Source organism: Cavia porcellus, unplaced genomic scaffold (assembly GCF_034190915.1).
Source record: "Cavia porcellus strain 051 isolate PalLab524CR breed Dunkin Hartley unplaced genomic scaffold, mCavPor4.1 scaffold_9, whole genome shotgun sequence".
NCBI classification, from domain to species: domain Eukaryota; kingdom Metazoa; phylum Chordata; class Mammalia; order Rodentia; family Caviidae; genus Cavia; species Cavia porcellus.
This window is the reverse complement of record NW_026947492.1, coordinates 6,977,572-7,041,823: the sequence shown is the minus strand read 5'-3', so window position 1 is coordinate 7,041,823 and position 64,252 is coordinate 6,977,572. Positions and strand designations below refer to the sequence as shown.

The following is a 64,252-nucleotide window of genomic DNA, read 5'->3' as shown; positions in this document are numbered from 1 at the left end:
AATGGGGCAGACAGTGGAATGAGGGAGTAAGGTGGACAAATTATAGCAGTAAAGTGGAATAGCAGACATGAGGCAGAGACGGTGAGCTATAGGCTTTAGTATAGATAGCTTTGATATACTATAAAAAAAGGCAGAGGTCATTGTTAATAGTGTATCAGGATTTAAAAGTCACACTAGTCTTGTCACCCTGTTTAGTTTGAATTTAATTTGTTCTGGTCTGTCCACTCATATTAGATTTGAGGTCACAGACATCTTACCTACACATAGCAGGTTATACCATGGTAACTATCCTTAATTTCCTATTAACTTGAGCTGAAATCCTGTACTACTTATATTGTCTTACTATGACTGATCTTATTTGAATCCGGTTCATAAGACTGTGGTTTTGCCTTGGCTGATTTTATTTGAATTTGATATGCTTGATAGTATCAACCCTAAAAGTAGAGGCAGCTACTCTGAAGATGACATGATGTAAAAGGTATCCATGCCAGTATTAATTATTAACAGCTCTCAAGTCCTACAATGTTTTCAAAGTTGTGTTATTATAAAAATAGCTAGGTAATACTATGTTCAACTATATTAAGCCCGATGATGTGGACAAGACTATGGAAAATAACAAGAGAAAGCATAGTAACTACGGTAGATCACCTAATATTGTGGTCTTATGTGTCTTTTTCACTGCATGTTTTTCTAGGAATTTTTTTGCTGTCTTGTTATGATTTATTTTCCCCTATAATACAGAGAGGATAGATAGATATACATATAGAAATTCACGCATGAGAAGATTCTTTTAAAAAACTATTTACCGGAACAGATTATATAATGCAATATGTAATGAACAAATACTCTGAAGAAGAAGAGACACTAAGAAACCCAATGCTAATTTTGTAGCATTAGGATATAAAATCTAGCAATACTATTATTCACTGTTCAGAGTGATATTAGTCTAGTCTCTTAAGTTCAAAATCAGTATATGTAAAGATAAGGACAGCTACTATGAAGAGAATGAGAAATGCGATGGTAGTTATTATTGTCTTCCCCAATGTCAGATCTCGAAGACCTAAAAAACCTTCATCATCCTGTAGTGACTTGATTAGTTCTATAATATGCAGTATGTATTTAATGTGTGTGAAGATGGGGACAACTATTTGGAAGAAACTAGAGACAATTAGATAGACAGTGAAGATCTCCAGTGGACTTGCTTTGAAATCTGTATTTCTTTAAATTGTTTCTTTAAAACTGTTTTGTTCTGATTTGATTTGTTTAATCTTACCCACTTTAAGATATAAAACGAGGACTGATAACCATATTACTAAATTCTTGTTAGATCATTGAGCAGAACTGTTGGCAGTGTCACTATTTGAATGTCATTTTACATACATTAATTTTGTAACCTGAACAGCTATTTCTAAGATGACAATATGTAACCTATCAACTAGCGATTTCTTACCATTTATTTTTCTGTCATTCTGTATTATTTCTACCCTTTTTTTTATCTCCATGTATTTTTTTTTGTTTGTTTCTTTCTCTTTAAATAAAAAAAGAAAAAAAAGGTATAGCACCATGTCTGGGCTGCTGCCAGTGGGGGGGACAGGCAGATCCCAGTCTTTCCCTGTAAGTCGGCACCATTCAGAGACTGCAAGGAGAGACAACAAGGATTCACCAGGAAGCAAGCCCTTCCTGTGAACCCCAGGCATGGGCCACCTCCAGTGGGGGGACAGCCAGACCCCAGCCCCTTCCAGAGAATGGGCTAGCAAATGAGAAAAGCCAACCCTCACCCCACCCCATGCCAATAAAGCAGCAGGCTGATCTGGAGACACACAAGCTGTGACATGCAATTTGATGCTTGTGGTGATTTGTTGTTTCACTGACCTTGCAGGTCTATGACCAGTGGTCAGATCATCTATTCGGAGGATACTCAGTGTGACATGTAGGTGCATTCTCCGACTGAGGTTGGTAGGCGTTGTTAATTCTCTGTTATCTCGTTCTGAATTCCTGTATCATTTTCATTGCTTTGTTGGGTTGGGTTTTGTTTTGATTTGTTTGATTTTATTGTATGCAATGGCATGAACAGCTGTTTCAAAGATAACAAGCCATATTATGGTAGCCATTTTGGATTTACTTTTGTCTTGTTTTGAAGTCCTTTATTGCATTCATTGTTTTGTTTTTATTCGTTCTATTCTGTTCTATTTGATTTTTTACTATGTCTGAAGGTATCTGCAGCTCTTTTGAAGACAGCAGAGGCATTTTGGTAACTATTTTTGATTTTGTAGAGTTTTGAAGTCCTGTGTCACTTACACTGGTGTGCTTTGATTTCTTTTATTCTGTTTTATTTCCCTTGGCTTTATCCTCTTTTATAAAAAAGGTATGGCAGAAAAAAGTTGTTCCCCCACCACCCTTAGCCAGGGAGAAGAGTAAGGGAAAGGGAGAACAAGGGAGACAGGAGGAAAAGGCAAAATGAGGGAGGGAGAGGAGAGAGAGAGAGAGACAGAGAAAGACAGAGAGACAGAGACAGAGATAGAGAGAGAGACAGAGAGACAGAGACAGAGAGAGAGCGCGCTCCAGGGAGCACACCCTCAAAAGGCAGAACCTTCCAACCCAGATCCACCTCCTAATTAGCTCTAAGCTCATCCATCAATCAAACCACTGGTGTGTATTGTACCCTCATGGTCGGGTTGCCTTCCAAAGACCTCACTTCTGAACATGCAACTTTTGCGGGTCATTCTAGAAATAATCCATGACATCAAATACTTGAATGTTAGAAAAATCTGGTGACACTAATAGAGGCTTTTAAAACCTAGACTACATAAAGAACTTGAAAATTAACCCCTAAGAAACAAAGAACCCCACAAACGTAGGTAAATGGACTGAATATGCATTTAGGAAACAAACTACTAATGACTTGCAATTATGTGAAGAAAATGTTCAACATCTCTAGCCATCAGAGAAATTAAAATCAGAGCTACTTTCAGATTCCACCTAACTGCAGTCCGGATGGCCGTCACTAGAAATACAAAGCACAATGAATACTGGAAGGGTGGGGCTGATGGCAACCTGCCCACCTTGCTGGTGGGAATGTAAACTTTTGCTGCATGTTTTCTCTTATACAATAAACTTTAAAAAATACATACATACATGAGAGATGACAGGAAACCAGGTGATAGACTTTTGAGAAGGGGAAGAGAGACAAGGGGGGGCGGGATAAAGTGAGGAAATGGTATCTCCAAAACCAAATGGTATCATCTGGTATATTCCCAAAAAAAATGAAAATCAGCATACTATGGAGATATCTATATATTCACATTTATTGAGGCAAAATTGATAGTAAATAAACTGTGGAAAACTCCCAGTTGCCTGTCAACTGACAAATGGAAAAAGAAAATAATAATCAAGTACAGGTATCTATATCATTATTTTCACAGATAGATAGATGGTCTGCCAAAAAATGTGGATACATACTCAGGTACTCATCTTACTAATAAATGTCTGGAAGCTAACGGCTACCACTCTGAGCACCTCATTTAATTGTAGAGGTCAAGGATAACTTGTACTAATTTCATGATATCTCAATAAATTAGTATTAATATGTTTATGCAAGTTTTTCTTTTCCATGTGTATACTTTTTTGGCAGACTTAACATACACACAATGGAAAAGAAAAGTTGGTCATTTTCAGGAAAATGGATGGAACTGGAGACACAGTATTACGTGAAGTAAGTCAGACTCAGACAGATGTGTATCACAAGATTTCTCCCAAATGTGGACCCTACAGAAAAGCAAAGCACAAATCATGAGAGCCCAAGGGGACTACCAGATAATAGAAAGAAAATAACAGGAAAGAAAAGAAAAGGGCCAGTTGGGTACTCAGAGACAGGAAGTGATCAAAGCATATTATATGACATATACCAGCCAGACCCACTGTTGTGTACAATGTTATTTTTTTAAAGTGAATTTATTCTGATAAAACACCAAAGTGGACACCCAAAAATCTAGATGGCTTCACCAAAAAAACCCATTTGTGGAGAATTATATATGTTAGAATTCCAAAGTTCATTCCTCCATAGAAGATGGAAAATAAGGGTCAGTTGGATGCTTTGTAATTATTGATAATGTAATCTGATGAAAAATATGCTGATGCTTTTGATACTTTTACGTCTGAGATCTTAAAGTTGCCAGGTGTGAAACAAGAGAGAACATCATTGGCTCATTTCTGGAAGGATCTCGTTTACATATTAGTTCTCATTTATCAGGCAATTGTAGATTCATAATTCAAATATGTGCCCTCTTTACACACTCATTCAGGAAATTTCTGTTTTGTGGGAAATTGAGAATCAAAGAATTCAGAGCTCTTAGGGTTTTTACATGAGAGCTGTGAAATTTGCCCTACGATCTCACTGTCTGAACCTCAAAATTACTACTAGCTTGGAAGGTCTTAATTGTGGGAAGACTAAAGGAAAAAGACCCAAGGGAAAACACCCCTTTCTTAATGCTCAGTGTGTCTCAGCGTTCTCTGCTGTTTCTCACCAAAACCTTAGTCTTGGCATGAATTTACATCCTTACTTTATCATATCTTTCATGTGTACTTCAATAAGCTATTTTAGGCCTGAAAAATCTCCCAAGGTGCATTTATAAACTGCAGTGGAAAGTAGCAGCACTTTCTATCGATGCCACTGAAGAAACTGAAGAAAGTCACTGAAGAAACTGTTTGTCACTGTGGACGTTTCTCACTGTGAAGAAGGAACAGATGATGTTGGCTATGGCACAGGTGGTCACACTTCTGAAACCAAAGCTACCACCATCCTTTGGTGCCAACGTCTAAGACTCAGCTTCCTTAAAAATATATATTCCGCAAGTCAACCAGAGCAGGTGAAGAAGTTAGCATCTGTGTCTTTAAAAGGCAATAGAGATGATACTTTCATGAATCATCCAGCTCTCTCCATAATTCATTGAAAATGTTTGTTATTCTCTTTCAAATGCCCTTCAAATGCCCTTCAAATGAATGGGACTTGCTTTATTAATTCCATTCCTTTCACCACCGCCACCACCAAGAACCACAGAACCATAGAACCACAGAACCGTAGAACCATAGCACCATAGAACCATCTCCATGTTTCTTCTTCCTCTACATGAATGTAAGAAAAAGAAGGTCTCAAAGCCAGAATTTTCTATAATTCAGAAATACTACAGGCCAGAAAAAGACACCTACTTTCTTTCTTTGCTTTTGAATTGTTGTACAAAAACAAAATCCATCACCAAAATTATGAGAGTGATCATCAGGAAAAATATTCTTGGCATATAGCATTTAAAACAGAAGATTGTAAATTTACAGGAGTTCAGACTAATCTTTCTTCTAAAATAAAAGTAGAAAAGGTTTATTGGAGAATAGGAATATCTCAGAGAGAGAGAGAGGAGGAGTCCTCAGTGAGTTTCCACCAACGCCCATTGTCAGGAGTAATTTATGAGACAAAGTCACAATGTGCATACAGTGTGGGTCAAATTGTACTCAACTAATAAGGAGTACAAGTTGTCTTAGTTAACTTTCTCACTGCTCAGACAAAATACCTGACACCCAAAGTTAAAGGAGAAAAGCTTTATTTGTTGTGTAGTTTGTAGAAGGATCAGTCCACAGACAGCTGTCTCTAGGGCAGGGAGGCATAGCAGAGGGGCATTGCAGAAGAGAAATAGTTCACAGCAAGCAAGCAGGTGAGAGCTTATGAGCCCTCTTCTTTCCCTCACATTCTATGGAGGCTGCCTGTCCTAGGGGGGTGTAGCATTCACACCCTCCTAGCCAGAACTATGGCAAGCCAATCAGTGGACTGATTTATTAATCACATACCTTTGATCCCAGCACCACAAACAATAGATCCCATCCCCTCTGAAAAGTGACCCCAATGATTGATGAGGTTTTGGAGGAACATCCAAACATAAACCATAACACAAATACAGCCGCTAGCTAGTACTGTATTGAACCAACAGGGAAGCAGGGCACATACCAAGGGTTTAGAGCTGACATCATTAACCTTGGCTTATCTATGACTTCTCAAACAGGAACATTTTGGAGAAGGAATGGGTCCAGTGTTCTGGTCACTCACCTCGCTACCTGATGTTTATCTGCACTTAATAGACTGTGATATACTAATTATAGTATATGTTTAATTTTCCACTCATACGTTAGGGTAGGATGCCAGTGTGACTTTATCTGAGGTTTTGCTTGCTTTAGATGTAGTGACAACCATGTTTGAGTGTGTTCCACATTGACTTTCTCAAGGGCCTCTCCCTGGGTCACTGCCTTTTAATTTCTACCTAACTTAGCTCCCTATAATTTTCCTCCCTCGGAAGGGCTGTCCCTAACTATAGATAGAGGTGAATGGGTGAAGTTTCAATCTAGCTGCTTCAAGCTGAGAAGGATCTATGTAGAGGAGACCACAATCGGGGGCTTCTCCAGAGAGTTAATGTAGTGGACCCTGGATAGAAGTCATGCTTCAGTTAATTAGATATTAACTGACTTTCAAAATCTAGTGGATCAGTAAAGGAGTCTGGCACATTTGTCATTGGTTCCAGCTGCATGATCACTTGGAATTTGGCAGCTTCTCAGTGAAAGTAAACAAATTTTTCCAAGAGATTAAAGCACGTAGAATCAAAGCATGAGCACTAGAATGGAAAGGCAGATTGGGGAAAAGCCACCTCCCAGCACTGCTGGTAAGGAACCGGAATCTCAATTTTAATGAGCTGGCTCCTAGATCTCCTACTAATGCAAGTTACCATAAGGCTGATATTTATCATTTTAAGATTTTATTTCGACTGGTGGGAATTACTTATCTAAAGATAGGAAGTTTTGGAAAGCGAGAGGGTAACAGACCTTGAGAGAACAAGGAGGAAAGAGAAAATGGCATCCATGGGTTACAGTACTACAGCCAGGCTACGGCCAGCAGCGTTACAGTGTTTACAACGTCAAGCCAACTCGAGGATGTGCACAGACCACCCCGGCATATGGGGAACAAAGCTATGGAACCTATGGACAGCCTACTGATGTCAGCTATAGCCAGGCTCAGACACTGCCACCTATCGGTAGTCTTCATATACAACTTCTTATGTACAGCCTCCCACTGAGTCTGCTACTCCAGCTGCCCCCCAGGTGTATAACCAGCCTGTCCAGGGTTACAGCAGTGGTGCTTGTGATGCCACCACTGCTACAGTCACCACCACCCAGGCCTCTTACGCATCTCAGTCTTCATAGGGCACTCAGTCTGCTTACCCCAGTCCGTGGGCAGCAGCCAGCAGCTACTGTACCTGCAAGACCACAGGATGGTAACAAGTCTACTGAAACTACTCAGCCTCAGTCTAGCACAGGGGGGTTATAAACAGCCCAGCCTAGGGTATGGACAGAGAACTACAGTTATCCTCAGGTGCCTGGACGCTACCTGATGCAGTCAGTCATCGCCCCTCCATGCTATTGGCTTCAATGGGGATTCACCAAAAAGATGCTGGGAAAACCCACCTTCTGCCTTTAACAGTGGCCAGCTGTTAGCTGGTAGAATAACCACCATGTGACACCATGTGTCAAAATTCTATAAGGGATAGTTAGAAGCCTGAGCAAGATAATTTCCGAGTGCTCTATAAATTTACAATAAAGGTTTTAAAGTTCACAACTTGAAAGTTTGGAGAGCCTCCTTATTCTAAATGTGTTGCTCTGGGGAATAGCTCCTTCCATTGTCATGTGGAAGTTGGTTCTCCTCCCTGTGTCTCAGGTTCAGTCTCTGGAAGAGATCATGGCCCAGAACACTAAGCCAGGACATGGATTTTATGTGTGTTCTCCTGGATGGGCACAATTCAGATGTCTCATCTAAGCCAGAGATGTGCTATGTGTCCTTCATCTAAGACGACTTCTTATCTTTGGCATTAGCCTATGCTTATTTTTTTTCTTTCTTTCTTTCTTTTTTTTTTTTTTTTTTGTCTTTTTCCTTTTTATCAGTACTGGCGATCGAACTCATGACTGCTTGCTGTAAAGGCAGGTGCTTATGCCGCTGAGCTAAATCCCCAGCCCCTATGCTTATTTTCTGTGGGCTTAATTTAGGAGGAAAGATTGGAACAATCAAGTTCTTCCTGATTTTACATGCTTTTATAAGGAAAATACAGAGTGAGGAAGCGAAAGAAGCCAAAGAAAATACAGAAGCAGACCAGGCTTGACCTTTCCTCTAGAGTACAGTGGGGGATCAGAGCCAGTCTGTCTCAGTGAAACCTGTCCCCCAAGTCTTAGAGACTGGCGACCCACCTAGTGCCACTTAAATGGTGGAAGGAGTCCCAGTTTTATTATAGGCTTGTATGTTTTCTAAGTCTGAGCTAGACTTTATTTAAGAGAACCAATTTACTGAGGTTTTACATTAAAGGTCTGTTAGGGGTGTTTTAATATTACTCTCTCGAGTGCTACTGTCTAAATACAGTCAAGCAAGGAGTACCAATAAAATCTAGCAACTAATTTAAATTTAACATGTACAAGCACAAAATAATAAAAATCTACCATTAAAGAAATATCATGAGCTTATAATTTTCCCTTATTTTAGCTTAAATTTATCATCATTTTAGCAAAACTATATGAGACAAAGGAATTATAAAAAATGGGGAAACATAAAACAAAATTTGAAGTATAAAAATTTGTTACCTAAACAAGTCAAAGTCCAGAGTCTATGAAACAAAAGTGGACTCTTATCTCCATCCAATGGTCTCAGTGGAAGACCTCTAAATGATACAGGGGAATGAAACTCCCAACCTGCTGTATGTCCAGCATGAGTTCATATTCCTTAAAATTGAAGAATGAATTTTAGGGATAAGGTTAAGAGCAGAATATATTTATTGAGAGAAAGAAAGCTTCTTTCTGAGGGACAGAAGTGGTCCTGAGCAGGTTGCCAAAGACTCTGCCTTTTTTTAGGATCTTTTATAGAGTAAAATCATGAGGTGAGACAGGTTCAAGACAAAAAGAGACCTCATGAAGTGAGCATAAGGTGGGACAGAACTATGGTTAACCAATAAGATTAATTGTCCAGGTAAAAATGATTAAACTGGGAACAAATGGGGAAGTGAGTCCCACATAAAGCAAGTATTCTTATGAGAAGTGACTTTTCATAGAGGGTTGGGATGGTAACTCCTGACATCCTCAAGGTGATAGAGAACTATTCAGAATACCAATCTTTAGGATGGGTGTGCTTGATCTTTTATTTTAAGCTTGACCCACAGCAAGACATGTCTTTCTCCCTCACAGTTGCAAGCTATCTGGGCTTCTGCACTGAAAGGTCCTTCGGAGATCTAGTTCTGTCTCATTGCCTATAATATTTCTAACTATCTCAGCTGCGTATAACACTCTCCTTCTATGCAGCTGACTGGTTATGAGCAGAACAGTTACTCTCAGCAGAACACCTATAGGCAGCCGAGCAGCTATGAACAGCAGAGTAGCTATGGTCAGCAAAGCAGGTAAGGGCAGCAGCCTCCCACTGGTTATCATCCCCAGATTGGATCCTACAACCAGGCTCCAAGTCAATGTAGCCAACAGGGCAGCATCTACGGGCAGCAGAGTTCATTCCAACAGGGCCACCCCAGTAGCATGGGTGTTTATGGGCAGGAGTCTGCAGGATTTTCTGGAGCAGAAGAGAACCAGAGCATGAGTGTCCTGATAACTGGGGCAGGGGAAGACGGGGATTTGATCATGGAGGCATGAGTGGAGGTGGGCAGAAGGAGGACGCGGTGGAAAGGGCAGCATTGGAGAGCGGGGTGGCTTCAATAAGCCTGGTGGACCCATGGATGAAGGACCAGATTTTGATCTAGGCTCTCCCATAGATCGTGATGAAGACTCTGTGAATTATGTACAATGATTAAATGACAATGTAACACTCGATAATCTGGCAGACTTTTTAAAGCAATGTGGGATTGTTAAGGTTATCAAGAGAACTGGGTAACTCATGGATCCACATCTATCTGGACAAGGAAACAGGAAAGCCCAAAGGTGATCCATGGTATTCTGTGAAGATTCACTGACTTCCAAGGCTGCTGTGGAGTGGTTTGATGAGAAAGATTTTCAAGAAAGCAAACTTACAGTCTCCCTTGCTCAGAAGAAGCCTCCAATGAACAGCATGCAAGGTGGCATGCCACCACCACTCCATGGAAGTGCAGGTGGTCCAGGAGATCCTGGGAGGCCCGTGGGTCACATGGGAGGCCATGGAGGAGACAGAGGAGGCTTCCCTCCAAGAGGTCCCTGGGGTTCCCGAGGAAACCCTTCTGGAGGAGGAAACATCCAACATCAAGCTGGAGATTAGCAGTGTCCCAGTCCAGGTTATGGAAGCCAGAACTTCACTTGGAGAACAAAATGCAATCAGGGTAAGGGCCCAAACCCTAAAGGCTTCCTCCCACCACCCTCCCCGCCCCCAGGTAATAATCATGGCAGAGGTGGCCCTGGTGGCATGCAGGGAGGAATAGGTGGCCTCATGCACCATGGTAGCTTTGGCAGAGATAGAGGTGGCCGTGGTGGAGGCAAAGGTGGCTTCCGTGGTGGCTGTGGCATGGACCAAGGTGGCTTTGTCAGAGGAAGACGAGGTGGTCCAGGGAGGTCCCCTGGACTTTTGACAGCACAAATTGAAGGAAGAAGAAGTGGACGTGGAGGACCTGGAAAATGGATAAAGATGAGCACTGTCAGGAATATAGAGACCCCGCAGAGCTGCACTGAATACTAGATTTATTTTTTAAACCAGAAAATGTTTTAAATTTATAATTCCACAGTTGTAATGTTGGCCACAACATTATGATTATTTCTTATCTTTACTTTAGTAATTTTCACCATTTGTGACAAAAACAAGTGTGATTAAAACAAGTTAAGTGGTAGTGGACTGGCTTTTTTTCCTTCTTTTAAAGATGGTTGTTTACGATCTAACAATAGGAATCCTTGTGAGGATGCTCAGTTATCATTGTGGAGAACCAAGAGGGCCTCTCATTGTAACAATGTTCATGGCTGTGATGTGCTTTTTAAAAAACAAAAATTCCAAATGTGTATTTAAAAAAGACAACAAGTTTTATTTATTAGTATACAAGTCCCTCTAGTTTTAACTATCAGAAGTTGGAAAATTCTGCAATTCTGACAATTTTAGCTAAAGAATTTAAAGACTTGTTGATCAGTTATAGATATTACTGCAGCTTTTTAGTGTCAGTGAACTGTAATAGTGGGTGTAGTTGGAAACGGTCAGCAGTGGTCAGTCACTGGAGTCTCCTTCCTATATCTAGCCTTTATTACTATAGTATTATTCTTAAATATCTTTTGGTTATAATTTTCTGCCAGTGAAATAAAGTAAGACTTCTATTAACCAATATTAACCTCTTTCTATGTATCAATGTCAGGTAAAGCTCTTCAGGCATTACTTTGGAACCATATATAAAGGCTCTTGGCTTCGCCATCAGTGTCCCCCACCAGGGTGGGTCATAGTCTTGTTTGATCATGTAGCTTCCTGTGAAAGCACGGGAGACTTTTCTCTCTCACTGGTGACCCTCTCTCTTGATGCATTGGTTGTGCATTGGTTGACTTCTGTCTTCTGGGAGTGCAACGATCTGTCTGCTCAGGAGGTTAGATGACTCATCAAAGTCATATAGTCTTACAGAGCAAATCCCCTCATATTCTGGTCCTTGTTGACTTTGCAGGGCCAGGGCCAATACTGTCTTCTTAGCTCAGTTATCTTTCTAGCTCTGATCTTCAAATCTCAGTTGTTGAACACCTAGAAGAAAAAATTGGTTACACTAGTATTATAGTGGGAGCAGTAGGATTAATTTTGTCTTATTTAGCTATAGAGCTGCTTGAAATACATAGAATGACCAATGAACTATCATTTCTTTACCAAGTATTGTTGTCTTAGAAGTTGAATCCCTGCAGAATATTAGCAGATAACAATTACACAGTTTTACAGAGAAAATGTGAGATGAAGGGTAATGTAACAATTCAGTATGACACTCATGGTGACATTGTATCTCTGAAACACATTTAAACCTAAGTAAGAAGTATAAAGTATAACTAACTATAACTAAGTATAACTAACAATAACTATAACTAAAGTGTAACTTCTTACTTACCTTTATCTAATTACAAAAACTAAATGACATAAAAAACTTTAACTTAATTTGTTATCTTTTAACAGAGTGTCACTTAAGAAAACTATATCCACCTATAAATGTACTTTATAGCTTACCAATGTCTAACTTTTAATTTTTAGAATGGCATTTCCTGGACTACATAGTGTTTAGGTATCACTGTTATAACACAATTATACAAAAATCATATGAACATAAACCTGAACACATATCTGCATAATCTGGCTGACTGCATAATCTCTTCCTGGATTGGCATGCACATTTAATCACAAATAGCCAGAATACAAGTGAAAGAGCCAGATGCTTGAGCCTAAAAAGGTTTATTACCATAAATGACATTAGCCACAAGCCATCAGTTTGACAAGATTTTTTTTCAGCTTTGTTTCTTTGAAGGCCTGTACACTTGGGAAACACAAATACACCATGAGGTTAGCAGTAATCGGTAACATAGTTACATAGAAATCTTTTTTTTTTTAATCAGTACTGGGGATCAAACTCATGACCACCAGCTTACAAGGCAGGTGCTTATGCCACCGAGCTAAATCCCCTGCCCCTTTACTTTCTACTCTTAAGACAAATTTCAGATTCCTTTAATAGATTTTACAAGGTATAACCATAGTAATAAGAATTAAGGGCATCTTTACAGCTCTGAGAAATTTAGGAAACAGTGCTAATGGCCACAAATAGACTTATTATTCATCATGCAAGTGTATCTCATTTATACAAAAACAAAATGTTTTGGTTAGTCAAAACTAACATTGTAGATCAAGCTCTAATGTCAGGACCAGATTTAGTGAAATGTCAAATGTTGATAATTTTATATGCTTAACATCCAAATATATTGTATAAAAGAGAGCAACTATTAGTTACTTTTGTGTATATTAAACTTACATAGCTCTAACTTCATAAACTTTAGACTCATAGCATAGCTTGTTTTTGAATGTATACATACATATGTGTCCAACTATGCAAGTTACACAATAAAGGAAGAAAATAGGTGTTCATTTAACTTATCATGAACTGATTATTTTACATGTTAGCACTCAAATAATCTTTAACTCTTAAAGTTTACTGTTTAGTAACCAAAAGCCTAACAATGAGAACACAAGAAACTTATTTTAGTAAAATATAGAACTTTTTGCTTTTAAATCTAGTTCTGTAAGTTTCACCAAGAGAATTTCAATGTTAAGAAAACTTTATTGCTTTAGAAATAGAAAGCTTTAGTTTTAATTATACTCAATGGGAATCTAATAATTCATTTAGATGACTCATGAGAACCAAATCATAATATTTACACATGAAATTTCTTGTACCCCGGCAGGCAGCCTTGTGCTCACAGAGAAGTGTGCCTGAGCTTGAACAAGGACTTCACGTGCCTGTGTCCAATGCTTCTGCTGCCTTTGGTAGCAGTGCTAGATTACAAATACCACCACCAGGAAGGGATGGAAGTGTTTTTGAAGAGCATTGCCCAAAACTACAGTTCTATCATTTACATAGTATCAGGGAGTCTGTAAAAAGTAGAAAGCTGTGGGTCCTTTGTTGTGTGTCAGTTTCTCAAGGAGCATAGAGCTGGGATTCCAGCTGGGATTCAACTGCATGGCAAACACACATGAAGATGAGACTGTCAGGTGGGAACTGCCACTCCATCTAATTCACTATCTCATAGCCAGGCATGGGAAAGATCTTGAAAACACAAATCTAATCAACAGTACCCAGATACACATTATGCGTTCAATGAACCCAGATGGATTTGAAGCTGTGTGGTAGCCTGACTGTTACTACAGGAATGTAAGGAAAAATTATAATGAGTATGATCTGAATAGAAATTTCCCTGATGCTTTTGAATATAATAAGAATGTATCGAGACAGCCTGAAAATTTGGCCATGAAGTGGCTGAAATCAGAGATGTTTGTCCTCTCTACAAAGCTAAGTGGTGGCCCCCTGGTGCCCAGTTACCCATTTGGTAACCGTGATCCTGCAACTGGAACATCACACTCATGAAGTTTAGCTCCTGGTGCTGAAGTTTTTCAACATCTTGCACATTCCTGTGCTTCAAGAAACCCCAACATGGCAAAACCAGATCAGTGTAAAAACAAAATGAACTTTCCCAATGGAGTTACACATGGATGCTCTTGGTGGAATGCAAGATTGCAACTACATCTGGGCCCAATGTTTTGAAATTACACTGGAGCCGCCAAGCTGTAAATAACCTCATGAGGAGAAGCTTCCATATTTTTGGAATGATAACAAGGTCTTGTTGATTGAATATATAAAACAGGTGCACTTAGGTATAAGTGGTGAAGTTTATTCTGATGAATAAAAATCCATTACCCAATGTCCCACTGCCCCACTAGATAAACCTACCTGGGTGTGACCTGTTGATACTTCACACTCATCACATTCCAAATGAGCTTGATTTTTCCTCAAGAGCAGTTTTAGTGTTGTGTTCTCTATCTCAGTTATTGGTACCACCACACTAGAAATCTGAGAATCCTCCCCAGTACTTCCTCTTTCTTCTTGATCACATGTTTATTAGTCACTAAAGATTAGTTATACATAGTAATTCTAGCCTCTCCTCTCCATGGTATTAGCACTGCAGTTCATGGCCTCTGATTTCACCTGCACCATAATTTAACTGTATTCTAGCTCCCAGCCACCTCCTTCCTCCACACAGCCTTGGGTGCTACTTAAAAGTCAACAACAAGTCAAGAACAAATTGCTTCTATTTTTTATTGCTAAACACATAATATGCTTTTCATGTTCCTAGTGTCTGGAATGCCATTCTGATTCATTCCATCTTTCTCCCACTGTTCCATTAAAAGTCCAGATATCAACTTCAGCCAGAAGCCTTCACCACCACCATCCCATTCAACTCCATTCCACTTCCTCCCAGGCATTTAGCTTCAAAGCCTTTTCTCTTTTCTCTTGGGATAAACCGGTTCTCTTTCTTACTGGATTCACAACACTGTGATAAAACTATCTACTACATGTGTGCCTCCCCAGGACAGTGTGAATGCTCTGAGGCCAGCACCTACTTGTTTGAAATTTTCATTTTTATGTCCTCAGAGTCTAACAAAGCAGGGTTTCAGAGGACAACCTGCTACTCATAGACCCTTTCAGAGAGTGCAGGGCCTTTTATGCAGGCAAGGCTTATGCTTTGGTGATCTGCTGCTCACTAGTATCCCTGGCAGAAGTATGTTTCCATATATCAAAAAAATTCCAAATGCAGTGCTTGTAATTCCATTTGTCATAAAGTTTGCAGTAAAATAGCGTTACCTGGAAATACAAGCTACCTTTCTTCATCAGAAAAGAAATATTTCACCATCAGTATTCATCTGAAGCAACCATTGTCTAATGTGAGAATTAAGCTATCCTAAATATTGTGGAAGGATGAAGGAGAGGGGAACGATGAAACAGAAAAAGTGATGGCCGTTCTTGTAGGCAGATCGCTAAGTGCTGTGCGTCATTAAGAGGAGTGAGCTGGCTTGGTTCTTACTTAACTTGTATCTGAAAATGAAGTCACACTTCTTGGCACATGGAAACAGCTTGAGAACACACAAAGGACAGGAGATATGCTGGGTTTTAGGTGCCACGTGTGTGCCGAACTTATTCTACATACACAAATCATACATATTGTTATCAATAGTATTTTAGCTTTTAACTACTTATAAAATCTGGTAATATCTTGAATCTTTTGATCATTTTAATTTAAATAAGCAGTAATTTATTATAGAATTGAAAGTATGTGCTAATATAATCATACAGAAAATTATCTTGGTATATTAAAAGTATAAAAAATATGAAAATTCTTGCTATAATAGACAAATGGCAATAGACACTGTTTTTATAAAATCAGTTTTTAAATATTATCTCCATTTGACAACAAACTGAATGCTAACAATTTTAAAGACATTTGCTATAAATATAAATATGCTAACAATTTTAAAGACATTTGTATTTTTATCTTGTTAATTCAGAATTAACCTTCTGAACACAAGTATTTGGGCTGTATCATGAGTGTCCATTTACTGATGAACAAATTAAAATAGAACACATCCCTGAAAACTGACACACAGAAACATATGCAGCAACCTAGTCATGTATAATTTTTATTCTATCAAATTTTAAGGCTTTTATTTGTAAGTTCTATGAATGTCTTGAACTATCAGTCTGAACCTGTAACTGTTTTACAAAACTTATACAACTGATTTTTCATGGAAATCTCAAAAAGAACCAAATAAATGGAAAAAAATCATTGAGCTAAAAAATATACATTTTTCCTAAAGCAGCTGCAGGTGCTTTAATAACTTATTAAAACACATTAAACAGAAAGATGAACAAACATAAACAAGATGATTGCATTTAAATCACAGTATATGGTCAGATGTATTTGGCCAAGTTGATCTGCAATAACTCTTTTACTATTTTTAGGTTTGTAATTTTAAATAGGCTAGTCAGAACTTTTCTTATAGGTCATCAATTAACAGAAATCTTATGTAATAAGAAGCAGAAAAGAAAAAATCCCTTTTATATCTGTGAAAGAAAAGACAATTTTTAAGACAGGCTCTAGCTGATAGTTTATCTGATTGGAATAGCCAGCTATACAGGCTTCTCATTGCTGGTCTGATAGCCACAGAGATTAAGAATACACTCCACAGGAATAAGGGAATTCAACATTGAGTTTCCCATCTATAAAACAGCAAAGAGACAAGAAGACAGCCCTTTCAACCCTCTTGTTTTTTGTAATCCCTGAGCTTACTCTGCTCCACAGCAAGTGGCTGCTCCCTGGGGAATGAGCAGAAGACAGTTTGGGCCAGACTAGCCAGTGCTCATGCTCTCATTTCCAACACTAGAGTATGTTGGTTTCCAAAATTACAAGCTATGCCTGATGCCTGCTATGACCACTGTGTTTAAAAAGGGAAGGATGGCCCACAAAAAATAAATGGTCAAGAGACCTGAAAGACTGCGTGTTTTCTCCTGCTGGTTCTGTCATTTGCAAGAGAAAACCCTGCCTAGGCACTGGGTCAGCCAAAATCCTCACATGTGTCTTTCTGGATGAACATGAATTCTAACTACTTTCTAATCCGTGAGTAGGGGTTATGTAATCTTTAAAAGAATGCCTATAGATGAACACTCATTTTGTAGGGTTCAGGAGTTTCCAGCTGAAAAAGAAACAAAATTTTCATGACTGAAAAGAGAAGCCTATTACAATTTACCGACAATGATAGCAAACCTCCAGAACAGAGGTTAACTGCCAAAACCTGTCCCCAGTCTCATTCAGACTTTTTAACAGAATTTTACATTGCCGTGAAATAACAAATGATAGTTTGGAAATTTCAAACAAACAAATAAAAACATAATTTGTCTTTCAGCACACAATTTGAGAAACATTGTACCAGGGCTATTTGATGAGTGTATGTCACTAGTGAGCCTTAAAAGTGACATGTTATTGGCACAAGCTTTGGGTATCCAGCTTAGAAATAAATATGAAGTTGAATTTCAATATTGCAGACTTGGAGAAACAGTCACATGACAAAATGGGGAAAAGGCAAAGCAAATCCTTCTCAGGAGAAAAATGAGCCACATCCCATCTCCCTAGAGACTGAACAAGCTTCCCCTGGGTATTAGACTTCCTGTTCAAGCTCAATAAAATGCCTCAAACACCCACCAGGTCTATGTGTGGTGTTCACCAGCAGTATGTCCCTTATTTGGAATGATTGTGAGACTTCGGGTTTTCAGAAAAAAAGTCTATCCTCACAGGAGAGTGAGCCACTGCGGATATTTTTATACAATGACATCAAGGATCTTTGCTGTTTAGAATAAAGATTTCTGTTCCCAAGAATCTGCAGTATCGTATGAAAAAAGGAACAGAAATTTCAAAGAATTTCTCACAAACATCCTATTAGTAGATCCCAGAGAAATGCATGTTCATCTACTGTGTAATTCTATTTTAGCTGACAAATAATTTTACATATTTAAAGGTTACAGCACGATATTTCAGTACATCTACACTGTAGAATGATTAAGCAGGCTTTGATATGTATATACATATGTATTACATACAACTGTGTAAGTGCTCATTACTATGAACTGTCATCATGGTGCTGTGGAATAGAGCATCAGTTCATTAATGCTTTTTCACTATATGTGTTTGTAGTACATAATGGTTATAGTCACCGTGGGAAACTGGTGATGGGGAGATGTACATACCGTATCGTAATTCTTTTTATACCTCCTTTCTCTCCATTCCCCTTCCTCAGATTCCTCGCTCCATCTTCTTATTTGTAAAAGTTCTATTTCCTATTATTCTAGTATCTTTAATTTTGTTCTTTAATTTACTTATCCTTTGGATCTCATGAGACAAAGCATGCAGTATTAAAACTTCTGTGTCTGATTTATTTCACCTACCATTATGGTCTCAAAGTGCACAAATGATCCCATTTTACCCTTCTTTATGACAGAGTAACATTCTATTGCATATAAATACCACGTTTATCCATTTATCTTTTGGTGCACATATAAGATACTTCTAAGATTTAGCTGTTATAAATGGTGCTGCTCTATGATGGGTTCTGCCCATTTGAAGGGATGCCAGGCTCAGCGTGGGCTTACCCAACATGGTTCTGGATACCAATTCAATACTGACTTCTGAGGCATTCTTCCAAGCCAAAATTGAACTTCCCATTTTTTTGCACAACTGCCAACATTCCCACAATCAACTGTTAATACTTCATTCTGTCTTCCCCTTCAAACTTTGGATAAAGGTCTATCTTTTGCATGCAAAGGGTCTTGCACTGTACTGTAGCTCTCTCATACCTATAATAAAAGGCTTTTTCTTGCTTTCTTTTCTTTGCTCTTCCTTTTCTGTCATGCCACAGAAAAATCTATCACTATAAACATGGATATGCATGCATCACTGTAATATGTTGCCTTAAACACTTTCACAAAGACACCTTGAAGCAGAATACTGCATCTAATAGAATTGCTAGTGTTAGGTTTTTGAGGAATCCCCATACTGATTTTCAAAGTGGTTGTACTAGTTTACATTTCCATAAATACTGTAGAAGGATTCCTTTCCCCTTGCAGCCTCCCAACATTTGTTATTATTTGGTTTCCTGAAGGATAGCCATTCTTTCTGGAGTGAGATAGAATCTCAGTGTTGTTCCGGTGTGCATTACATTTTTCATATATTTATTGTCCATTTGTACTTCTGAGAAATGTCTATTCACTTCAGCTGCTCATTTTTTTGATTCAGTTATTTATTTTAGGGGTCTAATATTTTGAGTTCTTTGTATGTTCTAGACATTATTCCTCTGACCCGAAGTACCTGGAGAAAATTTTTCCTATTCTTATAGGTTGTCTCTATCCTGTTGGTTGTTTCCTTTGTCACGCAGAAGCTTTTTAATTTGAAATAATCCCATTTGTTGATGCTTGATGTTATTTCTTGTATAACTGGAGTTCTGTTAAACACAAAAAGTCCTTGCTTATGCCTCTGCATCAAGAGTTTAAGCTATTTTATCTTCCAGTAGATAGCTTGTTTTAATATTAGATGTTTAATACATTTTTATTTTATTTTAGTACATGGTGACAGATACAGGTTTAGATTCAATCTCTTTGTTAAATGGGCTATCTTTTCTTCAGCAAAGTTTTCTACTCTTTGTTAAAGATCAGGTGACTGAATACCTAGAATTGTTTCTGCATCCTCTACTCTGTTCCATTGATCCACATGTCATTGCCCCCTTACCATATTGTTTTTGTTACTATTACTTTGCAACATAACTCGAACTATGCCTAAGAAGACCACCAGATGTGACGTAAAGTAGGAAACCAGGAAGACCTTTTATATTTGTGGTTTTAAATATATGTATATCTTTACATTACAGTTTATATTTTTAATTTACATGAAGAATATTATGGTAAAGATCAATCATTACCTTTTTCACTTAATGCTTTTTAAAGAACATTTGATATTGTACATGAACCTTGAGTTGCTTCAGTGTTGGGGAGTTTCTTTCGGTAATGTCCACTACATTTTCCAGTCATTTCGTGGAATTGTGATGCCTCCTACTCTGTTCTTGCTGTCCAGGACTGTTTTGCTATGTTGGGTTGTTTTGGTTCCACAGGAATTTTAGAATTGTTTTCTCTTAACAATTCTAGTTCTGTGAGGAATCCTATTGGTATTTTGATTGGAATTATATTAAATGTTTATCAGTTTTGAAGGTATGATTATTTTGACTATATTGATTCTGCCTATCCAAGAACAGGCTATTTTTCCATTTTCTGACTTCCTCTTTGAGCTTATTTTTCAGAATAGTATATGTTCATTTTACAGGTTTGCACTGCCTTTGTTAGATGAGTTCCTAAATATTGAATTTTTCCTGTTTTTACATTGTGAATGATGCTGCTTTCCCAAATTCTTTCTTAGTGGGCTCATTACTGAACACCAGATCTTTTCCTTCCTGTTCAGCTATACAAGTGAAGCTTTGCAGTCACAATTGCACAATTTTTACTGCTCCTTTAAATCTACACCCCAAGACAATAAACCAAGGGACAGTGAATACAGACTGATGAAAATGAAAGTGCTCATAGAAAGCAACTAGCAAATTTTACACAACTACAAGAGCCAGTTAAGAATTACGAGTACTTTTCTTACTGCCCAGGAGTGAAGGCCACTATAACAGATAAGAAAAATTACGGGGAATCTGCCCTTCACTGTCTCTAATCTCGCCTCTGGTCAAGGAGAAAGGGGAGAAATCAAAAGGAACTAGAAAGACCATGTCTCTGCCAAGGTCTGCTCTTAAGTACGAGAAAGAACAAAGAGGGAAAGATCAAAAGAACACTATGGAAAGTTAAAAAGAAGTAACAGTGACAGCCTCCCTCCCTAACCCAGACAGGTCTGTTCTGAATATGATATTGGATGAAGATAAAATATTTTCCTGAGAACCAACCAGCAAAATTGCCCAGGGCTCCACAGGGTGTAGGCATGGAGATTATCAACTAAAATGTGCCGTGCTTGGGAAGAGGAAGAATGATGTGAAAAATCCCTCTCTACAGCTGACACAATTACTTTGACTTGTTTCTTATGTGGCATTGTCTGGATGAAAAGTGTATTAATATACAGCAGACATCAGTGTGATCTGGAATTTTTCTGGGAAGTTTTATAGAGAGATGGGTCCTGACTTGGGGACTGTGGAGTTCAGATTGGCACAGGAGCGTCTGCCTAAGGTGGGCTGCCAGACATGTCATGAAGCCAGAAAACCAGGAAGACCTTTTCTATTTTTTGTTTTAACTGTGTATATCTTTACACTATGATTTATATTTTTATTTTATAGTGTGACTAGTGTGATAAAGATTAATCATTACTCTTCACTTAGCAACTTTTAAAGAACATGTAACATTGTATGTGAACTCTGAGTTGCTTCCAACTGTTGTGGAGGGTCTCCTAGTATGCATCCATTATATTTTTAACAATTTCCTAAGTAACACATATTAAAATCTAGTTCCTTATAACTACACAACACACAGAGATCATCAATTGAATAAAATACTGTACATGATTCTTTAAAGACCTTACTGACAAATCCTCTTTAATGTCCTGTAGCTCAACTGCTTGGAATTAGGACCTATGTGGACAGAATTTAAAGTAAAACAAAGAAATAAAATAGTGCAATACTGCTTTCAAATACGACCATATTAATTATTTGTAGACTTATCCACAGTGCAGCAAACTTATGTTAAAACTATGGTCTACGTTATGATCCAGTTGCAATTCACCTAAGCATGGTAGGATGCTTTAACTTTAGAAAATATATTAAGAAACTAATATGTTAAGTAAGAGTAATATTAAAGTTGCAAGTTTTTAAAAATCACTTGACTATTTCAATGAACCTAGAAAAGTTTTTGACAGTAATTTATGTTAATGAGAAAAGCACTTTAGCAAACTTTTCTACAATCTAATGTAAAGCAGTCAATCAAGCAAATATATTCAAATTTTAAAAGCAAATATCATATTCACCTAAATATATAATTGGACTCCATATATTCTATCAAATGTGATAAAATGTACAAAGTAATAATGGAAGCCACACGATTCCAAAACGGCCACCTCCCATCATCCTTGTTCTAGTATGCATTGGTACAACAACTGTGTTCCTGTATATCACCACTGAGAGCTTATTTAGATAAAACAATTAAAACACTACATATAATGACTATACTACACAGACATATACACATAGATACATAGATAAGTGTCTTGACAAATCAGAAAAAAATCAAAGAAAAGACCTGGACAATTTTTCAGCTTTCATTGATAAGAATAACACTGAACAAATTATTTTCTGGAGAAGAACTTTCTCAATTCAATACAACCATATATACCATATATACTATATACTATATACTATATACTATATACTATATACTATATACTATATACGCAATGTGTATAGCATACATTTATATTTCCAAAAACTGCAGAATTTATCACCCTTTCAGAAACACTAGAAAAGTTGAATAATTATATTTTAGTCTGTTGGAAGCCTCAAAGCACTAACAGACCACTATGCCCCAGGGAAAGAGAAGGACAAAGAGTGAGCAGGGAAAGGGAGACAAGGAGCGTGTGCAGCACCCTGGTGCCTCCCCTGCCACACCGAGGGGCCAGCAAGAGCATGTGCACTCATGCACCAAAAGTATCCCCCGAAACGGAAGTAAAATCTGAGGGGAAAATACAATTTTTAGAATCTAACTAGCAGATTTATAATTACAGTATTTTGAAGAAAAATACAGAATTGAAATGTCCCAAATGACACTACAAAAACGTCAGGGAAAAAAAAAGGGAGATAGTGCACCATTTAAATGAGTAAGGATTATATAAACTATAGTCATTTCATGTTACACGTTACTTCTAATTATTTCTAGAATTAAAATATCTGACAAGACTAACAACGAAATAGGAGAAACTTAAAAGTAGTTGCAGCATAGTTTTGTAAAGTGTTTCATTTCCTGAATTAAGTGTCATTTTGTATTAGATGTTATTAGGTCAAAGATGTGTATTTGAATTTATAAAACACAGTAGGAAGTACTAAGCAAGCTTCTGTGACTATACGCTAAATGATGTGACAGAATAATTTAAAATTTTTTGATTAGCACGAAAGAAGACAACAGGGTAAAAATATAATAGACAATAGGCAGAGCAAATGGAAAACAAAATGACTTGTGTGAACGGTAAATAAAAGTTGCAGAAAATTTCACAGTTGTTTCTATGACACCCACATTTCCCAGACGACAGTATTAAGCTCATATGAAATATTTCAAAGGGAAAGGTCAGACACTGGCAGGCACTGGAGGTGACTGCGGCCCCGGGAGAAGAGGGTCGTAGCAGTCAGAGCTACACTTTCGGGGCTTTTCCCTGGACGCTAACCTTGCTGTTCACTGTGCAGGACCACTGAAATTCAAGCACAAAACTGCGAACTCGTGACCTGGAGGTTTCACGTGATAGAGTTCAGACCAAAGTGGCTGAAAAGAAGCAGGCAAATCCCAGGAAAAAGAAAAGTTCAGAGAAAGGGACTCAAATTTAGTTAAAAACCATCCTCAAATTCTTCCTGAACCCTGAGCTGTGTGAGTACAAAGAAGGCTTCACAGAACCTTGCATGAAATGAAGTGGCATCACAGAACTGAGTGTATAATTTTGGGTGATGCCTGCTATACAGTGACAGTTTCTAAGTAAAGTGTCAATAAAATCCAGACAGTTGATATAAAGTCCACTCTTCCCATGAGCTTCTCATTGCATAAAACCGAGTCTTCACAAGTTCAAACAGATTTCAATACACATACAAATTGGAAGGCCATCATTGCCACCAAAGCAATTCTCCCCAAATGTATCTGTAGATTAAGAGTGATAAAGTCCAAAAGGGTTTTGTGTATCCAGTTAAACATCTACTGACCAGTTAGATAGTTATTCCACTCTTGGGTATTTACCCAAATGAAATGAAAATCTTTTTCTATGTAGAGAACTAAAGTATGCACAAATATTTTTTAACAGCTCTATTCATAAGAGCTCCAAACTTGGAAAACTCAAATAGCAATAAAATGATGAATTTTTGGTAAATCCACAAAATGTAATTGTGTTCAATAATGAAGGAAACAAAGTGCTTATAAAGGCACCAAGATGAATTCTCAAAACTATCACACTGAATCAAAGGAGCCAGACATAAAGAATACATTCTATATAATTCCATTCATATGAACCCCCTAGAAAACCAGATGTAATCCGCAGAGCCCTAAAGCAGACCTGTGATTGCCTGGGACCAGAAGCACAGTAGGCATAGTAACATTCTATGCTGACTATTGTGCCTACACAGGTGTATGCATTGGCCAACACTCATAAAACTGCCAGTAAAATCCACACATTTTATTGCATATAAATTATGCCACAATAAAGTATTTCTAAACTAAAGAAATTTTGATGCAATGCATTGGAAATACATGTACCAGGCGGCAGTGGCCATGACAGTGAAAGCTCCACAAATGTAAAAGATGCCGACCATATGGAGTGCCCATGAGGGGAGTAAGACCCCAAATGTGACGGCTGAGACAGGGAGCAAGGTGGGTGTGGGGTTCTCTCTCATGGAGAAGTCCAGTTGGTTTCGGCCTCTTGAGCTCATCCAGGAAGCGAAGAATCTTGGAACTTCTGCCATCCTCTGCCTCCAGCCATAACGCTGGGCTGGTTACCCCAATGAGGCCACGGACAGGATGAGGACCTTTCTGGATCTGAGTGGGGAAGAAATACATTTTTATTTTCACTGGCCTCTAACAGGAGTTCAGTAATCTCTTCAACCATGAATGGTAACAGTAAATCATGGCAGTTTGAGCAATACCTGTACCTGAGTCAGCAATTCCAGTCACAGGTAGTGTTCCATCACGACAGTTCATACAGATGCTCAAAATGCCATTCATACTTATCAGTGCTCTGAAATTACTGTAAATATGAGGCCGATATTGTAAATTTTAACACTTCATGTGGGAATGAAGAACTGCTTTATGACCATATGAAAAATTGTTATTTGAAATGTTGATTGCTGGGCTTCAGCAACACTAATTTTTGTTATATGCGATTTTACATATTTTAAAACATTATTTGAAGAAGAGGTTCAGAGGTCTCATCAGTTGGTCAAAACGGGCTGCTGCTGTGTTCAGCAGGCTGCTGTCAGGAAAAAGGCAGCCGGTGTGGAGCAGATGTGCACATGGTGCACCTGACTGTTCTCTGTTTCAAATAAAGGGCGCCACACACAATGAAGGCCTGGAAATGTAGTGTAACCGGACACCCACGCACCACTTAACACTCGTGGGAGAAGGGACAACAGTGGCAGTCTTTGCCCTTTGCCAATCACGTCTGAAGATAACAGGATAAGACCAATGGAGACAGACAATTCAGTGACCGGGATTCCGATTGGTGATTCCTGGTTAAAAATAAAAAGGTAGAGAGTTCAGAGAAAAGAAAATACTCTCACTGAATCGGTTGATTTTAAGAACCTCTTGGCAGGGTGTATCGATAAATCTGCTTTCCCAGAAAAGGACCTGTTTTCATCCTTTGCTGATTTCCCTGATGCACGTTGGTCCATAATGCCCTATTTGCACTGGGGAGAGATGGGCGTAGTAGGCTCTCATTAGCTAATGTAGGCCAGGTCCAGCACATCTCTGCCCATGGAGATTTCCAAGTGGAGACACCCTGAGGACATAGGGATATGCAGAGCTCAAGATCAATAGTAGCATCTGGGTCAGGTACTGATTTAAGTATAAAGCATATTATCTGCTATAAATCTCCAAGAATCATGAACTGCAGTTGCTTTTGGTTTAGACAATGGTGATCTTGAAAAATTTCCAAGTAGAAAGCAGATGCAAAAATAATTACAGAAATGAGAAATGGATTAATAAATTTTAAGGAGCCTGCCAATACTAAAATTCCACCTTACAAAGTACTTTGGCCACTCTCAAGAGAGCAATTCTCACTGGTTTGTAGTACATCAGTCCAAATGTTAGACAAGGATATCATTAGAGAATTGGTTGTCAGGACCGAGATCTTGTGGGACACATATCAGTATATGAGTGAGGTGGTTCCAGCCTGAGATTGCGGTCTTCTTGAGTGATGGTATCATCTCCAGAAGTTCCTCCATTCAATGAAAGAGCAGACAGTCAAGGCAATATAACACACTGTGATATAACAAAACAAAACAAAAAATTATAGCAAAGGTATGTATAATAGATTAGGGGAACATGAGGGATCCATCAGTTAAGATGAATGATGAAAGAGTAAATGGTACTCAAGCTGGGACTCAAATAATGAGTCCCAGAGAATTTGGTGGCGATTAGAGGACACCACTGTAGTAAGGAAGGAAAAGATGAGGATTTCAGGTTGAAGGGTGCAGCTGATGACTCCGAAGCTCGGGAGCATTTATGTTACACAGCAAGAACGCAGTGTTTCTACCACCGTCTTCCAGTGCTCAGAAATGTCTATTTTATTCATTTGTTGATTTTGTTTGTCTCTAGAATATTATATGGTACCAGACACATTTGTGGTGAGTTTTTGGTTTTTAGAAAATAAGTGAATAAGTAGATAAGCTTAAAAATTCATTGCAAGGAAATTGAGAATCTAAGATTTATAAAGGCAAATTGATAATCATGCTTATTTTTTGTTTATTTCAGTGTTGCTGAAACATCTCTATATGCTTCTTTCCAGAGAAGGAAAAATGAATCAGTCAGACATACGTTATGAAGTTATTTAAGGAGTCAGAAAGCCTGGATTTTTTTCGGATGCTGGGCATTTAGAGTATTTGATTGCCTCTATTAGTTTACCCTTTTACACATATTATGCTATTTGTATGTTCTGAGATAATATTACATTTCATTGAACTTGACATTGGCCTGAAAAGCAAAATTCTACTTTTTAAATTAATTGTTTTTAAAAATAGTGTTTGTCAGTTACTTTACTGGGCATCAAGCAGATAACACTCACATATATATTATCCCAATCCTCTTAGTACAGTCTTTTATTGATCAGAAAGTTTACAAACAATGACAAGTTACGGAGTGACAGGTTCAGTTGCTACTTTGTCCTTTTTCACCCCAATACCAATGTGGACTAGAAACTGAGTATCCCTTTTACGCCATGCTTTCATGTTTTGGAAATCATAGTTCAATAGGGATATTTTAGTGTGAATTACAATTGTGTACTGCACATTTGTTAAAAAAAAGATATCATCTTGGACTTTCTAAAACTTAACAATCTCTAAACTGTCCCCCCATTTTGCATAAAAGTATCTGATTTTGCTCTGCATGTCTGAGACTGAAAAATGAAATCTTTGTGGGTTCTACTAAATGATTCCATTGATATAAAATTTTTTCTTTTATTTTAAGTGATTTGCTTGTATTTATTTTTGGTACCTGGAATCAAACTCAGAACCTTGCACTTGCCAGACAGGCACTGTGCCTCTGAGCTGTATCCCCAGCTGATTTGTTTATTTATGTCTTTTTTTTTCTTTACACAATTTCAACTTCACTGAGGATTTGACAAAGAACAGAGAAGAAGCCTCATATTTTGCACACTGAAGTAAGCTTTTTTTTTAATGCTATTAAGATATAAAGTAAGCTTTAAAAATCCAGAATCTTACTCCTTTCTCCACGACTCTGCTCCTCCCCTCTCCCCCTCAGCACCTCTCCCTGTCTCTCCTTCCCTCTCTCCTGCAGTAACCCTGCTGGATCACCCCCTTCCTTTTGTGTGGAGTGAGTCAGGAGGGCTAAAGCCGCAGGTGCATGTTACAGGGTCAGAATGAGACAATGCCTACAGAGGGACGCAGTTCTTACCTTATTCCTTCTCCTGTGTTTTCTTTCAGGGGACACTCGTCATGTTCCCAAACATGAAGCTTCAAAAAGCACTGCTGATGTTGTCATCTCTTCTAATCCTTACCTGGATAATTCTTGTAGTTTCTCAAAACACCACGAAGGTAGGGGCAGTTTTCTCCCATTTAATTTGAAGCCTCCCGTGGCGGACCTGTATCAGGTCAGAAATCATTGATGGATTCCGCCCTCTTCTCCGCCCCAGCTCTGCTCTCCCTGCTTCTCTGCCTCCTGTCAGCGGGGTCGGGAACACTGCCTTCCTCCCCTCACTCTCCATTTTCCCGCAATCCATCCAAGCAGAGCTCTGTCTCCCGTGTAACCCATAACGGCTCTGGTTAAGGCACCATCGTCTGTGCCATTAAATAAGTACTGGTCACTTCTCCAGGGTACACATTCCTGGATCAGACAAATCTAGTTTGACGTTGTGCCTTCATTTTTTTTCTATTTCTTCTATGAACAAATTACTTTTTGTTAATCAATAGCATGATTTTCTTACCATATGCTGTTATCAAGATCATAACTTATCTCCTATTGCATTTTCTATTAATTATTACTGGTGTCAATGCATATTATTATTTTATAAATTTATTTGTATCAATCCCAAGGCTGTACCTCATAATACCATTGATTTTTCCAACCCTGATTATCTTTGTAGACAATCATAGGATCACAAAAAACAATATAAATAAAAAACTTAAACATGTTTTGCAATTCTTATACCTTAGAATTTTTTGCTTCTTTAATTTTATTGTCCAGAACTACTAATATGTTCAATTGATGACAGTTAATCTTGTTTTCTTCTTGCCTTTGAAAATGTTTAAAGTTTTCTATTTTCTGAATTTTAAAGATAAATAAAAACTTTAAAATATCACAAATGTTTTTGACAACTATAATCCCCAGTTAGAGAAGAAGAAAACAGTGAAAAATCTTGAAAGTTTTTTTCCCTTAATCTATTAAGAAATAACTATACTTTGAAAGACTGGCTTAGCCACAGTGGGACAGAGTAGAAAGAAAGAGACCAGGACTGTCCTCATGAGGTCTGATGACCATCTTCACTATTAAAGTGACTACCAGAATATAAGGGAATAAATGATGATGTTTGTACCATGATAGTTTGGGAATGAAAGGTTATTAGACATAGGTAAAAGACATGCATAGGCAGAATTAATAGAAACTGTTTATTAGACGTAAGGTGGACAGGCAAGGTAAAAACAAATATACCAGCATCAGTCTGTTACTCTTACATATTCTCTAAGCTGCTTTTTAGATTGCATATATTTATCTATGACTGATAAGTATTCTCTACTGGAGTAAAAACATAAATGTGTGTATTTCAGTCAAAGTTTATGATAGTGTGTAAATACACATTCAAACCAATTCTAAGCAAAAATGACTATGAAAACAAGTTGATTTTATGATATGGCATGTATTTGTCATTACAGTTTTGGTTGACTCTAAATTTACCTATCACTCTCCAAAACGGGAACATATCTACAAAGTCCTCATGTCCCAAAACATCAGTGAACCTGACAAAATCGCCAACAGAGACTGAGCTGAGAATCAGGGAGATTACAGAGAAACTGGATCGGCTGATCCCACCCAGGACCTTCACGGATGAGAGCACCACCACCAGTGCAGGCCACAGCGTGACCACCATCCTCAACCCTCAGGACACGTACTGCCGGGGGGACCAACTGGACATCCGGCTGGAGGTGAGGGACCACCTAGGACGCAGGAAGGAATATGGCGGAGACTTTTTGAGGGCCAGGATGTCTTCCCCAAGCCTTAAGGCCGGTGCATCAGGAAAGGTGACGGACTTCAACAATGGCACCTACCTTGTGAGCTTCACTCTGTTCTGGGAGGGCCGGGTCTCCCTGTCTGTGCTGCTCATGCACCCCAGTGAAGGGGCTTCAGCCCTGTGGAGGGCAAGGAAAGAAACGCACAATATAATTATTTTCAGAGGTAAATTTGTTAACGGCAGTGCACAGGCACTTGCTGAATGTGGACTGACCTTAAACTCAAGCGCAGAACTATGCAAGTTCCTGTTTGGCGGAGAACATGAAGTCTTCTACTGTGTAAAGCCTCAGCACATGCCCTGTGAGGCCCTCACCCACGTGTCTACCAGGAACCATAATATCCCTTATCTCACTGTCCAGGAGCAGAGCCTTTTCCACAGGTGAGCACACTTCTCAACACAGAGACAGGCCCTGCCCCCGACAGAGGTGCACTGTCCGGGTCAGCGCTGAGCATGACACCCTCAGATGACTCTGTTTAACATCCTGGGCAGACAGATGGGGTCTCCCTTGACTCAGCCCACAATTTGCATTGTCACTGAAATGTTCAAGAAAAGAGGGATGCATGGGTAGAAAACTAAAAAGATTTACCTATTCTTTTCTACAGAAAACAGCAGTGTCACATTCAGTCATATATTTTACTACAGATGTAAAATTTTTCAAATACATTCTACAGAAGGTGTCTATTCTGTGTTCATAAATATAGCATCAGAAAAGCTGTTTGGGAAGTATATGAGACAGGATGCTCCATCACCTCTTTTACTATAGCCCACTCATTCTGTATGTCAATTACCTTTACTTTCAATCATTCTTTCCATGCCTAGTCTACTGTTCAAATTTAAGCCATAGTGGTGTCGCCTAGATTACTACAATAGCTTCTCAACTGTCCATCATCAGCCTAAGCACCTTTTAAAAAACCACTCCTACAGGACATTTCCATTTGATCTTATGGTGAGATGCCTCTAAATATACTACTCAAAGCCAAGGCATTCATCATTGCACCCAAAGTGTGACCCAACCAGTTATTGGAAGCTTTTGATTGAACAAAACTGGTGTCTGCATGAATGAAACATCAGGGCCACTGTGAGGTTTACAAAAGGTGACGAATCACAAATCCAGAACTCACAGCTAAGCCCTGAGACACTTACCAGTCCCAGAATCTTTGGTTCATTTGCTAACTTCCTATAAGCCTCAATTCTTTTCCTTTTTCTTTTTCGTTCTACAAAAGTCTACACCAAGTCGCCATGGGTATTTATTTTCCTTAAGCAAGGGGACAGTAGAATACCAGGATTTCAGCGTCACTTATTAGCAAATTTCATAGTCAAACTTAGAGAGCTTTTCCTTTAAGCTTCAAAAAATACATACATAGGAAGTAGGAGTAAACACAAACATGGAATAGATTTGTACTTTAGAATCTTATTAGAATATTCAAATTTGAGTACATTATCCATACTCTTCAATTCACTTTTGAATAAGTAAAAGCACAGTTAGGTTTCTGCTGCCTATCTCAGATTGTACAACTCACCAGACTCTCCACACTCGACCACCCTCACACTCAGACCTCAGTTGAGGATAAGCATACTGCCTTCATGGGACTGCACCTGAAGCGACACCTGTAGGAAAGAGTAGGGTGACTGCATACGCTGCACCTGGTACCCAAATCCCTGTTCTGTCCTTAGTCCTTCCTGCCTGAACACAGGTTAAACAAAAACTGACTCAGAGGAGATGAGGAAGAAAGAGCTTTGGAGCAGGAATAGTAACGCAGTCTTTCATCAGCTGGAGGAAAGAATTGTAGCCTTCACTTATTTCTGCATGGCCACTACTTTCTGTCACCAACTGTGATGGAGATTCAGGGTATGGCAATAGACAAGACCATTTCCTTCAGACAACTTAGTCTTCATACAGCAGTGTGCAGGAAAACAAGGTGGACACACAGGAACTTGGCTAAAGAGGGAACCAGGAGCCCTGTAGGAAAAGCTCTACGTGCATAATGAGGGGTCTGCACTCCTTGCGTAAGTGATGGGGGATGAGACAGGAGCTCAAAGGAAGTGCACGTACCTTGGCAGCTGGAAAGGGTGCCCTGGCAGTTGTGTTGAGGAATTTAGGTAGAATAAAACTGAGCCAGAATGGTCAATAAGTAAAACATAATAATTTTAAAAAACAGTATATGAACTTGAAGAAATGACATAGAAACAGATAGTGAACTTGCAAATTTCATAAAATACTTGAGACATACAGTCACAGGTCACACTGATTGCACTTAGCAGTTCAGTAGAGCTGACAAGGACTTTGGGTGGTTTCAGTAGGATAGAAAGTCTTACAAAGTCCTTATTTATAATACACAATATATATAAAATTTACAACAAAACAAGTTTCATTTATAAAATATTGAAAACTATCCTTCATTTACAATCATGTGGATTTTTGTTGCCTGATTTGTATGGACAATGGTCTAATTTGTCTTATCTTTTGAAGGTCCAAAGTGGGAGTTGAAATAATGAAAGACTTTAAACCTATTAAGGTCTCCCAATGTAACAGTAAGTCTGCTCTATTTGCAGTAGGTGCTGCTTGGCTCGTGTCTAACTCATGACAAAGTTTATCAGTGTTAACCTGTGTTAATTGTAGCTTGCTGCAGGATAATCTTTAACTTCTGTTTGTGTTGTCCATCGTGCTAGACTTCCAAAAGAAATCAATTTTTAAAAATTATTTTAAACTTTGCTTTAACAGATTTCATCTTGATTTCCTCAAGAGAAGAAAACAGTAGTAATGTTGTACATTCTATTTAAACCTAGGACTTCAGCTCCTAGTGTCTGAGTCTCCATGTAAATGTCTTTGATGGACACCTACAGCTTCAGAGGAGAGACAGTCTGGTTTTGATTTTCCTAATTCTGTCGGCAGAACCCATAACTGCTTTTGATGCACTTATCAGTTCTATATGATGTTCCCATCTTACTAAATGCTTTAGTAACAAACAGAAAGTGATGTTCCATACGAAGCATACTACTTTAGCTTTAAAATAACTTTCTACAAAATGTTTATTTCATCACTAACACTGGTAAACTTAGCAACTAATAATGACTTGTTGCCAATATTTATTCATTTAGTCAGAAAATGTTCATTGGAAGTCTAATCGATATGAAGCATTATAGGAAGAATTGGGAAAATAAATCCTTAGTAAGCCTGCAATTTGAAAAATATTCATCTACTATTTGTATGAAGACAGCAAATGCAGAAAGACTTATGCTATAGTTAACCGTTGACTGAACCCTGAGGATAACTGTAGTTAGAGAATAGGGCGAAGGAGATATTTCATAAATATCAGGGATAGAATAGCTAGGGTTAAGTAAATAATGTAGGGAATCAGTTAAATGAGCAATATCTGATTGTGTCTATTTACAATGAGATAAAGGGAAAGTATTACTTGCGACATACTAAAAGGTATTCCTTGCTAGAAGTAGTACTAACTTAAAGTGCTACAGTGTATTTTAGGAACTTATCAGGAACTATTCTCATGAGAAAAATTATTACTAACCTTGTTCATATAACCAATGAGGGCGGTGTGAGGTAGAGCATAGCCAATCAATATCAATAAGGAGAGGAAGAGGAAGTCAGGTCCTCTGTTGAGTGCTTTTTTGTTGGGCTTTTGAAACACAGAGATCAAGGGAAAATATAGTGGTATGTGTACTGTGTGCTTTAAAAAGCAAATAATCAAAATGAGTATGATCTATAGAAAGAAAATTTGAAATGTTACTGAAGAATATGAAATAAAATTTATACAAATAGAAGAAAATATGCTGTTTCAAATTGGAATGTCCTAATATTGAAAATAATATGGTTTTAGTCTATATGCATTTCTTATTGCTACTGTAACATCTTGTCATTCAGGAGCTAGACATCAGTCTCACTGAGCTACAGTTGAAGTATAGCTGAGCTGTGTTCCTTTTCTAGCGGCTCTAGGGGGACATCAGTATCTTTGCCTATTCCAGCTTCTAGAGTCTACAGTTGCTGAAGGCATTCCTTGGCCTCCAATAATGCAACAGTTGTTCAAATCCTTATATTGTGTACCTTTGGTCTATCTTCTGCTTCTACATTACATGTTGGAGGAATAAGGAATTTAGCTAGGAGTCTTCTCCTGTTGCCAAAGAGAATTCAGGAAAATCATTTTATCTCGCATCTGGAAAATTCCTTTTTCTGAGAAGGCAGCATATTCACAGGTTTGATGAATTAGTGCTGAACTTTAAACCTTTGGAGCAGTAGCTTGCTTATCACTACCTCTAATCTACTGAAAAAAGATGAAATTTTGTACCATGTACTACATAGTTTTCTAAAATTAAAATTCTATTCTAAAATTAAACATGCAAGAGCAACCAGGAGATAATGAATGTGCTGGCACTATGTTAGGTGAGACCTGACAACCAGTAATAAGCTCAAGGCTGTCTTTGCAGCTGTACCAGGACATTAGTAGGCTAACAAGTACTTAGAAACTATAAGACCTAAGTTTCTAGGATCATGTTATTAAAACTAGTCAGGATATAATACCACCAGGCCTCCTGAAAGCCTAATCATGTCACTATAAAATTTAAAAATTATTTTAGGATTATGGGAACACTTCATGCTCTGCCAGATAGAATACCTTGGAAGGCAGAACGTAACAGTGCTAGCAGATCTTGCTGGAATAACTCAGAATGTTGGTTTGTGCTTCAAGCTGCACGATACTTTCATAAAGTTCTATTTAGAAATAAACGGGCTTTTCATATTGTTTGAAATTCTTATTTTGTAATTTTAAAAAATTTATATTTATCAATTTATTTTTACGCATTTGGCTTTTTGTTTGTTGGAGTGATGCTTTCTGTTTTTATTGTTTTCATTCTTACTTTTTGCAGGATCGGATGGAACCCAGGGTTCTTTACCCTGAGATGTATCCACACTTTTTTTTTCAGTTTTGAGAAAAAGTTTTACTAAGTTGCTAATTTTGTTCCAACTGGGCTCAAACTTGCGGTCCTCCTGCTTCCATCTTATGAAGCCCTCTATTTTCAAGTGTGGGCCCCCACTCCTGGTTCTGTTCGAAGCTTTTGAAATGCACATATGTAAAATTATAAAGTATTTTTTAGATATGGAAGTTAAGATTATTTCTTGGTTGACAGAATTGAGATAAATAATTCAAAAATTAGAACCTCAACTAACAGACCACTAATATTCAGATTAGAAAAAGACTTCAGTCCCTAAAGACTCATTAGGGATGACAATGAAAGAAGAGAACTTGAGACTTAGCAGTGACCAGGTTTAGGAGAGGATGAGTGGAGAGGTGGCGAGATGACCCGAAACATCTCAGTAGAATGAGTTAAGATGACTTAAAACAAGTGACAGTACTAAGAGAGGAAAAAAGAAACAAGAGTTAAAGGAATACACAAGAGCTGGAGAAGGGAAGGAAAAGAAGTCTGGGAATTATCAGATGCCATGAAAACCACTAACAACCTTTATCTGTCTGCAGAAAGTGAAGCAATAAAAGAGAGATGTGGAATTGGGATGCAGATGCCCTTCCCCGGCGGTTACACTCTGCAGGAAAGGTGGATCACAGCGTTTTGCAACCAGGCTCAGTTCAGTACAGCTAAGATAACCGGCTGTCTGAAGAGAAAGCTCATCTACCTCCACGGAGACTCCACACTGCGTCAGTGGATTGAATACCTGCCCAAAGTTCTAAAAAGTATGTAATTCCCTTGCGTTGTTTTAGAAATTCAGGCTGATTTTAAAGTACTTTTAATGAGGTCTCTATTCTTTCACTTGGGCTATTTTGATTTTTACCATATTTAGCTTTCTGATTTCGAAACATTTCAGTTGACATGTATTTTATTCCCTCTTTCCTAAGAAATGCTGTTTTGCTCCTTATAAATTCCAACGAATAGATGCTTCTCTAAAAATATATAAATGTTTAACAAGCACCTAAAAAGATGCTCCAATCATAAGTTATTAGAAAATGCAGATCAAAAGTAAAATGAGGGGCTGGGGATTTAGCTCAGCAGCATAAGCGCCTGCCTTGTAAGCAGGCGGTCGTGAGTTCGATTCTTGGTACCGATAAAAATAAAAAAAAATTTTTTTAAAAGGTAAAATGAAATTACGCATGGTGGCACAGACCTGTGATGCCAGCACCCTGAGAGGCTGACGCAGGAGGATCAAAACCAGTCCATTTTGGGAGATTTAGTTGCTTAGCCGCTGATGTTATGGCACATACCTGTAATAACAGCGCTTGGGAGGCAGAGGCCGGAGGATCCCTGAAGCAGGGCTGAAGGCCAGCCTAGGCTACCCAGTGAGCATGGGGCCATCCTGGAATACACAGTGAGACCTTGTCTCAAAAGAGAGTTACTTAGTGAGATTTATCTTACAATATAAATCAAGAAATTCAGAGATCCTGGGTTCAATCATCACTACTGAAAAACAAACAAACAAAACATTACATGAGGTACTATTTCATCACTATCAACAAAGCTGAAATAACAAAATAAAATAAATATTGATGAGGAAAATTAGAACCCTCATACATCGCGGGTGGGGATGTGATTAGATCTGCTGTGGAGAACAGTTTGGAAGTTCCTTAAGAAGTTACACACAGAATTACTAAAAGATACAGCAATTTCATTTATTATATACTCCCAAAAATGGAAAATTGGAACTCAAGTAGATACCTCTAAATGAGTGACAAATAACCAAAAGGTGAAAATGATAATGTGTCCATCAGCACATGAATGGATAAACAAAATGTACTACAGACACTGAACAGAATATTATTCATCCATAAAAACCAGAGAAGTTTGGGGCTGGGGATGTGATCCCAGTGGCACTTAGCTTGTTTATCAAGCATGAGACCTTGAATTGAAACCTGGACACCACACACACACACACACACACACACACACACACACACACACAAAGAGAAAGAAAGAAAAACAGGAACATAGTTCTGATACATGCTACAACAATGAGAATCCTTGAACATACAAAACAAGGCAGACAGAACAACAAATATGATTCCAGGATATATACAGAATAAGCATCTCCATAAAGACAGAAAATGGACAACAGGTTAGTGGGGCCTAGGAAAAATGGGGGAACAAGGAGTTACTGTTTAACAGGACACAGTTTTAGTTTAGGGTGATGAAAAAGTTTTGGAAATAATGGCAATGATTGTAGAACATTGTGACTGTAATTAGTAAAATTGAATTAATACCACTGAATTACATGCTCAAAATGGCTAAAACAGCAAACTTTTGTTACATTTCATTTTGTTATATTGTTTGCCACAATAAAAGTTTTTATAATTGAAAAGAAATTCAGTGAAAACTTTGCACTTTGATAGACAGCCACGTACGTGATTTGGTAACCTTAGAGTTACCAAATGCTCCTGAGGAGGTGTTCTAAGTGAGAACTGCAAATAACAGGACAGTCTTTCACAAACATTAATCATTGCCTTGTAGTTATAGAAGACAAAATACTCTCGGTGGGTATTGTAGGTAATATATTATTTCTGAAAATATTCATTGCTGCATTGGAATTAAAGACCTGTTTATTTTTTTTATCAGCACTAAAATCTTTTGATCTCCATGGAACTGGAAGTTTTCCAAAACGTTTGCTCCTGGATGCTAAACGGCACACCCAGGTGCAATGGAAAAAGCACAGCTACCCTTTCAGTACCCTTCATGGGTATTCAGTGATAGATGACGGCTATATCCCCCTGGAGATCGACCGGGTGCCAGGGGACCAGCACACAGCCATCGTCATCACCTTCGGCCATCACTTCAGACCGTTCCCCATTGAGGTTTTTATTCGCAGGGCTATCAACATTCGAAAAGCAATTGAACGACTGTTTCTACGAAGCCCAGCCACTAAAGTGATTATTAAGACAGAAAATATCAGGGAAATGCCGGCAGATCAAGAGTGGTTTGATGACTTCCATGGATACATTCAGTATCTTACCATACAGGACATCTTCAAAGATCTCAGTGTGGGTGTTATTGATGCCTGGGACATGACCATTGCGTTCAATTCCAATTTGCTCCACCCAGTAGAAGCTGTCATTAGAAATCAGATTGACATGTTTTTAAGCTACATTTGCTAAAGCATAAATATACAGAATCACTATCAATAATCTCTACAAACCCTTCTCTGTGTCCTTAGACTTTCTTTTTCATTTAGAGGACTCAGAATATCAAATTTAAAGAATCTTTCTTGGCAGAAAAGACACTTGAAGACAATGATGTCCACTGGAGAAGAGTGATTGGATTCCAACTAAGACAGGATCCAATGCCAAGAATACCAAATGTGAAGAGTGATTGTACCATGCTTGAAGTTTGTCAGAATGGAATAAGAAATATTCTTTAAAGAAATCTGGGTGATTTTTATGATTTCCATAACTTATGGTCAAAGTGAACAGAATGGGTAAAAGCGACCATGTGATTTTCATGGTGTTTTAATATCGCAGTCACCTAATTTTTCCTGTAAAAGCAAAGACAATAATGTAGTCACATGGTGAGGTGAGCCAGGGCCTCATGGGAAGGCACTTTTGCAGTAAGAATCAGGGACCAAAAAACCTCAGAAACACTAGATTTTAAAACTGTAATGGAACAGAGGGCCGTAACACTTAGGTTACAGCAACACAGTATGGGGAAGGGAAACCCTCCAGCTCCCAGCAAGAGAAATGAGAAAAAGTCACGAAGATCTCCCCAAACACAGAACCTGGCACCATAATAACACACAGCATGAGCATTCAGAAGGCCTAAGATGTATATAGCTAGACAGCACAGAAGAATTTCCCAGTATTTTCTGGCATATTAACATGGCGTTGTAACAGCGAATTGCCTAATGAAATATTCTATTGTCTGAACATAATGCTCAGAAGACCAGAAAGCCGTGCATTTTTATGTCTCCAAGACTCATCAGCATCTTCTGCTCACTGACGCATACGGCTGACATCCTGGAAGAGAATGTCGGCTAAGGAAGTGACTTTGACATGAGTCTGTGGAGAAATCTGTGTGGTGGGAAGCACGGTCTGTGACATGGAGAGGAGAAGGTGCTTCTAGTTAAACCCAGAAGATGCACTTGTGGGAAACAGAAAACTCAGCTGTGTGGGTTCACACAGGGGCTGTGCACCAACCGTTCCTACCACAGCACAGTCTCCCTCAGTGCAAATGGTGTTGATTTAGTTACCTCCTCCACCGCAAAGGCGTACAAGGTCTGTGCCACCACCTCTGGACCACTAGCTACTCCTACAGGCACACAGGTAGAGGGCTTTGGGAGTGTGGGGGAATTACCAGACGGGTCCGCAGGTGTGGCAGGGCAGTGGGCTTGCAGGTGGCTCCAGTGACTTCCCATTACCCATGGCTGCAAAAAGCCCACGAGCATGAGTACAGTCATACAGAAGACACTGTCCTAGCCACAGTGGTAGGCAAGGCCGGACAGGCCTCACTCTGTACCTGGGCACACCTGGTGTGGACTGTTTGGTGCTGAGAAGCCCCATTACCCACCCCCGTTCCTGGCAGTCTCCAAACTACAGCTCACAGAAAGAACCATCTCCATTTCCATATTAAACATTTCAGCAAGAAGGAATTTCTGGCTTTTTATTATCGGCCCTTTCATTTGTGTTTTGTTTCATTTTCTTTTGTTTTCCCTATTTTTCATACAAGTGTTTAATTGTATCTATTTCTGAATTATTTAATATGATTTTCTTTATTTTCTCAGGTTTATACCTTTATTGTGTTAATTCATATATATGTTTTTCATCTAGTCTATTATCTCTCACCCTTCTTTAGATATTTGTGCTATGGTCACTTTTATATTAATATGCTTTCACACTATGTCTATATCTGCTTTCCTTTTAAGTTGTATAAGAAGTAAAGGTTATATTCTCCCAAAAACATGCTGGGAGATTGAGCCCAGAAATATGAATGCATTGGGAGATTGTTCGCACTGATATTCAGGCCCACTGCAGTTAAAAGAAAGTGCTCCCTACTCCATTATAATAGAACCTTGCTCTAACTTAGGTAAATGCCTAAGCAAAAAGAACTGAGGAGACAGTCCCCCATACATATGTATTCTACAAATATATGATTATGTATATTACACATATATAGCATATAATATATAATATATACAATATGTGATTACACATCATTATGTCATATAATTATATATTATATAATATCATATAATTAATAAAGCACTCATACAGTATAATCAATATAATATTAATTGTATAAGTAGTAAGATTATAGGTTACACAATATTATACATAATATAATACAGTATATAACTATATAATTATAATATATGATAGAATATAACATTAAATATTATCCATATTTTAGAATGGTAAACAATGTTTTTATTATATCATCTATTTTATATATACAATATAATATATACAATATTATTTACATTATACAATATATACATATTATATTATAATATATACATTAATTTATTATATAATATATCAAGTATATACTATACTGTACATAATATATTACTTTTATAATATATTATATAAATTAAATAATATGCTAAATAAATGCATTTATTACATTTATATTACTTTTTTTTTTCTTTTTTTATCGGTACGGGGATCGAACTCACGACTGCCTGCTTGCAAGGCAGGCACTTATGCTGCTGAGCTAAATCCCCAGCCCCTATACTACTTTTTTTTGTCTTTTCCTTTTTTATCAGTACCAGGGATCGAGCTCATGACCACATACTTGCAAGGCAGGCGCTTATGCCACTGAGCTAAATCCCCAGCCCCTATATTACTTTCTTATATATGTTATTATTCTATTACTTTCTATATAGTATTCATTCATACATGTATATTATACATTATTTTTATAGATATTTGTTATATTTATTTTATTTTATATTTATTATTATTTTAATAATATTTTAGATGCACTATCATCATATATAATATATATAATTTTTGGACACACTTATATTTATATAATATATAAATATATATTTATATTATATAATGTTTTAAAACATTTATTATTAAGTTTATATTTTCATATTTATATTTACTATACATTAATTTACTATGTGCAAATATATAATATATAATAAATATTTGTGTAATATTTATAATTTATATATTATGTAATATGCAGATAATATATAATAAATTTTAGTAAGAGATTGTATGTAATATTGTAGAGGTTCTTCAAGAAAAGGGAAAATAAAGGGACACACACACTAAGGGTCAGCTAAATGGTTGCTGCCGGCCAGCATAAACAAGCAGCTTTTATTCAGATAAAGAACAAAGAAACTCATATTGTTTGTGCTTAGATTATGTAACTTGTTTGCTTCCTGTCCTTATGGGACCTCCTGCTTTTACCTTGGAGCAGGGAATGTTTCAGGCCTGTGCTTTCTACCAAACACTGTCAACTGGATGTGTCTGGGACAAAATGGAGTCGGTGTGGCCTCCCTACATATTATTTACTATAGATAGTAATATAAATGCATGATATGTGTATCATATATTTTATAATAACTGTGCTATCTTGGGAGTGCATCTTCTAGCTCCCGTAAAGCCTTTAGATGATAAATGCATCTCCAAGTACCATTGGTTTTTCATTTGTTTGTTTGTTTGTTTTGGGGGGGTACTGGGATTGATCTATGACCTCATGCTTGCCAGACAGGCACTTAGGCCACTGGGCTAAATCCCCAGCCCTCTAACCACCATTGTGAGAGCAGCCTCAGTACAGAGGTTGACCAGAGCTACCCAGGCAGCTAGAACACTCCTGAATTCTCAGCCACACAAACTGTCAGATGATAGGTATTGGCTTAATTTGCACAGAAGCTTTTTAACTTCTACATAGAGAATACAAAAATAAAAGATATAGTTCCAAACTGTCGAAACACAGTACATACCCAAAAATAAGTAACCACAAACGTAGGAGGTGTGATGTGGTAAAAAGGAGATTGGGGTTCTACAGGCACAGGAGGAGGGAATCCCAGCCTGGGTCAGGGTGACAGAGATGCAGGAAGTGCCCACAGAAATGAAGTTCAAGTAGCGCTGGGCAGGTAGGTAGTGTTCCTATCACTGAGCTGTGGTCTTTCAACTCCAAACTACCTTTCTATATTTAGCTTTTTGATTATGGGGCTGGGACACTGTGCACCTTAGTGGTTTTCACTGCGATTTACCACTAAGGAGCACTGCAGACAGCTTTGAGGCTGAAGGGAGAAGATCAGAGAGTGGTCTTTCCTGTCTGCTTTCTGCTCCTCGGTGTGAGGACCCCGTTAGTCTGGGTTCTCCAGAGAAACAGCACAGTGTAACGTGGGAGTCGGTCAAAACACACAGGAAAGAGAACAGGCGTGGACAGAGACTGTGATTTGTCTTTATATTTTCTTCAAAAATTATCAACAGATTGTCAGTCTTTAAATGGATAATAAAGTCAGATATTTAGGACTGGAAAGTTGAAATAAGAAGCTTGGTAAATTTTTCCCATAAAATAACTGGATTAAATTATTTACAAAAACAACCATTTCAGAGATCTGGGAAATAAACCAAAATATGCAACAAATTGAACAGCGCTTGTGTGTGAAGGTGATCTAGCTATTTTGCCATTAGATGCCTGCTGGGTTTAACCTCAATTCCTAGACATGCTGTGCAAGACTCCATTTTTCCAAGAGAAGATTAGAGCTGTTCAGAAATGGTGCAGATCACTAGTATCGCAGGCTGCATTTTTTAAGGTTTTTGTGTCAGAATGAAATCAGAGATAGCAAAACTCTCTGTGTTGCCAAGAGCTATGAACTGAAAATGTCTATTTAATTATACTTTCATTTTATTCTTTGACTATTTTCAAAGCTTAAAAAACAGCAGAAAAATTATATAAAGAATCACCTTTCAAAACCTTTACTTTCATAATAAATTTTCTATTAAAAATTACAGTTTTGTAGAACAGGTTTATACAACTTATTCTAGTTCACTGTCCATTACATTATAACCAACTTGGTTAAAAACATGATTTTTTAGGAAATAAGATTCCATATAACCTTTGTTATGTATCATTCTATCATTATAGAAAACTGAAAGGTATGTACTTCTAAATGAGTAAGTAGCTAACAAGGAAACAAGAACTAATACAAAGCCATTTTCTCTTTCCATAATCAAAAATTTTAAATCACTAAAGGTTACCAGTAATTGTGGAATAACTTTTGTTTGTCCTTTCCTTGGTTAAATTTATCTGATGACAAAATATATTTTTTGTTTATTTGAAAGAGGGTAAAACAAAACCGAACAAAGCAAATCAGAAGAAAACAATGCAAGTGACACAGGATTTCAAAGCAAGACAACAGGAGATCAACAGTGGCTACCATAATGTCTCTTATTTTATTCTAAAGAGTCTATATGTTCATATGCAAAGAATTCAAACACAACAAAATAGTATAAAACAGATCAAAACAGAAGACTGAAAGCACTACTCGTCTTCAAAACCAGACAACAGGAAAATCAACAATGGCTACCATATTGTCGATAAAACATTTTTAAAATGCAAAGCATTTACAATTTTTCCAGCACCCAAATAACACAAGTGTTATAAAATTTGCTTGCTAATGTTTATAATATTTGTTAATAAGATTAATATTGCTGAAGATCGGGACAAAAGGTGATCTTATGCATTTTTTATGGAATTGTAAATTAGCACGACCTTTATGGAAAGTAGTATGGAGCTTCCTCAAAAACTTAAAAGCAGGACTATTATATGATACAGCGATTTCCCTCCTCTATGTCTTCCTGAAAGAGTTGAAGGCATCGTATTACAGTGATACACACATATCCATGTTTATAGTAACACAAACTATCATAGGTGAGAATTGGAAGTGGCTTCCATCTACATCAGTAGATACACAGATTCCTGAAACGTGGAGTGTATCCACAGTGGTGTACCACTCCATCGCAGCATAAGTAAATCTTTAACATTACTCTTCCTCATTGAAACTTTGGATCCCGTGACCCCCCATTGCCTCCTATCCTCCACCAGTTCCCAGCAATAACTATTCTACCTTCTACTTCTATGAACTTGGTGCTTTATACTCTACAAGAATCAGTGAGGTCATGTGGTCTTTGTCATTCCACATTTGGTCCATTTCATTCAGCACGAGGTTCTCCAGGACATACATGTTACTGCAAATGATGATTTCCATCTTTATCACAGTTTCTTTATTCACTGATCTGTTGGTGGACACAAATTATTTCCACGACATGATTATTGAGCTGCAAGGAACATAAGAAAGCAGATATTTCCTGGACAGGCTAACTTCATTTCCTTTGGATATGCACTCAGTGGTGGAACTGTTGGATCATCTGGTGGATTCTCACGCTTTAGTTCCTGGAAAAAATACTCAAAAACATAGAGGAATTGTGGGGACTTACTGCTCTTTCTCCTCACTAGTTTTCTTGGGAGTCAGGAGCTTTTTTCTTTTTTCCTTTGACAGGTAAGGGAGGAACAGTGCATCACTAGTAGTCCTGTTTTGTTTTTTTCTACGCTCACATTTTTGCGTGTGAATGCTGAGACCTGCCCTACCTTTCCTGTTGTGTGTGATGGATCAGTGGTGACTGACCTGGAGATGTATCTTTCCACTTCCTTGCACTCTGAGTTACTGCTTTCTCCACCTAGCTTTATGGTATGTGGGTTTATGGGGTGCTGCCCCACAGCCCACTGTAGAAGACCCTCTTTCCATATATCCCTAGGCCGTGGCAGTCATCCAAGTCAAGGTGTATCTCTGATCACGCTGGTAGATTGAAAGTGAACAGACCACTGAGTTCCATGCTGCAAGCAGGCAGTGTGGGTTGGGCAGGGTGTGTGACAAATGGTCTGCTGGACTTAATGGCAGCATTTTCAGACCCAGGACACTGCAAAAACCACACACGACCTTCCTCACTTCTAACCACAGAGAAATAGAGTCCCAGTGCCTCTCAGCCTGAGTTTAAACTTCTAACCCAGCCCTCTCCATGACTGTCATTGTGGCCATGAACCATCCAGTCACTGTCATAGGGTGATCCCAGAAACCCTAAGTGTAGTCACTCTGTAGTTATCCTGTCACTCAACCTTAAACAATTAACTGCTTCCCCAAATGGCTCCTAATGAAAGGCTCTCAAATGTGGTGGGCCCCGCCCTAGGTTTCCTCTCTAACTCTACCCTGACACGTGGGAAGAGTTCCTTTACAGTAAAGCACCATGTTGTTTCTTCAGTTTACAGTGACTGCAGGTTTTTTGGGGGGCTAACACTACTGGTACAGTCCATTGTTTTTCCCAAGAGTTTTTGCCCTTGTGGTGGCTTAATTTGTTTTAGCAGAGAGAGGAATCCCCTCCTGGGAGCCTGGTTAGTGTCTGTTAGGTTTTTGACACAGCTGAGAGTCAAAGACAGAGATAAGGAAAAGCCTTTATTGCTGGCAGGGGAGAGCTGCAGGAGATAGGGAGCACCATGGAGGAGACAAAGCCGGGCAGTGCTTTCCAAGGATTGGATAGAGACGGAGGCTACATGAGCAGACATGTCAGCATGGTGGGAGAGAAATGCAGGGCTTTGTAGCATAGGGGTGAGGACCACCTGAGAGGACGGGGACAGGAATGGGGTGGGAGGATCTTTGGCGCATGCGTGAAAGGGAGACAGAGTTTTTTGTTTTGTTTTGGGACCAGAATACAAGCACAAGGGTTAGTGTAAGAGAGAGACGCTGGATTTTAGGGATCAGCATCATGATGGCCTGGCGCCATGTAGAACCTGGCAGAATCCTGTAAGAGTGGAACCCATCAGTGCTCACTGAACTCGGCAGAACTGCTTGGCTCAACTTCCCTGTGGCTTCTAGTTTTCCTGTTGTCACTTTCTTGATTCCCAGAGGACTACTTGCTTTTTATTCTTCGTCTTCTTTTTTTTTAAATTTTATTTAAGAAAGAAAAAAGTACAGTAAAAGGGTACAAGTAATACAGAATTTCAAAAAAAATAAACAGTAAGAAATCACTAGTTAACAGATTACATATTGCCATCTTAGAAATTGTTGTTCAAGTTACAAAATTAAAGCCTACAAAGTGGACATTCAAACAGTGAGACTGCAAATGTCTGTGTTCAATGATCCAACAAAAACTTGGTAATATGATCATCTATCTTACACACCGAAACACACTTGCAGTTATATCCTTTAGAGCATGCACTTTTCCTCTCTTTTTTACAATAACAATTACATATTTTGGGTTTTATTACTCCCACAGTTCTTACTACATTTTTTTTGAAGAGAATAAAACCAAATGTGACAAACCAAAGCAGCGTCAGTCAAAACAAAGAATGGACATAGTACATGATGTAAAAACAGAATACAAGGTAATCAGCAATGGTTACCATAATGCCTCTAGCTACCTTAAAAAGAATTGCCTATATCATCAGGTATAATAAAATTGAAACCATACAGAACAAAACCAATAAAATATAAACATTGGAGACATTACAGAACTTCAAAAGAAGATAATAGTCAAACCAGAATGGGCATCATAGTGAATCTTCTTGCTTTCAAAGAAGTTGCAAATACCCTCAAACTTGATACTATCGGACAAAACAGAATACAGTAAAACCAGTCAAAACAAGATTGTGAGAGCAATACAGGGCTTCAAATCAAGTTAATAGGAAATCAAAAAAGTTACTGAAATATATCCTGCTAATTTTTAAAAATTTTTTCCCTTAAATAAAACAATAATTAAAAAATAAATAATTTTTTTAAAAAGGGGGAGATTGAGATAAAAGAGGACACAACCACATTACAATACAGGTCAGAACAGAACAATTTAAGCAAGATAGTGTTTCACCACAAGATAATTCCACTTAATAGTAGTTACCATAGTGTCTCTTTCCTTGAAATATTTGAGTATAACTTCGTATACTATAGCATCAAACATATCAAGACAGTGTGAAACCATTCAAGAGAATGACAGTATTACAGGGTATTTAGAATCAACTAACAGAAAATGAACAATGGTTTCTCTATTACCTCTTTGCCTATAAAAATTTTCTTTATACTATCACATATAATAAAATCCCATAAGATACAACATGATAAAACCAGTGGGGACAGAAGAACAACAGTTTGATGGGACTTCAAAACAAGATGATATTAAATCAGCACTACCTATTATGATGTCTTGTTTTCTCCAAAATAGCTGTTCCTACCATCCAGCCTTCTCTGCCTCATTTCTGTTGAGCTCTTTTTCTGTCATTAGTTGTCAGTTTGTCTTCTTCATTTTGCTTTCTGCTCCATTCATTGTGGCTTCTCTGACACTGTTTCTGGAATCTTGGTATTTTTCTTTTTTTAGAATGTCGTGCAGTATTCTCTGTAGAGTTGAATTGGTGGTTGCAAATTCCCCTAGTTCCTCTTTATCCTGGAAGCACCTTGTTTTTCCATCAATTTCTAGGGATAGTTGTGCAGGATATATCAATCTTGGCTGGAGGTTGTTATCTTTCAAAACTTGAATTATTTCCCCCTCTTGATTTCTTGATTTCATGGTTTGTGCTGAGAAGTCTGCTGTAATTCTGATGGGTGTTCCCTTGTAAGTGATCTGTTTCTTGTCTCTGACGGCTTTTAATATTCTGTTCTTATATTGGGTTTCTGGAATTTTGATTATTTTATGCCTGGGTGTTGTTCTGCTTGAGTTGTAGGTGGGTGGGGTCCTGTATGCCTCATACATCTGAGTATCTTTACCTTTTGATAAATTAGGGAAATTCTCCTGGATTATTTCTGTGAATAGCCTTTGTAGTTCATTTGTTTGTGTTCCTACTTTTTCTTTTACGTTCTTAATTCTTAAGTTATAGATCCTCTTATCATCTTCAAGCCTTTGTATTATTGCTATTTGTTTTCTTGTTATTTTTAAGAAGTTTTTCATTTCATGCTCCCACATTACAAATCTGTCCTCCATTTCAGATAATCTATCCTTAGTTTCTTTCAAGCTGTTATGCCAGCTTTCAATAGAAGTTTTTAGTTCCTGGTAATCTCTTTGAACCTGCTTCATGTATTCTATGTTTTCTCTATTTTCTCCATCAAGCAATTCTCCCCTTTTTTTCTGTTCTTCCATCCCACCATCTGTTTTTTCTTGGGCAGTGCTTAGCATTTCTCTAACTATTCTACTTTTATCTTGCTTTAGGTCATTAAATACTTCACTTTTGAACTCGTCTATGAGGCTCCGGAGATATCGCTTTATGTGTATTGGTGCCGTGTCTGATATTGCATGTTTTCTGTCCTCATTCTCCTTTGCATTTACCTTTCCTGGATCACTGTTCTCATGATTGGGGGCCGAGGACCCTTTCTTGTTGCTCCCTCTTCCCATATTTTTTGTTCCTTCCATAAAAGCATATATAGGAGACCCAGTTTCTTTCTTTGCCGGTTACAGTTTGCTTGAATTGTGCCGGCTAAGTGTTCCCGCCCACTGCAATGTATTAGGAAGACACGGACCTGGGCAGCCTCTGCTGGGCCCGCCCCTCCAGGTCAGTCAACCTATGTAAGGCTTCACTGCTAGGGTGCACCACCAGGTGCTGGAACCTGGTTTGGGCTAGCCTACCGGGTCTTAGTCTGCAGCATCACCCAGGCCAAGTGCTCCCCACCAATCCTGCTTGAGAGGGGAATATGCAACTAAAGTCACCGCAGTGTCCTGTTCTGGCTAGTCCGCCTGGTCCCAGAATGTCCTCTGTTGAAGCCTCCTAGTCTATGAAGGGGTCCCCGTTCCTCTCACTTACTGTGGGTCGATGCAGGCTCCCCGCCAGTCCTACTCTCAACTACATTCAAGAATTCCCGCTCTCAGAGCTTTCGCTTCTCTGTCCCTGCTATGCCAATTCAGACACAGCAGTGGCAGCAGGAAATTCAAATCACGGCTTCCCTAGGTGCAGGTTCCAGCTACAGCTCTGAGATTTTTATCTGTTCCGGTTATAGCACCGGGATTGCATTTCCAGTTGGTTTCTCTCAGCTTAGTTCATTCCTGGGTCTGCAGGGTATATCTCCCTTTGCTTAGGACTCCTCCCACTGCACCATTCCTGGATTCTAAGCTGGCTTTCTCAGAGAGCCTCCATAGCTGCTGTTATCTATCCACCATGTTCTCCCAGAATGGAGAGCCAGTTTTTCCAACACCATTTATTAAAGAGACTGTCACTCTTCCAGTGAACATATTTGGCCCCTTTATCAGATAAAGATGAGGTGGTTGAGTGTGTTTATAGTTGTGGTTGTATCTTCTAATCTAGTCAATTGATCTTCAGCTCTGTCTTCAATAAGTTGTTTTTTGTGTAGTGATTTCAGGTCCTGGAGAGGCTTTAATTTTCTGCTCGTCTCTAACAGCATCACTTTTATTCAATCTATATTTAGTCCTGCACTAAGCAGTGTAATCCTATGAGACCAGCAGTACATGCAGCCTGCATTGACTGGAAGGATGTTTTATGGATCCATGCTGGGAAGGCCTGTCACAGGTCACCAGTGGAAGCTAGAAAGTACATGCCAGCAGAATGAAAGAGCTGTGCTGACTGCTTGAGGATTCTACACTGGAGCCAAGAAATCACACTCAAAACAAAGACCAGAAGTGTCCTGAAATGTACCACAGCCATTCTCAGCAACATGGAGGCCCTGAGCCTCCAACAATAAGAACATCTGAGTACATGCCAGAAAGCCAGCATGATGAGTTTGTCCTGGAGATTAAGTGGCACATGTCTTCCCCTCCAGAGCCAGGAAGTGATACTCAATGTAAGGACCATAGCTCCCCAAAGTGAACCACAGCCACTCTACCAACAAGGTCCCGATCTCCTCTGATGACGATGGTCAAACTCACACTGGAGAAGCTGGTCATGACAAGCTCTTCTAGGAGAACCAATGGCTCAAATGGTAACACATAGGAGAACTCACAATGCCTCCCTCATATTCTCCATGTCTCTATGCTGCCGACTATTTATGCTGTGTGTGGAACATCTACACACAGCACCATGCTTATTTAATTCAGCTGGCATTGAGTTGACCACCAGTTTGTAATTCATAGCCGGAGGTGACTTGTGCCCAATGTCACACTTCCTATTGACCATGTCACCATCCCTCTAGATATGGTCTTCATAAAAGCCTGGGTTGAAGGAAACCTGTTTCCAACCTGGCTATATCTTAAGAAACCCAAAGTTGCTGGTATAGCAGATCTTCATATATTTTAAGCCCTAACTGTGCTTCTCAAATGGGCTGTATTCATGACAGTAATGTGTTTTACTTCCCCACAGACACATTTCTTTTCTAGATCTTCTATCCCATCCTAAAATTTTTCTTATCAGTGCATGGAGATAGATCTCAGTCTACTTATATGGGATTTAGTACACATACAAGGAGTTGGCTTACAGGTAATTAAATAAATAAGAATTCTCATGAGCATTCCGTTGCTAAGCTCTGAGGTCCTTCTTAGACCCAAGCCTGTTCTTTGATGTCTTATTTCCTCATGACCCTGGAAACCAGCTTGCTTCCTTTTCATTCACAATCTAATAATGCATCTTAAAAATAGAGTCCTGTCTTGCTATCCCAGCTTTAGAATTAGAAGTGCTACTTTCTTAGCTACTCACATCTTTAAAATTAGAAGATTTTGGTTTTCTTTTCAAGTGTTTTGTGGGTAATCATGATAGGAAAGCAAGTGAGATAATCCTGTAAAGAAACATTGTATAGGTTACAGTTTTTCACAATTCTTAGTTTCTTCGATAGTATTTATCCACAGTGCAGCTATGGTAGGGCAGCAGAGTGGGCTCCTGAGAGACTAAGAAATACCTGGAGATGGCATATGAAACACAAGGCTTACGGGTAAGGACAGAGGACAGGGTTAGTTGATCCTACCAGGAGAGGGTACACAAGAAAGCACAGGGGCCTAACAGTGGCTCTCAGAAGGTTCAAAAGAGCTATATGCTCTTCAACCATGCTACTTTGGCAAAATCCCCTGTAGGGTGTACAGTCAACAGTAACACTGTTTGAAAGGACCACCTGGATGGCTTTGCTTGAATACAGAGCAGTTACTTCCACTCTGGTTAAACCTGGTTCTACCCACATATACTGATATGAACAGAGCTGGCTAAGCTGTTTCTTTTTCCCTTCAGTTGGCTCTAAACAATGTAAGTAGGGTGATCTGAGGTCTGATGTGCAATATTCGAAGCCAGGTGACAGTCACTGTTTCCCTGCCCCCAGTGACTCCCTGGACAAAGTCAAACCTGGTGGAATGGCAGAGCCACAGCTCCAGGGCTGTCAATTGAGTTCCACCCTCCAGGTAAGAGGCTGTGACTTTGCAGAGTAGAAAAATTTGTATATCAGAAACTGAGACACACCCCCAAGACATTAAATTGCATCTCAGTTGTGTCTTTTAGGTTGCTCCTTCTGCATATGCTTCTCTCTGCATATTGCCAAGGTGTTTTCTGGCCCCCGATAGCCCAGATCACAGTTCTCACGTAATTCCCACCATTCTCACCATTGCTTGTCCTTTAGGCACTCCCTTCTTCATAATTGACAAAAATCTGGGTTAGGCCAAAGTTGAGGCCTTTGTTCCATGAACCATCTTCTGCACCAGACTCAGGGCCCCTTGGCTGCCCATAACTATAAATATGTCTTAGTGTCTTTATCCTTGCTGTGTGTTGCACTGGGAGCGGTACATTGGAATTAACTCACTAGAATTCTAATGACTTTTCCATGGGATTACAAATGTTAACTTTTTGGACTGTGACTAGGATGGAAAAGGAACCTTTATAACTTTTCAGTAAAATCCACAGCGACACATACTCTATAATAGTGTTGCTTAGCAATTTCATGAAGTGCACGTGCTATCAACAGCACCACTCAGAGGTCCAGTGCTAATGGGCTGGATGGGCATTCAGCAGAAAGTACTCAGTCTGTGCAGTGGTGACTGGCTGGGATAGACTGCTCCAGTGTTCTCTTCTGTACATTACTGTAAGGAAGGGGTTTTGCAGCTTAGGTTGCTGCAGCAGTGATATCATGAGGTTGTTTTGTTCCATCGTATGATAGATATTCCGAGGAACAGCTGACTCAGCATATGGGAGGAAGGCGGTTTTTACAGCTAATATTAGTTTGATCATTTCCCACTCTTGCTCTGATAATACTGAGTGGGACAGTCTAATCTGGACATACTTGTGATGTCCTGTTGACTGGATGAGAAATTTAGGACTGCAAAAGGAGCATATTAGGGACCCCTGAGGGGCATATTAGGGGTGTAGTGTCAAGTGCCTTAGTATTTGGTTCAAAAATGATGCAGATGGTCTAACATTATAGATCTTTCTCTAAAATGTAACATACTCCACATACAATGACAAAGACATTGTTACATGAAAGCTTTCATATTATCAATACATATATAAATATGTATAAATATATGTAAATATATATTTAATGGGAACTGAACTCATGATCTCATATTTGCCACTCAGGCACTGAGCTGTATTCCCAGCTGTCAATACATATTTCTGATCCTAACTTTCACGTACCATTAAATTTGTTAACCATCTTTGGATTTCCTACTGAGATTCCCATCAGACTTACCTTTAGCATAAGATTAAAATTTGTCCTAGTGGAAATTTGAAGCTGGTCAGACAATTGTTCTTTATCTAGCTCAGGTAAGGTTGGTGAGGTTACAAGAGTAAGTTTGATTTGGCCAGATGCAGTCACCGGATCAATTCTTAGCATTCACACACTGAGGCAATGTTTACTGTGCTGAGCACTTGGAATATTACAAGGAGTGAGCGTGGTCTGGAAAACAGACTCCTGGAGATTTAGGAAGGTGAGGAACGGATGAAGATGGAGCTGCAGTGTTAGACACACAGAGGAAGTTGTGAGCTGCTTCGCCTCTGTCCTGTAGGTGATGTAGGCCAGTGATGAAAAAAATCGGAGAAAAAATTGTGCAGTGGAATAAAGCAGCTGGCATCAGAGAGGTTGGACTAAAGTCAAGGTGACACAATCACCTGGGATCAAACTTTCACAGCAATGTCGATGGATTAGTAGCTTCCACTCCACCCGAGAGTTAATCAGAAATTCAAATTCTTAAGCCTCATCCCCGAACTACTGAATCGGAAATCCTGGGCTGTGAGGCTCAGCAATCTGATTTGTATTAAATACTCCAGGTAATTCCGATGGTTGCTTGAGTCTGAGAGCACTGTCCTAACAAAAGTTAGCAAGAACCTAGGGGTAGTGCTGCACACCCATAACCCAGCCCTCAGGCAGGCTGAGGCAAGAGGATCCTAAGTTCAAGCTTGACCGGCGCAGCCCCCCAATGATATAGGAGACGCTCTTGTGGGCGACAGTTAACTGCTGTTTTATTTACGCGGGCTCTGGTTTATATATTTGGCCGTGACCAATCACAGGCTGCCACGAGGAAGCAGGGCGGGAATGGGATGCAGGCTCTGGCTACTATATCCAGCTGTGGCCAATCAGGAGTTGCCACAGAGTCGGCACAGGGCGAATACGGAGTGAGCACGAGGTGCGCATGGGTTGGCTAATTTAGAGAGGGACGTAGCGCATTGCGGAAGCTGACGTGGTCTTATCGTCCAGGGTGGGGTGTGTTGAGCGCCTGTGCCCAACATCTCCCCCTTTCTTTATAACTGACGCAGGGTCTCTAGAGGTCCATGCCCCTCGTGAGGTGTCACGCTGTAGTCATGACAGTGTCTCACTGTCATGGTGGTGTTTTTTTGGAGGGGGCGGAAGTATTGTTTTATGAGCCCAACCCGCATGTTTATTGACTTGGAGACCGGGGTGTCTCCTGGCCAAGGACGACACCCCCTGTGATGTTTTGCTCCACACCTGCGTCACAGCATGGCCAGCCATGCTGCTGGGCTTTGACCAGATTCTACGGCCAGCAATGTTTGTTTGATAATTATTTTGTCCCTATTCCTTTGTCTGCAAATTCGACAGAGCAGAAGTAAACTGCCGAATGCGGCAAGTGTAGCCATGGCAGCCAGAGCCCCTATTCCTGCCTATTTCTTTTATTGTGTACAAGCTGGATCACAGGAAACTCGTTTGAGTCCGCCATAACTGGAACCGGTGTGAACTGGAGTACCTGCATAACGACAGCTGAAAGTGTACTGTTATCCCAACATTGTAACACATAACAGGTTGTGGTGGAGCAATTTAGAAAAGTCATATTTGTGGTGTTTATGGTGGCCAGGGAGAATCCCCATAATATCTCCTGGGAGTATCCATCCGGGGGGTCACAGGCGGTAAACTGGAGGACCCTTGCCCAGATAGGGGTGAAGGATCCCTGGGGCCTCCGAGCTGGCGCGCCCTTAATCGCGGCAGGCTCGACTTGGGCCCCCTGTAAGATGCGGGTCAGGAGGTAGAGCCGTAGGTCTTATACGGGGCGGCCCTGGGATCCCGTACTCGCTTTCATTGACCCATTTACTCTGAGAAATCTTGTGTTGCAGCTCATTTATGGCCTCAGAGTAGGGCCCTCTCGACTGCGTGTGTGTGACTTCCCCTCTTTCGGTGATGTCTGTATCTGCCATTTTGTATACTTTTTTTTTCTCCCCCTCATTATCTGACGAGTCTTGTTTCTGGATTGGGTGTGGTCGCCTCGCCTGCGACACTGGACTCGTGAGATTGCTCGCGGGAGGATTCTGCCTGATGGTAACCAAGCGCCATGGCGCCAGCCCTTATATGGTCACGACAAGAGGCGTCTGTGAGGCAGCTCCTCGCTACTGCCCAAAGGGGTCTGACTCCTGGCTCCAGGAGGCCATTTTCTGATGCAAAGTCAAGATCTTTCCCTAATTTATCTCAGCTGGGGATGGTAACGGACCCCGTGGGACCAAACCAAGGTGCTACCTTATCGACCTGATCAAGGAAGTTTTGAATTTGTTTTCGTTTTATTTGTAATCCCTTTTTTCTCAGTAAGTCGCCCAAAGCAACCGACAGCGGCTGAGTAGCGGTGTTGCCCATGTTAACCGGAATTTCAAGAGTTTCTTTTTTTTTTTTTTTTTTTTTGTTTTCCTTTTTCCTTTTTTTTTTTTTTTTTTTTTTTTTTTTTTAACAGGGACAGCTTAGTCCCCGCACCCCTTTACGGTGCCCCCAAAACCGGCCTCTTTACGGCACCGGAAACTCTCTTCACGAGTTTCTTGACCCTTGCGACGCGTCCACCCAAGGTTGCCCGATAGCCCCCGCCATCCGGCCCAGCAGCACTGGCTGCCTGTTGCGTAGCCCCCCGCTACCAACGTTGAGCAGTTTAACCTGTCAGCCCCTGCCCGCCGAGTAGCCCCCGCTATCGGCGCTTGACGGTTTTACCTGTTAACGTCTCTGTTGCATCGGAGGGAGAGTCTCGTTCCCCGTACTGTCGGAGAGAGGGTCTCAGCGCTCCCCATACGGGCCACCAGTTGACCAGCGCAGCCCCCCAATGATATAGGAGACGCTCTTGTGGGCGACAGTTAACTGCTGTTTTATTTACACGGGCTCTGGTTTATATATTTGGCCGTGACCAATCACAGGCTGCCACGAGGAAGCAGGGCGGGAATGGGACGCAGGCCCTGGCTACTATATCCAGCTGTGGCCAATCAGGAGTTGCCACAGAGTCGGCACAGGGTGAATACGGAGTGAGCACGAGGTGCGCACGGGTTGGCTAATTTAGAGAGGAACGTAGCGCATTGCGGAAGCTGACGTGGTCTTATCGTCCAGGGTGGGGTGTGTTGAGCGCCTGCGCCTGACACAAGCTAATCTTGGGTACTTAGTAACTTGGTGAGTCCCTACTTCAGAATAAACAAGTAAAAAGAGGCTGTAGTTGTAGGGGGTCCACAGTTTATTCATTTAAAGGCATATTTGTTCTACATTGGGCACTTTGATCTCTGGTTTCTTATTTCCTAGGACAAATGATATATATATCAACCACTTTAAACTTTAAAGAAGCCATTTTATTCTTAAAAATTTGTTAAATTCCCTCCCCATCCCTCCCTCCCCTTTCCTTCTATGTCTTGGTCCACTTCCCATATACATGAGTGTGTTTTGAGGTGTTTTTGCATCCTCTGTTCTATTCCTATGGTCCAAGTATCTGTTTTATTTTTCTTCCTAGTACCACGCTATGTTTGTCACTGTTGCTTTGAAGTACTTTATAATTAGAAATCAGATACTGAGATACTGCTTGTTTTACTCTTGTTGCCCAGGATTGCTTTTGCTAATCTCAATCCCCAAAATAGGACCTAACCTTAAAATAATCAGCCCTGTTTTTTCCTAGAAAGGGTCTTGCTATGTAGATCAGACTGGCCTCCAACTCATGGCGATCCTTTTGTCTCAGCCTCCTGAGTGTTGGGATTACAGGTATGTGCTACCACGCCTAACTGCTTTAGTGGTTTTATCATGAATAGATGTTGGATTTTACCAAAAGCTTTTTCTGAGTCAAAATACAATCATGAGATTATCATGTGATTTTTGTCCTTGTTTCTGTTTGCATATATTGAAACATTATCCCTGGGATGAATCCTACTTGGTCATGATGTATGATGTTTTTGATATTTGTTGCTCCTTGTCATCAGGATCTTTTAGGGAAGTGTTCGTTAAAGAGACAGTCCTGTACCTCTGTTTTCATTCAGGTCCCAGTCTGGTTTTGAAATCAGGGTAATGTTAACTTCTGGGGATGACTTTGGGGATACTGCTTCTTATTTGCTTTCACTAAGGGGTTGCAGAAGCATTGGCATTAGAACTTTCCTGAAGTGTTTATAGAATCAGGAGTGAACCCACTGGGATTTGGTCTGTTCTTTGTTGGCAGTCCTTTTTACTACTTTTTCAATGTTGTTATCCAATATTGGATTATTCAGGATTTTTTGTCTTCTTGTTTCAGCTTCCACGGTCCTATGTATCTAGGAAATTACTCATTTCTTCTAAATTCTGCATTTTTTTAGAGTACAGGCTGCCCACGTGGCTACTAATAATCTTTTGGATTTCACTTTTTAAATTTCTCTTCTCATTAACTTGAGTCTTTCCTTCCTCTTTTTGGTAAGGTTGGCTAAGGGTTGGTCTACGTTGCTTATTCTATGGCAGATCAATTCTTCAATTTGTTGATTGTTTATATTGTTTTTATTCAAAATTTCATTAATTTCTACTCTGATCTTTATAATTTCCTCTTTTTTACTAGCTTTAGATCTGGGATGTTTTTGCTTCTCAGGACCTGGAGGTGCATGATTGTGTTATTTACATGCACTCTATTTTTCTAGGTAGACATTCGCAGCTATAAATTTTCTTCTCAACCCTGCTTTCATTGTGCTCCATATATTTTAGTATATTGTACTGAAATTATTGTTTGATTCTAGGAACTAATTTCTTCCCTGATTTCATCTGTGACCCACTGATTGTTAAAAAAAAAATGCTGCTTAATTTGTATAATTCCTAACGTTCCTTTTGTCATCAATTTCTACTTTCATTACAGTATAATCTGATAACACATATAGGATACTTTTTATCCTTTTTCATTTACTTAAGCATGCTTTGTGGGCTAGCATGTAGTCTACTAAAGTCCTATGGGTTGCTGAGAAGAATGTGCATGCTGTCGTTGGGTGGAACATTGAAATATCAGTTAAATCCATTTGTTTGAAGGTTTGGTTCAACAGAGATAGTTGTTTATTGATGTTTAGTCTAGTTGAGTTGTCTATTAGTGAAAAGGATACTGAGCTTCCCATTTATTAAACTCAAAAATTACTTTATCTAATTACTTTTTCAAAGTTTAAGCTTATTGGAACATTTTAGATGTATAAATAATTATCATATTCAACATAGGGAATTTGTAGCTGTACATGATGTATTTTGACTTTTTTTCCTAATCCCTTCCTCTCCCTCCAACCTCTCTTCCTCTCCCTAATTTCAAATTTGTTTCTATTTTACCCTTTTTAGAAATCTTATTTTTCCCTTTTTTTTCCCTTTCTTTTTCCCTTTTCCATCCCTAGTTCCTCTTTCTTTTGGAACAATTTCCTCCCATTTCACAATACCTACTGTACATTTTGGTCATTATCTACTCTTTCTGTTTCTCACACCAGGGAGACAGCAAAGTATTTACACATGAGTTCAATTTATTTCACTTAAACCCCCATGTAAATCCAGTCTCCCTGGGTACTGGTGGTAGATGTCATAGTCTCTGGCAGGTCTAGGATTGACACAGGGCAGCAATAACTGGGTGTAGGCTCAGGTGGGCACACTGTGCCAAGTCTTGACTCAGGCTGGACCAGTGTTAGCTCTGTCTGACCGATGAATGTCCCACTTGGCATGAGACAAATTACAGGCTTCCCGCAGTGACTTGGAATGTCCCAGGTCCAATACGAAGACTCCTAACACAGTGATTGCTTTTTGTCAGAGTCCCAGCAAGCTGAGAGGGAGCCCCTCCTGACCCTGATCACTCACCCCTGGTGTTTTCAGGCAAAACTGCCAGGCTTCCACCTTCTCTGTGTGTTTGGAGAGGAAGCAAAGAGATGAAGGGCATACACACCCCTACTCTGAGGAGCTGGACTGCCCCACTGCTCAGATCCTGCCAGCTCTCTGGGCAGTGATGCGTGAGGGCGGGGGTCCCACTGCTCCCCTATTTCCAACTCCTGTGTGTTCTGTTTGATCTCTTCGTTCAAGTGGAGGTTTTTGTTTTAATCAGGGTGTGCGTGCCCCTCAGCCTTCTTCCAGCCCCTTGTGCTTTCAGTTTATCTCTGAGTCAGATGTAACTTCTCTACTCAGCTAGTTTGGATCCCTCCAAAAAGGTGCCTTCTTAATGGTGTCACTCCTTCTATATACATCATCTATAATTCTGCAAACAGTAACTATAACAGGAAAGAAGAAAATGTTTGTGTATGTCTCTTTAATTTTTGATTTTCTGTGGTTTCAGTCTCATAGTTACAAGCCTCTGCCTTACATTTTATCTACAATTCAGGTAAAAGTAAGAGGAAAAGTAGAAGAGAGGATTAAGTTGTTTTGCTTGTAAAGGGATGACCTAGAGGTACCCCACTCTTGCCCCCATTCACACTTACAGAAAATATTTGGTAACAGCCATAAGTTGCTACAAGGAAAAATGCTCATAGGTTCAGCTAAGATAAGAGTTTCTGTTACTGACGAGGCAGGGGGATGGTCTCTGCTTTGCCTTCTTGCCCTCAGAGGTCTTGCTTTGCCTTGCTTCTTTCCCTCAGAGGCCTTGCAGTGTGTCTGCAGAATAGTTATATTAGCGTTACATAGTTCTACTATATAATTGTCCCCATATCCAGGGGTTTTGCATGCATATAGTCAATGAACCATGGATGGAAAGTTTTCAGGTAAAGTATTTCATTTGGAGACCAAACACTGTGCATTCAGAAATTCAGTAGCAAAGTTGTGGCTGTGGGCTATACGATTAACTGGATGTAGAAATTGCCAAACAATCTAGGGTGACCAATTCCATGTTGGAAGATTTGGAAATGGATGATGAAGGTTTTCTACCCAGTGTTAATGTAGCAGTATTAAAGAAGGCCACCGAGGGGTCCATTCAGCACAAGGGTCACCATTTTTACTCCCTAGAGTGATGAGAACAATGAAAGGTGCACAAACAGTATCCCTACTTGGGATCAAGAATCTCTGAAAGTTGTTTAAAGAAGACTTTTTGAAGTTAGCCTGGCTGCAAACTAGTTAGGCATCAAAGGTTTGCTTGATCATATATGCAAGACTGTTCCCAGTATGATCAGGGGAAAAGGCTAAGGAATCTCACAGAATCAGGAACTACTTTACTGAAGAGAAGGACACTCAGGTATATAAAGGGAACCGGTAAAATGAAGTGAAATGTTGCGTCTGTCACTATAACGGGATGAGGATTATTCCTAAAACAAGTTGCACTGCTGTTTATAACTATTCATGTTATGTAAATAGTAGAAAAATGAAGCGGTAATCAATTCTGTTTGCCTAAGATTATGTTCCTTGCATGTGGGTTTGAGTCTGCATTTAAACCTGTGGCTGGATTTTTTCTAATATGAGGGAAATTTACTTTTTATCCTTTACTCTGAATAAACCTAAAGAGGCCCATGTTACAAAAAAGTTTAGGAACCACTTGTTATGGTAGATGTCACCATCCCTATGGCCAAAATGAGGCTCCTGCCATATTTAGTTTGCAGCAATTAAGTGGAAGAGTGCATATCTGGAGAAGATAAGGTCTATTTTACCTCCCTTTGTATTCTATTTGAGGGAAGCAGCCCTATGGCCATGGCCAAACAGCATAGCAGAGGCTTGGAAATGTAATCTAACTGGGCTCCCTCATGCTCAGCCACCAGTTTCAATGACTAGAGATAGAGAGGATGTGTTTAGAAAATGAGACATGAGCATACGAGACACATGTGTCAAAAGACGACAGTGCCAGAAATGTCTCGATTTTTTAATATAGATACTCATAAGTACAAACTTCCTCCTTAAAATTGCCTTTTCTATAACCCACAGCTTCTGGTATGTTGTGTTCCCATTTTCACTTGATTCTAGAAATTTATTCCTCCTGATTTCTTCAATTACCTCCTGATCGTTCAAAAGTGTATTGTTCATTCACTATGTGTTTGCATATTTCTGTTACTATTCATTTGTAGATTCCTGCCATTAAGAATTTAGTAAGATATAGTAAAGATTATTTCATATGTGTGTGTGTGTGTGTGTGTGTGTGTGTGTGTGTGTTTTTCAATTTGATTAAACACAGGCTTGTAATCCCAGAACTCAGGAGGCTGAGGCAAGAGGATCGTTGTGAGTTTGAGGCCAACTTGTACTGCTAAGTGAGACCCTATCTCAAACAAACAAAACAGATGTAAATTCTGCTTTGAAAAAAATTTCCATGAACTGCTGAAAGGAATGTGTACCCTGCAGCAGTTGGATGAAATGTTCTGTGGATATCTTTAAATACAATTGATTTGTGGTATAAGTTAACTGTGATATTTCTTGGTTGATTTCTTCCTAAATGCTTTGTCTTTTGGTGAGAGAAAGGTATTATTGTATTGGAAGTAGCCATCCATTTATTTCCAATAGTATTTGGTTTATAGAATTGATGCACCTTATACGGTACATATGTTTACAATAGTTACATCATCTTGATGGATTACTCCCTTTATCAATATATAGTGCTCTTTTTGTCTTTTCTGATTTTGTCTTTCTATATTTATAAAATTAATTTTATTGGTACACTCCAGATGCAAATAAAGATCACATTCATCCCAGGGAATTTGTACCTGTATGTAATTGTCTTGATTGTTCTTTTATCCCCAATCCTTTCTTTTGCCTTTGACCTCTTTTATTTGCAAGATCTTGATTCCATTTCTAATATTCTCTTTTTCCCTTTTTCTTGCCCTTCCTTTCTACCTCCCTCCTTCTTTGTTCTCTTTCACTTTTAAACATTTTTTTCCTGCTTCCCAAAATCTATTGCACTTTTGATCCTTCTTTACCCATTTGGTTTCCCATGCCAGAGAAACAATCTGATATTTAAACATGTGTGTCTCATTTATTTTACTTAAGAAAATGGTCTCAAGTTGCATCCATTTTTCTAGCCATGTCTCAAGCTTACCCTCCCTTCTGGCACAGCAGTGCTCCATTGTATGAAAAAAACACACCTTCCTTGTCTGTTCATCCACTGATGGGCATTTTGGCTGCTTTCGAGACCCAGCTATGAGAAACTGTACTACTATAAACATGGGTACGCATATATTGGTGTGGTTTGACACCTTTAATTCTTTTGGGAGTATATCAAGAAGAGGAATAGCAGGGTCAAATGGAACCTCTAGTTTTTGTTTTTGTAGGAATCTCCTTACAGGAGTGCCACCAATCTACACCGCCATCAACAATGGAGAAGGGTGCCTTTTTATTCACAGCCCCATCAACATTTGTTATTAGTTGATTTCTTGATAATTTCTATTTCTGGAGTATGATGGAATCTCAGTGTTGCTTTAATTTGCATCTCTCAAATGATCAGTGATTTCAAAAGTTTTTTCATATATTTATTTGCTTTTTCTACTTTATCTGAAAAGTATCTGTTCATTTCATATAACCATTTTTGGATTGAGTCTTAATTTAGGAGGGGCCTTATTGTTTAAGTTCCTTGTATTTGAGATATTAGTCCTTTGAGAAATAACTGTAATTTTTTTCCCATTCCATGGATTGTCCCTTCACTCTGTTGGTGGTTTCTTTTGCTGCGTTGAAAGTGTTTTAATAAGATGAAAGTCCAGTTTTTAATTCTTTGTAATACTTCCTATGGAGTTGGGGTTTTTTTTTCATAAACTCTTTCCATGCTCCTATGTCTTCTAGAGTTCTACTTATTTTGTATTCCAGCAGATTAAGTGTTTCTCTTTTAATGTTTAGATCTTTGATCAATTTTGATTTCAGTTTAGTGCAGGGTGAGAGATATGGTCTAAGTTTCGGCATGTGGATAACCAGTTTTTCCAGCACCACCACTTAGGGAAGAGGCTGTCTTTCTTCCAGTGAAAGTATTTGTACGCTTTGTCAAATATAAGGTAAATGAGTGTGCTTGGAATTGTTTCTGCTTATAATCTGTTCCACTGATCCTCAGGACTGGCTTTGTTTTGTTTCATTTTGCGAATACTATGCTGTTTTATCACACTAGCTCTTTGGTACAATTTCAAGTCAGGAATTCTGATCTTACCTTGTCTTTGTTGCTCAAAAGTGCTTTTGGTATGCTACATATCTTCTGATTCCAAATGAATTTTAGGATTGTTTTCTCTAATTCTATGAGGTGTGCTATTGGTATATTGATTGGGATTGCATTAAATCTGTATAACAATTTTGGATTGTATTGCCCTTTTCACGATATTGGTTCCTTCTATGAAGAACAAAAGACATCTTTCCATTTTCTGATTTGTTTGTTCACATTTTACAGGATGCTGCAGTTTTCAATGTAGAGTTCTTTTACCGTCTGCATTAGATAGATTTCTAAGTATTTCATTTTGTTTTTGATGCAATTGTGAAGCGTGGTTTACCTAATTTCTCTCTCATGTGTTTGTTATTTGTGTTTAGGAATGCTACCCATTTTCCAGGATTAACTTTGTGTCCAAGTATGTTACTGAATTCAGTTATTCAATATAGAAATCTTCTGATGGAGCTTGTACAGTCTTCAATGTAGTGTTTAATGTCACCCACATACAGCCCGTCCTTTTCTATCTTTATTCCTTTTATTTCTTTCTCTTGTCTAATTACCTTGATTAATATTTACAGAGCTATACCGAATAGGAGTGGTGATCATGAACACCCTTAATTTGTTCCTGATTTTAAAGTAAAAGCTTTGGGTTTTTTTTTTTTTCTATTTAGTGTAATATTGGTTGTTGGTTTGTTATAGATGGCATTTATCAGATTCAGGTAAAGACCATCTATCCCAATTTTTTGTAGGGCTTTTTATCATGAATGGGGATTGGATTTTGTCAAATGATTTTTCTGTATCTACTGAGATAATCGTGAGGTTTTGTCTATGTTCTTATTAATGTGGTGTTACACTTATTGGTTTGCACATGTCGAACATCCCTACATCCCTGGGATGAACCCTACACAGTCCATGGTGTATAATCTTGATAATTTGCTGCACTGTTTGATAGTATTGTGTTTAAGATTATTGCATCTGTGCTCACTAGAGAGAGTGACCTTTAATTGTTTCTTTGGTTGAATCCTTTTTAGTTTTGGTATCATAGTAATGCTTGCTTCCAGAAATAAGGTTAGTAATAAGCTTAGTAGAATATTTCAATTTCATCAAAGACTTTGATGAGTAGTGAGATTAAATCTTCTCGAAATTTCTTATATAATTCATCAGTGAATCCATCAGGTTCTGGGCTTTTCTTTTTTGGCAGGTTTATAAATACATCTTCAATTTCATTGACTAATACTGGGTTATTTAGATTTTTTTATCTTCTTGATTCACCTTTAATAATTCATATGTATCTGAAAGTCTGTCCGTTTCTTCAGTATTTTTCATCTTATAAGAGGTACTGATGAGAGGTATTAAAGTATTGATGACCTAGATTTCTGCAGAATACACTGTAATTTTGTCCTTTTCATTGCCACTTACATGGATTTGACTCTTTTATTTCCTTTATTTGATATGGTTGGCTAATGATCTACTGTATTTAATCTTTAAAAGAACCAAGTTTCAAATTCATTAATTCTTTCTATTGTTTTCTTAGTGTTGACTACATTGATTTCTGCTCTGATAACTTCCTCTCTTGCATGATATTTGAGTTTAACTTGCTCTTTTTTTTTAGTAGTTCAAAGTTCAACACTAGATTATTTGAGCTTGTTCAGTTTTTGTGATCTGAGAATTTACCACTATAAATTTTCATATTAGTACAGTTTTCATTTCATCTCTAATCCCTAGTCTATTGTATTGGAATTATCATTTAATTGTAAAAACTCTAATTTCTTCTTTAATTCAATCCATGACCCATTGATTTTTCCAGATTGTGTTATTTAATTTCCATATGTTTGTGCAATTTTGTG

The 64,252-nt window shown here is 38.8% G+C and overlaps 1 protein-coding gene, 1 long non-coding RNA gene and 2 pseudogenes across 2 annotated transcripts; 3 read left to right on the top strand and 1 right to left on the bottom strand.

Moving 5' to 3' along the window:
• The first annotated feature begins 6,643 nt into the window (after positions 1-6,643).
• LOC100733802 (RNA-binding protein EWS-like) lies at positions 6,644-10,710 on the top strand (annotated as a pseudogene).
• Positions 10,711-13,501: 2,791 nt separating this feature from the next.
• Positions 13,502-14,470, top strand: LOC100734080 (carboxypeptidase M-like; annotated as a pseudogene).
• A 10,037-nt stretch (positions 14,471-24,507) lies between these two features.
• LOC134477613 (uncharacterized) lies at positions 24,508-28,368 on the bottom strand. Its single transcript, XR_010049646.1, has 3 exons — positions 27,978-28,368; positions 25,001-26,327; positions 24,508-24,887 (listed from the first exon to the last, which is right to left on the bottom strand). It is a non-coding gene; the product is annotated as an uncharacterized LOC134477613 (long non-coding RNA).
• LOC100734362 (NXPE family member 1) lies at positions 28,017-39,400 on the top strand. The gene is made up of 5 exons (XM_023566218.2): positions 28,017-28,117; positions 29,453-30,186; positions 32,279-32,340; positions 35,295-35,507; positions 37,378-39,400. Exons 1-5 carry the CDS (start codon positions 28,019-28,021, stop codon positions 37,911-37,913), a joined length of 1,644 nt encoding a protein of 547 aa, XP_023421986.2. The 5' UTR covers positions 28,017-28,018; the 3' UTR covers positions 37,914-39,400.
• Positions 39,401-64,252: the final 24,852 nt, after the last annotated feature.

Excerpts from the sequence above, each read along its gene's own strand:
- LOC100734362 (XM_023566218.2), top strand. The coding sequence starts at position 28,019 with ATGTTCCCAAACATGAAGCTTCAAAAAGCACTGCTGATGTTGTCATCT. Across the intron at positions 32,341-35,294 it reads TAAGGTCTCCCAATGTAACA|AAAGTGAAGCAATAAAAGAG; the intron begins GTAAGTCTGCTC and ends ATCTGTCTGCAG. Across the intron at positions 35,508-37,377 it reads CCTGCCCAAAGTTCTAAAAA|CACTAAAATCTTTTGATCTC; the intron begins GTATGTAATTCC and ends TTTTTTTATCAG.